Source organism: Bidens hawaiensis, unplaced genomic scaffold (assembly GCF_021521415.1).
Source record: "Bidens hawaiensis isolate Kalapana, Puna unplaced genomic scaffold, B.hawaiensis_p1.1 tig00023819_1, whole genome shotgun sequence".
Taxonomy (NCBI): domain Eukaryota; kingdom Viridiplantae; phylum Streptophyta; class Magnoliopsida; order Asterales; family Asteraceae; genus Bidens; species Bidens hawaiensis.
The window spans coordinates 286446-358534 of NW_027493746.1; the positions used below are offsets into that span (position 1 = coordinate 286446).

Sequence of the window (72089 nt, forward strand, 5' to 3'; positions counted from 1 at the left end):
TAGAAAACATAATCGAAAGACTTATTGGGGATTGATATGAAATATCTTAAAGATAATATATCCTTATGCCTTATGTGAGTTATCACAATTAAACCAAAAGATCATACCTTGAAATATAAATCGGGTGATAAAACTAAGTGTGAAGAGTACCTTCGTGGAGATTACTTATAAATCCAATGGGCTTACATGTGATGTCCCCCCACCGTTGATCTTGTTAAGTGTCAAGCTTCTGGGATTTTGCTAATACAACTTAGTAACCTTCATAGATTTAGCGATCTGTCAAGACAAAGTTAGATAATTCTGGCGACAAAGCCCATCAACCGGCGACTAGGCCTTTTAACTGGCGATAAAGCCTTTACTTTAGAGACACGAAAATGTCTTAACTTGAGATAAAACTGGGGAAGGTCCCAAACGCTATGGGCATGATTATGCCAAGACTTTAGATAACACGAACGTGTTATAAACCTTAGATAACATGAAAATGTTATAAACCATATGTGTGACATGTCTGCCACATATCTTAAGGATCCGGTATATAGCCAACAACAGACGGATTGTCAGCTGGTCTGGTCAGCCTGTCTCGAACTATATCCGAATCATCGTGCGCTCCAGGCGTCGTTAGAAAGGTGAAAACCTTTAAACCTTTTGAGATATCCGGGATATCATATTCATGCGCTCATGGCGTTCGTTGGAAAGATGAAGACCTTTAAACCTTGGGGGATATCAGGGATATCATATTCGTGTGGGAGGTGGTCAGCCTCTGATTGTTGTCGAGATAACTTGTCCTTAGGATAACTGCAAAACACTAAGCTCTTGATGAGGGGTGGGTGTTAGTCTGGCTAACACCCCTCCGATGCTTAAGTCAGTAAACTTGATAAAAAGTTTAAATATGTAATAATAGATGAAGGGACATACCTTTATCCTGAATTATTGAGGATACGAACATACCAGTTAAGGATACTAGCAAAAATATGTCTTAAGATGAATAGCATTCCAAGCTCATGGTATAGGAATACCTACCATAGTGATTAACCTGTAAGCCCCTTTTCCTGCTTCTGAATCGATTAGGTAAGGACCTTCCCACTTTGGAGCTAGGTTTCCATCTGCTGGGTTAGTGGTATTCTGAAATGCCTTTCTTAACACCATATCTCCTATTTGGAATCTTCGAATTCGAATATTCTTGTTGTAGGACTTAGCTATCCTTTGTTGGTATGCTGCCATCCTGATCATGGTGAGATCTCTGAGTCCATCAATGGTATCTAGGTCTTCAGTAAGGCTTTGGTTGTTGGACTCAGTATCTTGGATGCTGGTTCTCGCTGTAGGGATCACCATCTCTGTTGGGATAACAACTTCGGCCCCAAACACCAAGAAGAAAGGCGTTTGTCCTATTGCATTTTTTGAAGTGGTTCTGTCGGCCCAAAGAGCAAATGGTAGTTCTTCAGTCCATTTTCCCTTATTGGACCCCAATTTCTTCTTCAGATTGTTGATGATGATTTTGTTACTGGATTCTGCTTGACCGTTAGCTTGAGGATGTACTGGAATTGAAGTCACCATCTTGATTCCCCAACTTTCACAAAAGTTGGTTGTTCTACTACCGATGAACTGTGAGCCATTGTCACAAACAATCTCCGCCGGGATACCAAATCTTGTCAGGATATTGCGTTTGATAAATGAGATCACATCCTTTTCTTTAACTTGAACGAATGCCTCTGCTTCGATCCACTTGGAGAAGTAATTTGTCATGGCTAGCATAAAGACCTTTCCGCCAGGAGCCATGGGCAGCTTTCCCACAATATCCATTCCCCATTTCATAAATGGCCATGGGGATATGATAGGATATAATGGTTCAGCTGGTTGATGCAATATGTTGCTATGTCTTTGGCAAACATCACATTTCTTGGAGAAATCCATTGCATCTCTCTTCATTGTTGGCCAGAAGTAACCTGTCCTTAGTATCTTGGATACTAAGGCCCTGCCCCCAGTGTGGTTTCCACAATCACCTTCATGTATATCCTTGAGAACTTCTTGTGCTTCTTGATTTTCCAAGCATCTCAAGTATGGACCTGCAAGTGATTTTCTATATAACACATTATTTAGGATAATATACTTGGTTACCTTCATTCGAAATGCTCTAGGATTCTCTCCTTCTGGGATCTCGTTATCCTGGAGATACCGTATTATGGGATGGCTCCAGGATACCGGATAGTTTTTAGTTTCTGAAGTCTCCATGATTTCATAGTTCTCCTTTGTTGCTGGAGTCAAGATATGAACGATGGGTATCTTGATATCATCTGGTATCTTGAGAGCTAATTCCAAATTTGCTAAGGCATCTGCTTCAGTGTTCTCTTCCCATGGTACCTGTATTATATCAAATGTTTCGAAACACATAGCTAACTTCTTAACTATTTCTAAATACTTTGCTAAGTTTTCTACATTCACTTCATAAGAACCATTAAAATGGTTAGCTAGTAATAAAGAATCAACATAAACTTGAAGATACCTGACCTTCATATCCTTAGCTAATTGTAAACCAGCTATTAAGGCTTCATATTCAGCCTCATTATTAGTAGCCTAAAATTCACAAGATATAGATAGAGGTATTATGTCCCCATGTGGCGATTTTAGTAGGATACCTAGACCTGTTCCTCTTATGTTGGAGGCATTGTCAGTATGCAAAGTCCAACTTTCCTTGACGTCCAATTGTTGAACCTCCATTTCTACTTCTTCAAGTATTTCCAGGCTAAAATCAGCCACAAAGTCGGCAAGTGCCTGAGATTTTGTGGCTATCCTTGGCTCATATGAGATATCATATGCACTAAGTTTCACAACACATTTTGCCATCCTACCTGACATTTCTGGTTTTCTCAAGACAACTTAAATAGAATAGTTAGTTTTTACATGTATAGCATGAGTTTCAAAGTAATGTCTTAGTTTAGTAGAAGCCATTATAAGTGCTAAAATTAACTTTTCAAGATAAGAAGACCTGGATTCAGCATCTAGTAGACTTTTACTTACATAATATATTGGATGTTGTTGATCTTCATGATCCTTGACCAAGACGGCACTGATTGCACTCCCAGAAGCGGCTTAGTATAGGGATAAAAGCTCACCATCGACCGGCTTCATTAGAAGTGGTGCTGAGGATAAGTATTCCTTCAGGGATACCAATGCCCTTTCTTGCATCTCCCCCCATTCGAACTTTTGATTCCTCCTTAGGATATGATAGAAGTCTTTACATTTCTCTGAAGATCTTGAGATGAATCTGTTGAGAGCAGCTATTCTTCCGGTCAACCTTTGGACATCTTTGACATTCCTTGGTGATTTGATATCCAGGATAGCCTTGATCTGCTATGGGCTTGCTTATATTCCTCTCTTTGTGACCATGTATCCCAGGAATTTTCTTGCTTTGACCCCAAAGTGACACTTGGCTGGATTCAACTTCATGTTGTATTCATCTAGGATATCGAATGCTGTTGCCAAGTCTTTGAGATGATCCTCGGCCTTTTTTGACTTCACAACCATGTCATCTATGTAGACTTCCATCGTGTCCCCCAGTTGGTCTTTGAACATCATGTTAACGAGACTTTGGTATGTTACACCTGCATTTTTAAGTCCAAAAGGCATTGCAGTGTAACAGTATATACCTGTGGGAGTCATGAAGGCCGTGTCTTCTTGATCTGAAGGCTCCATAAATGTTAGCAGCTCGTGGCCAGCAGTTGCATCCACCATTGAGTCAATGTGCGGGAGTGGGAATGGGTCTTTTGGACAGGCCTTATTCAGGTCTGTGAAGACCACACACACTCTCCATTTTCCATTTTTCTTCTGGACAACAACTAGATTGGCCAACCATCTAGGATATTGGACTTCTCTTATCATATTGGTTTTGAGCAGCTTCTGCACCTCTTCTTGTATAATAGAGTTTCTCTCAGGAGCAAACTTCCTTCGCTTTTGATGTACTGGCCTGAAAGATTTATCTGTACCAAGTTTATGAGTGATTATAGATTTAGAGATACTTGTCATATCTTCATGTTTCCAGGTGAAGGTAGAAGCTCTTTTCTTTAGAAAGGATATCAATTCCATCTCAATATCCTCAGGAATACTTGATCCTAACAATACTTTGACTTCAGTATCCTGAGGATCCAAAGATACTTCCTTTACATCCTGCTCTCTTCCTTGCAAGACCTTCCCTAGTTGTTTCTGTAATTGCTATGCTTGAGTAGGCTTTGTAGTCCACTTCATTGATGAAGCATAACATTCCTTGGCATCTTGTTGATCACTATCAATTTTGATGACTCCCCAAAGACTTGGGAGTTTCACACACTGATGGTAGGTTGAGGGTACTGCCTTCTAGGGGTGAGCAAGATAAGGGTAAGACCCTTGAAACCCTTTTACCCGACTCGTAAAACCATTAATTAGACCCGAATATATAATAAGGGTCGGGTAAAGGGTATTTAAATTTCTCCTTAAAGGGTAAAAGGGTTTCAAGGGTCCGACCCTTGAAACCCTTTTACCCGACTCGTAAAACCATTAATTAGACCCGAATATATAATAAGGGTCGGGTAAAGGGTATTTAAATTTCTCTTTAAAGGGTAAAAGGGTTTCAAGGGTCCGACCCTTTACCCGTTTACTAGTTTCTATATACATCAGATTCGTGATTAATCTAAAATGTATGAGAGGTTTGTATTTTATTTATAATTCATCATATATTTTCCAACTACTAAGAAAAATAAAAATAAAAGGCCATACTACTGATGGAAACATATAATGTATATATGAAAATCACTGAATTGTTCTCTACATGAAATTTGTGAATGTGAATATTATTTGCATCGGTTCAAATGGTTGATAAACTTTCGAAGTTAGAATTTACTGTGTTATTAAATGAAAGTATAACGGTTCTAGGATTTATATATTAAAGTCATATATGATATATGCAACTAGTATGCAGAAGATGAGCTGCAGTTATTGCTTTAAAGGGTAAAGGGTTGGACCCTTGAAACCCTTATTTATACCCGACCTTTTATTGTTTAGAGGGTAGGGTCTCGGGTCCACATTTCTTCCTAATAGGGTAAAGGGTCCGAGTAGGGTATTAGGTAAAAGGGTAGGGTCTTACCCTTTTAATAGTCCTACTGTCTTCATGCTGTGGATCCAGGGCTTGCCTAAAATTACATTACAACAAGACAGAGAGTCAATAATGCAAAACTTTTGTAGGGAGTTAGTTCCCTCAATATATATTGGAAGTTTGATTTCTCTCAAGGTGTTCTTGGTTTTGCCACTGAATCCGACAAGGACTGAGGATTTCGGGATAATTTCCGTTTCCGGGATATCCATTTTCTTCAAGGCATCCATCTGGATAATGTTTACAGAGCTCCCTCCATCAACGAGTATCCTGCGCATAAAACAGTTAGCTATACATAAAGTGATTACCTAACTGTCGTGGTTGGGATCCACAAGGCCACATCTATCCTCCTCATTGAAGGATATGATCCTTTGAGTTATCAATGTGGAAGTACGGAGAGGTCTTTCTCCGTTGTCCATCTTCGTTTCTCTGGAATGTTTATTGGCTGCTGAATACAAGGTCCCGCAGATGTCAGATCCTCCCGAGAAAAAGGATACTATCTTAGCTCCGGGTGGTGGACAAGGTGCCTTTTCAGGTATCTTGACAGGATCCTGACTCTTGTTCTTAGTTTTTCCAAACAGTTCCTTCAGGTGTCCCTTACTGAGAAGGTATCCTATCTCTTTCCGGAGTGCTAAACAATCGTCTGTCCGATGACCAAAGTCTTCATGGAATGCACACCATTTTGACTTGTCTTTGTTGGATCCGGGCTTCTCATTCTTCTTAGGCCATCTAGCCTTGTCACCTAGATCCTGCATGACACAAATTACACCACCAATATCTAGGTTAAAGCAATATTCGGATATTTTAGGATATTCTTTGTCATCTTTGTCTTCTTCCACAACGTTGATCTTGGGATTATCCTGCATGGAATAAGGCTTCGGCCTAAGGAACTTTTGGGGAGAGTCTGATTTCCTATTGGTAGACTCATACTTCGGGATAACCAAATTTCCATGAGCCTTTTTATCATCCTCCAGCCGAATATATCTCAATGCCCTGTTTCTGACTTCGTCAAGATTCCTACATGGAGTCATGACGAGGTCGTCGTAGAAAGGAGAATCCTTCCTAAGTCCCATCTTGAAGGCTTCAACGGCGGCTGCCATATCAAGGTTGGGGATTTCCAAAGCTTCCCTGCTAAATCTGATTATGTAATCCCTTAGGGATTCATTGTTATGCTGAACAATTCTATATAAATCATCTGTCATTTTCTCAAAAGATCTACTACAAGAAAATTGATTATTAAACAAGTTAATTAAATGAGCAAAGGAAATGATAGTATTGGAAGGAATACTTAATAACCATTTGAGGGCCGACCCTGTTAGTGTTGAACCAAACCCTTTACATAGACAGGCTTCTTTGATTTCCGCGGCGATAGGTTTGACCTTCATCCTTTCTCTATATTGAGCTATATGCTCCTCAGGATCCGTAGTGCCGTCATAAAGTTTCATGTTGGGCGTCTGGAATTTCCTGGGGATTTCCACGTCGCATATGGGCCAAGTGAACCTGGATAATCTGTGACTGTCTACCGGAACTTCAGCTATGGGACGGATTAATCCTGGGATACTGGAAATCATATCCTTCATTTTCTGCAATTCCCTGGCTAAATCGTGGGATATCCCCTTATCCTGCGCAGATCCATGGTTAGTGTATAAATTAGACTTAAGTAAACTGTTACCGAGATTCTGGTTAGGTCTCTGGTATCCTGAGCTTGGATGGTTAATTTCTCCATTGATGGTATCCCCAAGATAAGGTGATGCCTGCATAGGGATGTCATCTCCAACATGTACTTCCGAGGACACCATAGGGGATTCTGACGAGAATATGCCGGCTGGCATGGTTGAGCGAGGCTGCATGTTGATGGACCCTGGTCTCGTTGGCCCGGGTAACTCCGAGGATACCGAAGGAAAAGATCCCCGGTATCCTGATTGCTGCTGCGATGGAATCCTTGCTGGTTGTGTCCCTAAGGATCCGGGATTCTGAAGGATAGAAGATTCTGGAGAATCAAAATCAAGGACCCTGGGCATGATTGGAGTGGCCTCCTGCCCTGGTTTCTTTTTGATTCCTTCAATCTCCTTGAATAGCCTTGAGTTAGTCTTCTTTTGTTGCTCCATCTTTGATATATCTTCTACCTTCACCTCTTTTCCTTCAAACAGCCTCCCGTTTCTAGCTTTTCATATTTTTCAACAAGCTAAAATCACAATCCTATGAAAGATATCGTCTTGAACTCTCCTAAACCCAAACCAGAATATAAGTTACAAGGTTTTCAGAATATTTTACTTTTATTATTATATATAACAAATGAGAAATCTGGCGCCATATGATTAGATCAAGCAATTTATTTTTTTGTTTTTTTTTTTTTAAAAATTGATCACTAAACGGTTGTTTATGTCTACTTGCCGTTGCAATGTCCTGGACTGACAACATTCGAGTTTTACCAACGACCGGGTTTTATCAACCATTTTGCTTTAGTTTCGGTACCGTCACAAATATTATCGAAACTGACCGAATTCACATAGACTCGCTGTGTTTTGTTTTAGTTCCAATACCGTAATGAAAACTAACCGGATGCCGATTTTTTTAGTTATGGTATCGTAACGAACGTGACAGACACCGACTGAGTTTGCGTAGACTCATGCCTCGACGCCCGAAATTGACAATGGTCGATTTTACCAGCGCTCTAGTTTTACCGACCGACACCACCTAAGTTGGTCCTTCTTAATTTGTATTTTTTTTATAACGCACGAAACTGAAATCGAAACCGACCGAATTCACGTCGACGTATCGCTTCAACTCTTAAGACTGACAACACTTAAGTTTTACCACCGTTTGGGTTTTACCGACCTACCCCGTCGCAACGCACCGGGTAAAACACTAGAGATATGTATTGCTATCCCTACGTATAAGCTACCGTTCAAATAAATTCAATCTACTCTTATCCCACTCTCGTTACACCCTGTTAATAATTTTATAATGGATGAAATTTTACTCGTATTTGTTTGTTTGTTTATAAATATAAAGTTATCAATAAATAAAATATATAAGTCAATATCATTCTCATTTTGATAGGGTGGTAAAATGATAAGAGTGTGAAATGAGAGTTCAATGAATCAAACCCAATAGTATGCTACATATTTAGTTATTGACAAAAAAAAGAATATATAAGTCAAGTCAATGTGCCCATCAAAGATAACCTTTACACTTTCAATATTTTAAGTAACATCTTGGATCGGCAAACATTGGATTGAGTAAAACAAGTTGATTAAAAGAATCGGGTTAAAGTCCAAGTTATCTACGTGTTTCTTTTAAAAATATAAATATTTTTGGTTTCAAGTATTTGTAGACGTTTATTTGCTACCTTTAAGTTTGTCAATAATAAATATTAATTAATAAAATAATTTTGTTAGATGCCCTAAATTATCTCTAATGCTTAGGAGTGTTTAGTATTGGAATTCAAATAAAAAAAAATCCTAAAATCACACCGAACCAAATTCGAATTAACGGATTCGAATTTATGAATTTTGAACCAGATCAACTATAACCTAAGCCCGAATATACATCTATATATTAATTTATTATTATGATTATTTTTGAATTTCATCTATAAACTTTTGAATAATTTGTATTTTATTTTAATTCGATTTATTCCAATAGACTTGAATTCAAATAAAATAAAATAAAATAGACTTTTTTAATTGTTTTTTATCTTATCCAAATTCGAATTTAGTTTTAAACTCTTCAAATTGGAATAACTTGATTCGATCTAGGGTTGTTTAAAAGTTCGAGGGCTGCTCGAAACTCACTCAAAATTGGCCTGTGAATGAGTAGAGTTCAAGCTAAGGTAAAATCGAGCATCGAAATTTTCGTTGGCTCGCTGGTCGTTGAAATTAAAGCCCTAATCACACCGTCTTAGCCTCTTCGACACCAACTAAATCACTATCAATGGAAGAAAAAACGGTGAGAAGAGAAATTGCCTTTCATATACTTTTTAAATGATTTGAGTAAATTTGAATGTATTGCACTGAATTCAAACATTCGAGTTCGAATCGGTTTGATGAACCTTAATTTGAGTTTGGTCATATGAAGTTGTAACATCTTAAGATCCAACTAACATAATTCGAATAACTTAAAATCTGACCCTATGAACACCCATATTAATGATTTCTTAACGATTTGTGGTTTCTAATATGATAATACCCCTATTTTCCAAGAAAAATAAAAAGTAATGAAGCATCAATAGAATTACCAAAACACCCTAAAAAATGATTAAACCTAATTAATAATTGATTCGAATCCCCTTGTGACCCCACATTATTGGTGATTATGCAACTATTATGTGTTAAATAATCATGCATAAAATTGTGATACCATGTTCTTTTTTTCCATCAATCAATGTTTTCATAATTGGACCGGACATCGTATATAATTCAAAAAAGTTATAACTGGATGACGTCCTATGTAATTAAAAAAAAATCAAATATTGTATAAACTTTGAATACTAAATATATTAATTTGTTAGAAAAAAAAATGAAAACATACTTTATAAGTAAACAAGTGGCGGAAAGGGTATATATGTAGAAAAAAGACAAACATACTGAATGCTCATCCGCTAAACCATTTTGAACCGGCCGGTTCAATTAAAAACGGTTCAAACACATCAAATCGGACCAGCTTCATTACCGATTCCTGTTGAACTGGTCCAACCAACAGCTCCAGTCCGATTTTCAAATCATTGCAGTCAATTCATGTCATAGTTCCTTAACACTAACAAATTTTATACTATTCAGTTTAGAAAAGTAAATATTATCCGACAAAACTTTATTCTAACTTTATGGTTAATTAAATAAATGTCTTTTTAACTTTCTCAAATATGAGTCTTTCTTCACGACTTTCAAACTATTGTCAAAAGATGTGAAATTTTTCAAAAAAAATTTACACATTATTAAACGTTATCACTTATCACATGCCATGCTAAAAAATTATTGGTTTCAAATGTATAAAAACATATTCATTAGAAGAGATTTGTTGTTCTTAGCCTTTCTTGAGATAATTTGATAGGATTAGACAAAATTCTCCATCTTATAATTACAATCGATGAGTAACTGCCATACCACTTATGTGATCTTCGATACCGTCACCACCATTCAAATTCCACCGTGATCTTTCCAACCATCACTTCCCACAACGCTTGCTACTCTTCACACCTTATATATTATTCTTTGGATGTTATTCTTGGGTTCCGGCAGCGGTTTTGATTTACCAACTCATTTATTCATATACTATATACATATTACCTCTCTTTTCATATGCCACTTGTATATCACAAATGAAATAATATGTATATGGACTGCATTTGTTACTGTTCTCGTATAAACATAGTTTATATTTTTGACATTTTCCAAGCATACAACCCATAGTCTGGTTTTAGGTTTACATAACCGACAAATTTAAGTTATGAAAACGGTTCGCTTAAATTGCCGCTTTGAACGTTAGTAGATTCAAGCTAACTACATTAAATAAATTTAGTTATTTGTTATTTATAAATAAATTATATGACTTTTTACATTATATAATATAATATTGTAATAAAAGAATATAAAGGTTAGTTTTAATATCGGTTATGTATACACGGGTTAGGTTCAAATAAGAAGTTTGATTTTTCTAAGAAGGCTAGAAAGGAGAGTATTTTAGTCTAACACCTTAATATCAAAACCCACTTACTTTAATCTCAAAACCCACTTACATTAATTTCAAAAACTCACTTACATAAAACCCAATTAAATCTTCACTCATCTCCTACAACCACCACCACTTCACCGCCCACCGCCACCACAACTGTCACCCACCGTCACCACCTCGCCGGAAAAGTTCGAAAAAACACAATGTAAAACATTATGAAAAACACAATGGAAAAAAAACACTATAAAAAAAACACAATGATAAAAACACAATAAAAAACACAATTGTATGACACAATGAAAAAAAAAAACACAATGAAAAATACTAGTGTATAACATAATTTTGTAAAACACAATTTGGTAAAATACACAATTTGTAAAAAACCCGTTAATTTTTTTTAATTTTTATATCACAATATGATACTCATATAAAAGATAAAAAGACACTCGTTATTATGATGAATTTGCTTTTTAATAAAAACGTTGTAAAAAAGTTATGGACGTTTAAAAATGATGGGAGAATTTGGCATGTGCCTTGCATGTGGAGAGAGAAAGTCAACAAATGTGTTATTCCTTTTATGCCCTTTACCTTGTGTTCACACTTGATTCCCCCCCTAAACTAATCTCAACCCTCCATGTTCAAAACCAATGAACAAGATTACTTCTTAACCTAACCCATGTATACAAATCAACCATAAAAATCATAACTTTGGTACTTTGTTAATGAAAAATCACTCAACGAATATTCCAACAAGCTATCTATTCATAGTATACACACATATTTAAATTAGGAATCTTCTATAATTATTACTTGCATAATACATATTCTTAAAAAATATATAATTAGTTCGTTATTCCTTATCATAAATCGTTTACTTAATCATGAGACAAGAAATAATTTTATAATCAACTATATTCCCATAGACGGTTTACTTTGAGTGAATACAAAGTATAAACATTTGTGACAATGCACATTTAATATTCCACACACAATTTCGAAATTAAAAAATAAAGATCAATTTACAGGTACCACGGCAGCATCTGAATGGTAGTCCTCAAGATAGCTTTATGACACTCATCCCTATCTGATTATACACCCCTCCCTATAAATATCTAGTGCCATCCAAGCTATATCTTCGTGAAGCTTTTACCCAATTTCTCACACACACTTAAATGGAACAACTACAAACTGAACTCACTGAGTTGATCCCGGGTTTACCCGATGAAATCGCACTCGAGTGCTTGACTTGGTTGCACTACGGCTCTCATTCAGTCGCCTCAGACGTTTGTCAACGATGAAGACGACTGGAGCCGTGAATTTTATTCTTATAGGAAGAATAATGGTTTTATTACCAGAGGGGCTTGTTTTGTGCAAGCCGATCGGGTCGAGTAGACGCTAAACCCGAAAAACACTCAAAGTACGGGTTGAACGTCTTCGACCAAATTACAGGTAATTGGGACCGGATCGACCCGGTCTGAAAGTACCCTGACGGGTTACCGTTGTTTTACCAAGTGGCAAGCACGGAGGGGAAATTGGTACTCATGGGCGGGTGGAACCTGTCGAATTAGGAACCGTTACGAGACGTGTTCGTTTATGAGTTCACGACCCGGAGGAGGACCCGGCGGGTTGACATGCCGTCGACTCAGTCCTTTTTCGCGGTCGTGGCGCGAGATGGGAAAGTCTACGTGGCGGGTGGACACGACGAGAATAAAAACGCGCTGAAAAGCGCGTGGGTGTACAACGTCGCCCACAACGAGTGGACCGAGTTGGCTTCGATGAGCGACGAGCGAGACGAATGCGAAGGGGTAGTAATCGGGTCGGAGTTTTGGGTCGTAAGCGGGTACGACACCGACAGCCAAGGACGGTTCAAGGACAGCGCGGAGGTTCTCGATATCACCACCGGCGCGTGGAGGGGTTTGGGGTGTCAGCCGGTGCCCACGGTCTTGGGGCGAAGGGGCAAAATGGTAATTTCACATCATGGGATGCTTACGAGCCCGCAGTACAAGTTGGGTCATGCGGGGTTGACTTGGGGGACCGGGTTTTGGTAACCGGGTCGGGTTACCAAGGTGCACCATTAGCGGTTTATGGGGTGGAAAAAGGTAACCAAGGGCAAAATGGTAAATCGACAAAGATTGAAATCCCCAATGAGTTTTCTGGATTTGTGCAATCGGGTTGCTTAGTTGAGATTTAAATATTGTTGCATATAATATCATAATATCATAGTTATTACATATATGATATTATATAGTGTATATTTTATTATATATATATATATATATATATATATATATATATATATATATTGTATGTATACATACTTATCCACAATATTATGTAAATTATTGTAACGTTATATTGTGAGTTTATAATGCTATGAGACCATAGATATTTTGATGTATGAACTGTAAAGCATCTAGTTTTTGTTTATTGATGCTCTTTTTTGTACTTTGTTCACTTGTTGGATGGACCAATGAATGTGTTATATCCATAATGGATAAAGTGGTCTTGTTTCCTAATTCCGGAAACCAGCTTCGGTTTCTAAGCGTAAAAGATTGAAATCCTCGTTTCTTTTAGAAAAACGACAAGTCACATGGCCTAAACCCATCACTAAAAACGATCTGTCGTGTTGTCAGTGTCTGATTTAATAACGAAACATATAAACATTTAAACATCATTAACTCGTCTAGTACATCATTCATCGTACGAACTATCAGTATGATTACACGATTTTTATCAAAACTTATCCGGTAATGTCATGCAACTTTCAATCATTAATTCATTCGGTACATCATCCATCGTATTAATTGTCAATACGATTACACGATTTTTATCATAACTTATCTAATTATGTCATTTATCATACTAACCGTTGACGTATATGCCACACTATTCATCTCATTAACAAACAAATGACTCATCACCCGTATGTGATTTTTTCAAATCATTTTGCACTTTATTTGGTATACCAAAACACAACTTTTCACCATGATTTATAACCACATTTTGTCATCTTATAAGGTTATTAACATTAAAAGTTATGACCTTCGAGAAGGTGTCACAATAGTTTTGAAGGAAATTAATATTCATATCCCCTAATTTTTATATCAAACTGATAGTACACAGACACAACTAAAGATAAGGTGGGCACCAAAAATTGACGTCTCAATTATTTAACAAACAATAACATAAATAGATCATAAATAAAAACACAAGTCACTTGGAATCTTATCCAACTATTTGTGAATATAAAAAAACCCAGATAATATGTTAACATATTAAATTATGACACAAGACAAAATTGTGTCATTTCTCATTGCGTGTAATACGGTTTTATTTTATTCTACGGAAATCGAAACTAACTGATTGCATAATTTTCCTGCCAAAGAAGATGACATTCAATGCCAGTTAGAAATAATAATCGAATTATGTCTTTTTTATGGACTTATGAAAAAAAAAAAAGAAAGAGAGAGAGAGAGAGAACGTGTCAACCCACATTCAAACCCGCTCTAGTTTCACACATACACGTGTCAAACAGTTAGAGGTGTGTATAGTTCTATTCGGTTATTAGTCTCAATCAAATTAACCAATTGATATTCGGTTGTTTGTTTGGTTTTCGTTCAATTCAATTAATATCAGTTAATAACCAAAATCAAATTTAAGCTAAAATTTTTACTTGGAATTACATGAAAAGGATATATAAATACAAGAAATTGAAAGTATAAATATATGAAATGGTGGTATAAAATATGAAATATATGAAATGGATGTATAAAAGCTAAAATTATATGAAAATATGAATGGTTTGGTTCGATTTGGTTAATTTTGATTAACTAAGGTACAAAAAATAATCGAATTTCGATTCGGTTTGTTGGTTTTTGGTTATTTCTCACCCAATAAGTAATTTGGACAATGATTTAGTAACCGGACTGTTGGCCCAAACGGATCAAACAATCAGATCAAACACACAAACAAACAAGCGAAAACGATATATTGGGGTGACAACCCTCGACTCTTTTCATATAACCAAATGAACTTAACAAACGAACATCACGAACATAACAAACTTACATGGAGAAGAGACTTCTTGACTCTCACATATAAAACTAATAATCTAGACCTTATTTATAGAACTACTAAACTTGCTCTCCAAGCCAAACTTAACTTGGGAAACAAGGCAAACTTATTATAGAATAATCCATAATATTCTTACCATACTTAAACAAATATTAATATAAAACTTAAGAAAACAAACCCTCAACTTTATTGATAATTCAATATTATTCTTCATATACCCCCTTAATCTTGAATTGTTCATCTTCTTGCTTTTATTCCTTCTTTTCAGCTGACCATAACATACTTGCTTCACCGATTCCTCAAACTTAGCATTCGTTCCTTCGTGCTTAACTTTGAAGCCATATTGTCATTTTCTTTCTCAACTCGATTCTTCTCACCAATTCGTTCTTGACCAACACTTTCACGAACTCCAGACAAATCATTTGGAATTGTTCCAAACCGAATCTCCTTCACTTTCATAATCGGTTTCACATCATAACATTCAATCTTTTCATCTTCAAAGTTGTTAGGGTTACAACATACCTGAAGCTTGATGTTGTACGTCCTATTCAGATTTCTCTGAATCTTCATCAACAATCTCTCTTTCTGATCATATAGTCTCAATAACCCATTGGCTATTTCAATCTTACATCCTTCTTCATCCAACTAAACCAAGCTAAGAAGATTAGTCTTCAACTTAGGCATATAGAAAACATCACAAAACGTTTTCTATTCAACAATCTCTGAATCTTCATCAACAATCTCTCTTTCTGATCATATAGCCTCAATAACCCATTGGCTATTTCAATCTTACATCCTTCTTCATCCAACTAAACCAAGCTAAGAAGATTAGTCTTCAACTTAGGCATATAGAAAACATCACAAAACGTTTTCTATTCAACAATCTCTAAATCTTCATCAACAATCTCTCTTTCTGATCATATAGCCTCAATAACCCATTGGCTATTTCAATCTTACATCCTTCTTCATCCAACTAAACCAAGCTAAGAAGATTAGTCTTCAACTTAGGCATATAGAAAACATCACAAAACATTTTCTATTCACCAGTCTTACTTACCACAGTCACATTACCTTTACCTTTGATTTCGATCTCGGACCCATCACCAAACTTCACTTTACCCGAAAATCGTTCATCCAAGGTAGTAAAAAACTCTTTCTTTCCTGACATATGATGACTTGCACCATTGTCTAAGTACCATGTTCCTTCATTATTTTCATCCTTTTCAAACACACTAGGGATAACCCTCTCTTCATTCAAACTTACTCTTTTTATTGAACAAACTGCCATGAACAAAGAAGGATCAACATCATCTTTTTTCTTTGTCAAATTCACTTCTTCTTTCCCTTTTCTTAGCTCGTTACATTCAATCGAGTAGTGTCCAATCTTATCACAGTTGTAGCACGTTACGTACTTCCTTCTATCTTGCCATTCTCCCATGTTCTTTTTCCGGTATTCAACCCGTTCATCATTCTCATGTTCATCATTCCATCTTGGATTCCCTCTTCCTCGTCCATTGTATCTTCCACGGCCTCGATAGTTTTCAACTTTCTTTTCAGTTTGGGTGAACATAAGCTGACTTTGGGATGAATTTTCAATCACATTCTTGAACTTGTTTCTTTCTTCATATGCCTTTACATGTCCAACCACATCTTCAAACGCCATTGTCTCAATGTTTGCGAGTAGCTCCATCGAAGAAACAACAGGTAAATATTTATCCGGCATAGAGTTCAAGAATTTTCTTACCAAAACCTCTTCTTCAAGTACTGCTCCTAAGCTCTTGTACTTTGACTGTACTCCACCCAACTTCGCAGCATAATCATCAATACTTTCTATCTCCCCCATCTTCAATCCATTTAACTCGGCTCTTAGCATTTGAACACGAGCTTTATGAGTTCTTTCTGCACCAAGATAACGAACTCTTAACGCTTCCCAAACATCTTTCTGTCCTGAATACTTGACCATCTGAAGCATCACGTCTTCAGGTATGGTTTGGAAAATAACACCTAAGGCCATAAACTTCTTTCTTTCTTCAATTCCTACACCTTTTTCTTTATCAGTCGCATCATGCAAAACCATTCGCACCCAATATAATTTTTACCATAACTGACCATGACACGTAGTTGGTCGAAGTTAACTTCGGTGCTTGCAAAACAAAACCACCTATCGATTCTTTCACTGTTTCTGAGCTCCCTGCTTCTTTATCACCGGCCATGTCACAATCCTAATGCAGTGGACGACTCGAACAGTTACCTTTTTTTTTCTTTTTCTTAGATCCGAAAGTCGGTTGAAATATTGATATTAAGCGAAACAACTTATGTTACTTGCATGAATTAATTTAATTCTTTGATGTAAAACAAATTAATTCTTTAACTTCTGCTGATTGGTGGCCCACCATAAATTTATTTGTTTGTTTCAAAAATAGTGACGGTGAGAGATTAATTCACCTATTACCTTGAGTGTCTAATTAATTCAATCTAAAAAACCTGGTTCCTTTATCGATATCACAAACTTTTAAGATACTAAAATCCTTTTTCTCTCGCAAACAGCAAACGGCAACAGAACGAACCCAGCAAACAAACGAAAAAAATAGATAATCAAACTCTCATTCTGCGAACGAGCCTAAGCTCTGATCCCAATTGTTGGCCCAGACGGATCAAACAATCAAAACAAACACACAAACAAACAAGCGAACACGATATATTGGGGTGACAACCCTCGACTCTTTTCATATAACCAAACGAACTTAACAAACGAACATCACAAACATAACAAACTTACATGGAGAAGAGACTTCTTGACTCTCACACATAAAACTAATAATCTAGACCCTATTTATAGACCTACTAAACTTGCTATCCAAGCCAAACTTAACTTGGAAAACAAGGCAAACTTATTCTAGAATAATCTATACTATTCTTACCATACTTAAACAAATATTAATATAAAACTTAACAAAACAAACCCTCAACTTTATTGATAATTCAAGATTATTCTTCACGGACAAACCATAGAACTATCCAATTTAACGTAGGTCAGCCCGGTTTCAACAACCGTATGATATCATAAAAAAAATTGAGAACTCATTTAAACCAATCAGATTTATTTATTAATTTTTTATTTTTCATTAAAAATAAAAGTACTAGTCTTTTTCAAAAATAACCATAAAACCATATCTCCCAAAAAATCCCAGCCAAGATTCGTTCCTCTTTCCCTTTGTTTCCTCTGAGGACGCGTTCATTTAACAGAATAAAATAGAATTGAAATTTGCATAGGATTTGGAATTGAAAGGAACTGGATTTGGAATCTGAACATTGAAATCCAATTCCATTCTTGATATATTCGTTTGATAAATGAATTGTAATCTATCATCACAAATGAATGAGAATCGTTTTTTTTAATGAGGATAACGACGGAAACATTTTAGTTTTTTTAGATTATTTATTTTTTATTTATATTTTGCGTTATGTTTTTTTTTTTTTTGCTTTTTTAGGGGTTTTTTTATTAAAATAAAAAAAACCCCTCAAAAAAAATATTCAAATATAATAATAAAAAAATTCCTAACTCAAAATATAAATAAAAACAAAAAAAAGTAAATAAACTAAAATGTTTTATTCGTTGTATTCGTTGAAAAAAATAGCTTGAGAAAAGATTCCAACGAATTCATTTGAAATTCTCCATATTTTGGAATGATTTGGAATCCCTTTATTTAAAGGAATTTGAATGAATTAAATTTCAATTCCAATTCCAATTCCAATTCCAATTCTTTGACAACCGAACACACCAAAATGGAATTAAGATCCCAATTTCAACGAAGCGAACACGTCATGTCATGGGATTTTAATTCCAATTCCTTTGAATTCCCACGAATTCTGTGGAACGAACGCGCTCTGAACGATTTGCAGGTTATTTTTAAACTAATTTGAATTGACAGTCGTTCTTATCATCAATCAAATAATGACCGATTTATAGGAATGTCCGAATAGATCGTCCATTAGATGACAAAATATATGGTAGAGCTTGAAGATTGACATGAAAAACGTAATTTCTTTGAAAATCTTTATTCATAAAAAATACGATGAATGGCTTATGTTGGGCTTGTGTCGCATACATAAAGAGATATCGGCTCAAAGTTTTAGTAGTATGAACAATCAAAGTATTATTATTTGTTTAATATTATATTTGAATGTGTAATGTACAAAAATACACATCAATGCATGTGTGTATGAAATTTGGCATAATTTATATAAATGCATATCTGCAACTTATCAGGTTTATCTTTTTTACTACTATCAACACGTATGTAATTTTTATGTTTGGGTTTTTTTACATATGTGTAAGTTTCCAGGTTTATCTTTAACGCTTCTATCAACACATATGTATTTTTCAGATAGGGTTATTTACATGTACTAGTACATGAAGAATTTGCTTATACTGGGTGAAATTTTTTAAAACATAAATACAAACGGTTCCTACATATATTAATACGAAAAACACGAAGAATTTGCTTATGCTGGGTGAAATTTTTTAAAACATAAATAGAAACGGTTCCAGGTAGGAACCGCAAGAACCGGGAAATATGTGAGATCCGTTGAACTTTCATAAATTGGTCCAGAAACTGAATCTTACACTATTTAATCAGTTCAGATTCTTTTCTACCATATGCTAAAAATCGATTTTGGTTTCGGGTCGGTTATGCGGGTTTGAATCGATGACCAGATCACATATTACATTTATGTAAACTTATGTAATTATGTTTTGTATATACATCTATGTAAAGGTTAATTTTTTTGTTGTGTTTTTATGTTGAAACGTAGGATTGCTAATATGAAGAATTAATTTATATTATATGAAATATTTAGTGTGTATTACTTGCTGTTAACTTTATGTTCTTTGCATATATGCTGCGTAATTAGTAAGTTTAAGCATATGCATATATATTAAACCAAGGTAATACATTCATCATTACATATTTCTTGAAACCAAATGAAATCAAAACGAAAATCAGACTAAATTAAATGAAGAACCCAAACATCAATGAAATCGAAAAGAATATTAGACCAAATTCTAGCAATTTTACTTTTTAACAGAATTTTATAAGCATAAGACATGAGTTTAAGAGTTTGAAATTTATAATCTTGAGGAAAAAAACAAAAAGCGACGATATGCATTGGTGGTTTCAATTAACGAAAAATCCAAATCACATGACCAAAAGTGTGATGAGTTGGGGCAATAAAAAACGTGGTTATAGGATGGTGAGTAATTATTGGAAGTTTTTATTCATAACAAGGCCAATGAAGTTGGATTTTACTATCATGTCCTTATCCTCATAAATTTACTCCTCACATTACCAGGTATTTACAATTATGCCATGATTTGTTTACAACCATTTTATTAGTCAAATTAATGTCTTTAGATAGTTCTTAACGTTTTTTAGTTCTTAAATATCAACCCTATAATACAAAATATGAAACTATATAACTTTTGGTTTGACTTTGCAATTGTTAACAAGATATAAAATCAAAAACAAGCAAAACATGGATCGTAAACTCGAAAAGTAGAATTTTTAAATGATATTTTGAATGGAAAAAAAGATTAATCATCTGGTCTGGTTCGTCGATTCAAACATCTAATCTATAACCAACCGGATTAAATGGAGGAGGTTCAAATTTCAAATGAATTGGTTATATGACATAGATTATATGGCATGTTCTTGGTTTGATTGATCGCTATAGTTACTCAAAATGATTTATACAACATATTTTTATCACCAATGAAAACAATAAATAAATAAAAATAAATAACATGGAATATGGAGTATGGGAGTGGAGAAAGTGTGTTGAGTGACATAAGGCTATTTTGGCGAGCTAACGAACTAATGTGTGTAGAAGGTTTAGTAAAGTTTGGCAAAAAGAAGCCACCACACTAAAAAGCGGCTTTTTAGTTAAGGAAACATTAAATTAAATAATAAAGTCACACTTTAATAATATTAAAAAGAGGCCAAGAATCACACCTTTCCAGATCATCCTGAAAATGGTCACCTAAAGTAGAGATTAAACTTGTTAAATAATTCTTTTTTAAAAGGGCCGTTTCCAAAAAAAAAATATGTTAAATAGAAAAATAAAATAACTTTTTAAAGTTTTTTGATATTATTTTTATGAAAAAAGTAAAGAGTTTAAACTTGTAAATAGTATTTTGAAGGTTACATGACAACAAGTATCTAGAACAGAGATTCTAATAACCTAAAGAAGTGAGACTCCTAGAATTGGTACCGGCTCTTTGGTCCAACATAGTAACCTGCCAAAAATAAAAATAATTGCTTTAAGTTCTCATATTAACCCCTTAATAAAATTACTAACTAAAAACTTTAAAAGAGTATATGTCTAATCAAGCAATATTGTGTTACGTATCACATTTAAAATAATATGTATAAGTGTTTCTTCTGGTGTTTGTATTCGTCGGCTATTTTTGGATCATTCTATCCCTCTTACTATATAGATTAATTTGCAAGATTGATTTTACAAGAAATCCAGCTTAGTATATGTAATTTAGTTCAAATTTGAGTGTTTGGATTGTGTCCTTTGGCATTTTCACTCTGGAGACTCCAACTCTTGACTTTAGAGTCATATTTTTATTACTTTTTTCATATATAATTGTGAATACTGAATTATAAAACATTTGATGATTTAAGAAAAGGACAAATTTGGTAGAATAAAAAGGTTTTAATGTCATTCACTAACCATTACTAGGAAACTTTTTAATTTAACCAATTCAAGATTAAATATCAGGTTTGTAATAAGTTGATCCACATCTTAATTACTTGAGATCGGCTTGATAAAAGCTTGAATCAACTCGAGTTTAAACGGGCTTGAATTTAAAAAAAAAAGCTCGTTTCATAAAATAGCCAGAGCCCGAACTTCACTTACCGAGCTCGAGTAGGTTCAAGAGATTAAACAGATACCACATTTCCTAGTTGATTAATTTGCATCCAAGATAAACAATGCCATAATATATCTGGTTAATGACCCGCTAACTCCACTAGTTTTCTACCATAACTGTTTGGCGGCCATTTGCCCAGCACAAACTAGTGATTACATGATCTCTTTGGTTACTAGTATGGGCAGGATTCTTATAAGTTTATTGGTAACGGGTTCGGGTTCTCATGTTTACAAAAATTATTGCCCGCTAAGTAATAGCATTGTTGGTTCATGGTTACATTTACACCAACTACAATGCTATGCACTGAAGCTACAAAGCACAAGGCTGATACAATAAGAACCTTGACTCCTTAACTACTTAAGCCCATTGAAAAAAAAAATAAGTAAATAAAATAAAGTGAGAAAGGAAATAACTTGTCTACAATGATTTGACATTATTTCTAACATTGCATCCATTTAATTCCATGGACATAAATATAAAAAGGATAAGCAACTATACCAAACAACACCACATTACACCCGCAAGGGTCACATGGCGTAATTTATGCCCGATAAGGACACGGGTAATCCAGTTTGTCCATCTTATAAGCGTAAACTGTACTCAAAAAGCAACATGTAGTTTGTTTATGGATCTAAAATGCCAATGTTTAAAGACAAATTAATTTAGTCAACTTGTCAATGTTTAAAAAACTTAAGTCAATGAAAAAATAAACAAATTAAAAGGTCACATGTAATATTGTTTAAAAAGTCAATGAATATTTAATGCTATCAGAACCGTTTGAAGGTCATCTGCCCCACACAAGTTCTGATTTAGCTTATCCCGTTGGTTAACATGGTATATTGGTATCGGCGTAGCCCCACGAGTTTACCGGCAATGGGTCCTAATAAAATCTCTGTAAGAGAAAATTGTATCATACTTGAATCACTTTATCAGGGCATAATGGAACACAAAACAAAAAATTGATACTAACACTAGTTTGTACCAATAGATTACTTAAGAAACACTAAGTTACCCCGGCAGATTACGGATAATCTTAGGGTCAAGTAGATGTTTCCCACGAGGGTTAGGTCCGGCAAAGATGGTTATTCTTCTGATGACCTGCAAAACAGACACCGTGAGCTCGTCACTGAGAAGGAGGGTACCTCCTTGTGACCACCCTCCGGCGTGAGAATCAGACTAGATTGCTCTGAATATAAATGTATATTAAGAGAAATAGCTAGAGCAGATAAGATATGTGATGGTATAAGATAGTATATGATAAGATGTGATGATACCGTTCCAAGGTGTTGGAGTATTTATAGCCGAAGGTAGGTTTCCAAGCAGGTACAGCCAGCTGTATAATATTCCTTTTCTACCAACTGTGGGTTACGCACGTGCCATGCTGATGGTTGGTGGGTAGGCAGCGGCTGATAGTGACATGGCCGGCTGTGTACTATTCCTTTTCCACCAACTGCAGGCTATGTACGTGCCACGATGAGGGTTGGTGAGTAGGCAGCGGCTGATAGTGACATTAAGTACTAGAGCGTGCTGCTCGTCGTACTGTTGTCAGTGAGCTGTCACCCTGTGATTGGTTCATGGGCTGCTTTGGTCAGATCTTGTCTATTTTGTCCATACCTTGGCAGGTATAGTACAAAAGATCCTCCAGAAGCGTACGGACTGGCTCATTTGAGCGGGAGTATTCCCGCCTTGCTCATTCCTTCTTCAGGTGACATTACTGAATTATTGAGAGTTAGTGCCTTGTGCGTGTAGTCTTGCTATTAGTGCGGGTAGCCTTCCCTGATGGCTTGTATCCGCAGCTGCGGGAACAGGCGGGGTACTTCACCATTGGGAGGCTTTTCCTGCGGGAACAGCTTGCGTACTGCGCGTAAGGTCTTCATCTCTCTGAGCATGGTGGGTCCTGCGGAACCAGTTGGTCTTTGCGCAGACGTCCCTCTTCAAGGTGAGTCTTGCGGGTCCAACTGGGCCCTGCTGGGACCTACCTCTTCAAGTCCCCTCAGTCCAATGTTCTTCTCATGAATTGTTAATAAGTGTGGTGAACTTTTGGACTTAAACAAAGGGTTTTGAAAAGGGTTTTTAGTTTTAAGGTTTTCCGTGGAGATTCTTCCCGCGGTTTTCCTAATGTCACGTGCAGAAATTCCCGACTTTTCTGCTTGATCTTTGGGTATGATGCGGGTAGGTGTGTAACCTGCTCGCAAGTCAGGAGCGTTGAGTTTCACTTGTGTAGATTCTCCACGAGGTTTTGGTAGTTTTAGACATAGTGATCAATTATGTTAAACAACCAATTCCATCTTGGAGCTTCAAATAATCTAGTTCTCAACGTTCCCGCTATGCGGGGATGTTATTTCCCTTTCCACAAGCATGGCCCAGAAGATCCTTCTTGGTTTTAATTCCCTGCAAGTGCTAAGTATGTGAAGGGTTTAGCCTTGACACTGTACCCGCACTCGTCTTATAGTTACTTGACTTCCAATGTATTATTGGCTTCAATTCCCTGCAGGTGCTAAGTATGTGAAGGGTTTCGCCTTGACACTGTACCCGCACTTGTCTTACGGTTTCTTGGTTACCAAGGTATTCTTGGCTTCAATTCCCTGCAGGTGCTAAGTATGTGAAGGGTTTCGCCTTGACACTGTACCCGCACTTGTCTTACGGTTTCTTAGTTACCAAGGTAAGGGGGTATATTCCCTCTTATTTTTGAATCTTTGAATCTTTTTGAATCTTTTTGACTTGCTTTATAAACGTTATATGACTTGCTCATGCATATTATAGTTTAATTTGGCACTTGTTTTGCCTCATAAACAATATATGATTCGCTCGTGCATACTTTAGTTTAACTTAGCAATTTTCCAAGTGTTTTGGATAAGTTAATCTTTCGACGCGTGGTTGTCAATAGGTTAGTGTTCAGTTTCCTCTATCATGATTTTGCGGGTAGGACCGTCACTTTCATTTAGTGGGATGACCAATCTTCACCTATAACTGACCTGCGTGAAGGTTTTCCTCATCTTTTCCTTAGAAATTTTTGCCGTTTTGTGTTTATGCGGGTTTTGCCTCCTTCCACACGCAACGACTTACTTCCCCACTTATTTATGCGGTGAATACCGGCATATCAGTGTTTTGAATAAGTTAACCTTTCGACGCGCGATTGTCAATAGGTTAATGTTCAGTTTCCTCTATCATGGTTGTGCGGGTAGGACCGTCACTTTCATTTAGTGGGATGACCAAACTTTACCTATAACTGACCTGCGTGAAGGTTTTCCTCATCTTTTCCATAGAAATTTTTGCCGTTTTTTGTGTTTTTGCGGGTTTTGTCGCCTTCCACACGCAACGACTTACTTCCCCACTTATTTATGGGGTGAATACCGGCATATCAGTGTTTTGAATAAGTATAAAGGTAAGGCTATCAACACAATGTGATAAAGGAGAATCATTTCCATTAGAAGTGACTCTAGGCCTTTTCTTTATAAGTTTGGAATTGATCTACATGTAACATTTGCGTAATTGAGCTCCATTCCATGTTCTTGGGATGGGGGTGCCATCGAGCCTTTCGAGACGGTATGCGCCCTTTCCCAAAACTTCTTTGATAATGTATGGCCCTTCCCAGACCGGGGCCAGCTTTCCTGGGCGTTCTTGGTTCGAAGCCTCGTTGTTACGCAGTATGTAGTCTCCTACATTGAAGTTGCAGAGTTTTACCCGCGTGTTGTAGTACTTTTGCATTTGTCGCTTGTAGTTCTCTTCACGCGCTGCGGCTAAGTCTCTACGTTCCTCGATTAGCATAAGGTCTAACCGTCTTTCCGCATCATTGTCTTCTGGCTGAATCAAGACCCTTGGTGAGGGTAAACCAATTTCGACCGGGACCATGGCTTCAGTGCCATAAGTGAGGCTGAACGGGGTTTCTCCCGTACTGGCCTTTTTTAGCGTTCTGTTTGCCCAAAGGACGTGTGGAACTTCGTCCACCCAGCCGGATCTGTGTTCCAAGAGTCTTTTCTTTATGCCGTCGACGATGCTCTTATTTGCTCTTTCCACCTCACCATTACCCTGCGAGTGCGCCACTGAGGTAAAGGTGTGGGTGATTTGAAGTTCTTCCAGCCACTTTTGTAGCTTCTTGTCAGCAAAGTTGGTGCCGTTATCGCTCACTAAATTCTGGGGAAGTCCAAAACGACAAATAATAAATTCCCAAATAAATTTTTTGATATGTTTTGCGGTTGTTTGGCTAAGGGTTTTGCTTCTATCCACTTGGTGAAGTAGTCGATGGCGACCACTAGAAACTGAACGTTCCCTGCTGCTGTGGGAAATAGGCCTGTCACATCGATGGCCCACTTCTGAAATGGCCATGAAGAGGTGACTGGAACAAGTTCATTCTTCGGGCGATGCGTGTTGGGTGCGTAGAGTTGGCAAGACCTACACTTTCTGATGTATGCCAGCGCATCCGTATGCAACCCCGGCCAAAAGTATCCCGCGTTGTTTAGCTTAGCTACAACAACGCGTGGACCTGTGTGTACTCCACAGATGCCCTCGTGCACTTCCCTTAGGAGGTAGCCAGCATCTTGGTTGTCCACGCATCTTAGGAGTGGGCCAAGAAAATTACGTCTGTAAAGGATGTCATCGATGAGTTGATAGTTCAGTGCTTTACAGCGTATTTTTCTTGCCTGTGTTTTTGACTCTGGTAGTATACCCGCCGCAAGGTAATTTATTATTGGTGTAATCCACGTTTCTGTACCGGTTTGGATGACACAGATTTCCTTGTGCGGGACTGATGGTGCTCCAAGGAGTTCAATGAGGATGTCCTTTTCCAAGTGGGTGAAGGCTAATGATGCAAGCTTGCTTAACGCATCCACTGATTTGTTTTCGCTACGCTTGACGTGTATGACTTTACAATCGTTAAAATCGCGCATAAGGGTTTTTGCTTGTGCGAGGTACAGGGCCATTGTGTCGTTCACGGCCGTGTACGTCCCGTTTATTTGGTTGACTACTAACATGGAATCCACGTGGGCTTCCAAGTTTTTCACTCTCATCTTACGCGCAATTCTCAGCCCGGCCAAGAATGCTTCATACTCCGCTTCGTTATTCGTACTTGAAAAATACAGTCGAATAGCGTAAGTGTATTCTTGGCCTGCTGGGTTGGTTAGCTTCAACCCTGCGCCTGAGCCCTCGTTGCTGGCTGCTCCATCAGTGTAGAGTCGCCAGACATCATCGATGTCATGTGCAGGAGAGGGTTGAGCCTCCTCCTGGCACTCTTTCTCCCGCGAAGTGGGGACTTCTGCAATAAAGTCTGCCAAGACCTGGCCTTTTATGGCTGGCCTCGGCTTGTACTTTATCGCGTATTCTCCCAATTCTATTGCCCATTTGGCTAGACGTCCTGACAATTCGGGTTTGCCTAGAACGTTTGCGAGTTTGAAGTTGGTGAGAATGGTGATTGGGTGACCTTGGAAATATCGTCTTAGCCTGCGTGAAGCCTGTACAAGTGCTAAAACTAATTTTTCCAGGGTAGAGTACCGGGTTTTTATGTCTGTTAGGACACGGCTAACATAGTAGATTGGCATATGGATGCCTTTTCGCTCTACTAGCAGGACGGCCCCGGTTGCTATATCTGTGGCGGAAAGGTATAGTATTAATTCCTCCCCCGATTCTGGTGCTGTGAGCGTTGGGAGTTCGATCAAGCGTGACTGAATTTCCTGAAAAGCTGCTTCCGCTTCTGGTGTCCAGCGGAAGTGCGTTTTCTTTAAACAGTTTCTCAATGTTGACACGAATGGGAACGACCTATCAGCATGGTTTGCCAAAAAGCGGTTAAGTGCGACTAGGCGTCCATTCAGTGTCTGAGCTTGCTTGATGGTAGTAGGTGATTCCATTTTGATAATGGCTTCGACCTTTTCAGGGTTCGCTCTGAAGCTATCTTTAGTAACAATAACTCCTAAGAACTTCCCTTCTTCCATCCCAAAGGAACACTTGCTCGGGTTAAGCTTCATGTTTATCTTTCTGAGAGTGTTGAAAGTTTCTTCGATGTCTTTCAACATCGTTTCTGGGTCAGGGCTTTTGATGACCAAGTCATCCATGTAGACTTCCAAGTTCCTCCCAATTTGGGCATGAAACTCTTTGTCCATCAGGCGTTGGTATGTGGACCCGGCATTCTTAAGTCCGAATGGCATTATTTGATAACAAAATGTGCCATCGGGCGTCCGAAATGCGGTTTTGTCCTGATCGTCAACGGCCATGTGGATTTGATGGTACCCCTTATACGCATCAAGGAAGCATTTAAGGCGAAACGGTGCTAACGAATCTACCTTAAGATCAATTTCGGGTAACGGGTAACAATCTTTGGGGCATGCTTTGTTTAAGTCTTTGAAATCTATGCACATGCGCCATTGTTTGTTAGACTTCGGTACCATAACGGGATTTGCAACCCATGTTTGATATCTGCTAACGCGTACGATGCCCGCGTCAAGGAGTTCCTTGACTTGGGTTCTACACGCGTTAGCTTGTTCCGCCCCCATTACCCTGCGCTTTTGTATGACTGGCGTAAAAGCCGGGTCACACTTGAGCTTATGCTCTGCCTTACTTCGAGGTACACCAGTCATGCCAGCTGGTGTCCACGCGAAGATGTCAGCGTTTTTCTGTAGTAAGCGTTTGAGTAAGGTGCGCGTAGGATCAGTGACTGTTGGGCCAATGGTAGCAGCCTGGTCAGGGTATTTGCCATTGAAGGCCCATTCTTCTGGTTCGGTGATGGTTGGTTTAGCCATCTTTGGTTTGGGTTTTGATGAGACAGATGCGATGCATACCTGGGGAATACTGGTGATCATCGCTATACCCTCAGCTATTGGCCATCCCATCATGCCGTGGACTGAAGATACCACGGCATTGAATCTTGCCATCCCGTCTCTCCCGAAGAGAATGTCGTATGTGTGGTGTGGCTTCCTCATTACGACAAAATCCACGTCTTCTGTGCGGGAGTGTTTCCCGTCTGTGAGAATGACGGGGAAAGATAGGATACCCAGGGGGGTGTTTGTGCTGCCGTCGAACCCTTCCATCGAGGCGTAGACCGTTTCCAGGCGTTCCTTGTCTTCGTCGTCTAGCTTGTCGAAGAACTGCCTGTACATAACCGTTGACGAGGCGCCGTTGTCAGCAAGAGTGCGGGAAGTGATGTAGTGCCCCAGCTGGCTTTTGATGACGATAGGGCCTTCTTTGCTGGGTCCTCCTGGCACTCGCGGGAAGCGCACCTCAGCTTCCTTCCACGCGCATGGTTCTGTCGTTCGTTTTTTTCTTCCTCTGACGTTACTATGAACCATGTGGATGCTGATGTCAACGGGCTTTCGTCCGTTGCTTTTGTATCGGTTATCATTCTTCCCTCCATTCTTGATTGATGCCACAAGGTGTGTAAGTTTTCCATCCTTGACGAATGTTTCAACAATATCCCTCAAGGATATACACTTCTCAGTGGTGTGACCCTTTGTCCCGTGGAAGTCACAGGATTTGCTCTGATCCGCGTTATGTCGCTGCCGGACCATTGGAGCTTTTGGCCATGGGAGTTTTTCGGTGGCAAATATCTCCGTGACGCTTTTGGTGAGTGGCGTCCACCAGGGGTTTCGGCTTGATGGGTGCGTGTTATCCCTTCCGCCTACTAGAGGGCGAGAGCTGGATGAGGTGTCAAAGTTTACCCTTGACTGCCAAATACCTAGCTTCCTCTTTTTGTTTTGCCGGGCGGTCCGGACGTTGTTTTCTCTAGTCCTCTGCGTGTAGAGGTTTGCACTCTGGGGAAGATCCCTACCCAGTTGCTTCTCCGTTTCGGCAAAGCGCTTGGCCGCCGTCATGATGGCATCCCATGTGGATGGCATGCCATCTTTACCTGTCAACGTGCGGATAAGCTCTGGGTATTCGGCGTCCTGGATGAAAGCGGCGCGAACAAGATCTTCGCTTATGGTGCCCAGACTCAGCTTTTTCGAGTTGAAGCGAGTGATGAAGTCTAGTAAAGACTCATCTTCCTCTCGGATGCAGTTGAGGATCGTCCATTGCTCTTCGGTATACTTTCTTTGTTGACTGAAGTGTTGGCTGAACTTTTGCTGGAAGTCTGCCAAATCGTAGATGTGGTGGACCGGTAGACGGTCGAACCACGCTCTGGCTGCCCCAACAAGCGTCATTTGGAACATGTAACACCACGTGGGTTTCGTCCAATTGCTGACGGTTGCTCCCGCTATGAATCTGTTTAAATGATCGTCTGGGTCAGATATACCATCACGTGGGTTTCCCCCCGCGTTCCTTGGTTTGAAGGTTTCTCCAAAATCCCTTCTTGGTTGGAAGTCCGTTTCCTTGCGCTTCCCTTTCGCCCTATGACGAAGGTTTGCGTCACTGTCGGACTCCTCCCAATCATCCAAGTACTCGCACTCATTGCTCATGTTGAGCTGTTGTCGAGTGTTTCCGAACTCGTCAGCCTGTTGGAGTGAACGTAAGCGTTCATCCAACTCAGCTTGGAATTCCTTCTGACGTGCTTCCGCCCACGCTTTAACTTGATCAAGTGTTTGGCGGGGGAGCCTCGTCTGTTGTCTCTCCAACTGGGTATCGGTGAATCCCAGTGAAGGATTGTTTACTGCACTTGCCCCGGCTTGGGTAACCGGGGTAGTGTTCGTAAAAATTGTGTACTCGCCGGTGTTCCCCCCAGTAGCTAGGGTTGTGGTTACCGGGGTTTCTTGGTCACTCGCTGGCCTTGGCACCGGAGTAACCTTAACCATCTTTCCAGAGGTTTTGAAAAAACTGAGAAAATTAGTTCTAGCTTTTATGCACGGATGGCGCCAATGAAGAAACACTAAGTTACCCCGGCAGATTACGGATAATCTTAGGGTCAAGTAGATGTTTCCCACGAGGGTTAGGTCCGGCAAAGATGGTTATTCTTCTGATGACCTGCAAAACAGACACCGTGAGCTCGTCACTGAGAAGGGGGGTACCTCCTTGTGACCACCCTCCGGCGTGAGAATCAGACTAGATTGCTCTGAATATAAATGTATATTAAGAGAAATAGCTAGAGCAGATAAGATATGTGATGGTATAAGATAGTATATGATAAGATGTGATGATACCGTTCCAAGGTGTTGGAGTATTTATAGCCGAGGGTAGGTTTCCAAGCAGGTACAGCCAGCTGTATAATATTCCTTTTCTACCAACTGTGGGTTACGCACGTGCCATGCTGGTGGTTGGTGGGTAGGCAGCGGCTGATAGTGACATGGCCGGCTGTGTACTATTCCTTTTCCACCAACTGCAGGCTATGTACGTGCCACGATGAGGGTTGGTGAGTAGGCAGCGGCTGATAGTGACATTAAGTACTAGAGCGTGCTGCTCGTCGTACTGTTGTCAGTGAGCTGTCACCCTGTGATTGGTTCATGGGCTGCTTTGGTCAGATCTTGTCTATTTTGTCCATACCTTGGCAGGTATAGTACAAAAGATCCTCCAGAAGCGTACGGACTGGCTCATTTGGGCGGGAGTATTCCCGCCTTGCTCATTCCTTCTTCAGGTGACATTACTGAATTATTGAGAGTTAGTGCCTTGTGCGTGTAGCCTTGCTATTAGTGCGGGTAGCCTTCCCTGATGGCTTGTATCCGCAGCTGCGGGAACAGGCGGGGTACTTCACCATTGGGAGGCTTTTTCTGCGGGAACAGCTTGCGTACTGCGCGTAAGGTCTTCATCTCTCTGAGCATGGTGGGTCCTGCAGAACCAGTTGGTCTTTGCGCAGACGTCCCTCTTCAAGGTGAGTCTTGCGGGTCCAACTGGGCCCTGCTGGGACCTACCTCTTCAATTACCAAATAGCTACAGATTGTTTGTACAAAAGTTAGTAGACTTAATTGTCCCAGAAAGTTGCATCAAAATTAAATATTTTACAGCAGAAAGATAAGAGTTACTTTTGTCCAACACTGAACACTGTATTTGATTGGTACCTTTTGACCAAATGGTGTTATTTGCTGGCAAGGTAAGTGTGGATGATAGTAGCTTTACACATCAGTTTTGGGTACTAATAGAAGATAAAGAGGCACACATCAACACTAGATTTTCTGCAATTATTTATGTGTTTATTATAACTAGAAATAAAATTCTTGAGTGCATACATCAACACTTGATCAATTGCTACTAACATGGCAACAACAATCATCCATAGTAACTAAGGTCATATATCTTAATCAAGACGACGGAAAGAACTCACACGGCATTTTCAACAGGTGTGCAAGCTCACAAGGCAATTGATATTGCAATAGACCGGTAAGGATTCATATGGTCCACGTAATAACTACGAGAATCAGTGGCCATTGAACTATCTAATATCGTTGAGAAAATACTAGCAAACCAGCGAACAAATTCCAGCATATTCGACCGAGGTACAAACAAGATTTGTCATGTGTCTTTGTGACAAAACAGGCGGGTCGGTTCAGTGAATAAAAATGGATCATTTTAGAAAGTATCAAATCATATAGAAGCAAAATCACTGAGGTTACAGTAAGGGTCTATCTAGGTAATTATATTTCATCTTCTAATAATGAGCTTCGTCACAACCAACAACAAAATAATTACTCGAAACCAATAATCTGACACCTAAATATTGAAATAACCATAATGCGAACAAGTTCTAGACTTCAATCATTTGTTAGATTCGATTCCGTTCAATGTCTAAGCACTCACATGTTTACTGTCCCTCCAATGTCCCAAGTGCCTCCTTGAGAAGTCTTTGTGCTTCTTCTCTCCTCCTAATAACCAAGCATACCAACAAAGTCAGAAAAAGACACTTTTATCATTTTGCATCCAAAATTATTCATTTCGTTAAAGTTTAAACTAGTACATCAATGTCTTAAAAGAAAAAAAGGAAGTTATCTGCTGAAACCACAGGACCACAAGGCCACTCGGCACTATTCTAGCAGCGTAATTAATTGTAGGATTATTATTTTGATTTATCGCGCTTTTTGGCCAACACTTTTTGGATGTGTTGGTAGTGTTGACCTTTTCTGGCAATTCAAAAAAATTAGTGTATACACACACACACACACACACAGGCATGTTCAATGCATAACCAACTTTAAGTAGGGAACCGTGAGAACCATATGAGCACTTGTGTGCAAATGATAATATTACACAAAGGGATACTTTACATAGGGCAGACTCAACTATGTAATGTTTTCTATTAGTTTACAACCCATCCAAATAGGGCTGTAAATGAACCAAGCGAACACGAACAAGGCCTTGTTCATGTTAGTTTGTTAAGGAAATAATGTGTTCACGAACTATTGACGAACACTTACCGAACGAGATTTGATGTTCGTGTTTGTTCATTAAGGAAATGAGCGGTTCACGAACACAAACGGACACAAATAAAATCGGTAGAGCCTAGAGATTGAGACCAGTGTATTCATTAATGTGAATAATGAAAGCATGTAAACGAATCGAACGAATACGAACAAGGGCATGTTCGTGTTCGTTCATTTAACTTTAAACAAACACGAACACTTAATCGAACAAATGTTTATGTTCATGTTCATTTATCTAAAAAATGAGCATTGGCGCTCGTTTATGTTCGCTTGTTTAAAATCTAAAAGAACATAAATGTTAAAATGAACATAAATGAAAACACTTAAATGAACACAAGTTAACAAATATAAAACCTTTTAAGTAGATTACTCATCCAAATAATATTTAATATTTTCTATTAATTCATAAACGGACATAAATAAACAGACATAAATGAACATAACGAATGTTCATGAACATAAATGAATGAACGAAACATGTGTTCATGTTCGTTCAGGTCCAGACATAGTAAGGATTGACAGACTGAGATCTCTTTCTTGATTCTATGGGTGCTGGCCACATCGTTTTCCATATCCAGGATACCAAGCAACGCTCAATGGGCCACAACATCAACGCATGCGTCAACGATGTGGATCAAAGAGACCGTTTCGTGGTTCATTTAATTAAACGAACATAAATTTTTTGTTCATGTTCGTTTGTTTATTAAATAAACGAACTTCCCGCCAAACGGTTCACAAACAGTTCACCGAACGTTCGGTTCGTTTACAGGCCTAGTGTTTGCATAGTCTGACCAAACACACGCAGTTTTGAAAAGACATATAACCCAAGGCTGCCACTTTTATTTTGTAAAGCAAAAAAGCAATCGACTGATCAAACAGTTTAATGCTTTAAAAAACAGGCTGCATGTGCCTTTCAGCTAATTTGACATACTCTCCTTTTAGCTATCTATTTTTAGACCCATTTGAGATAGAATCATAGAAAAAAGCCCAATTGGCCCATTAAAAAGTTAATGGGTCAAAATTGCCACTTGTATATATACAATGAACAGTACATACCTTTTGATGTCCTCCACAGCTTGCTTTCTTCTTTGTATCTGAAGTTCAAGTATGTGAATGAGTGTTGCCCTAGCCTGAAAAGGGTTTATTATGGGGTTCAATAATTAGATCTAAATAGATAACAAATTAAATAAAAAAATCAATCTCATTGAATGTTATGCTATACTTGATGTGGACGTAATGAATTAAGAAGATGATGCAAGTTTTTGAATATTAAAGAAATATCTTCCACCCTTCTTGCGTATTGTGACGGTCGCTCTATTAAAACATCAGCTAGCTCCAAAATATGCAGTTGCAGCTCCCTGTTTAGTGACCTCAATTCCTTCTTGAAATCTAGAAAATATAAGCGTGACCTTAGTATATGTGTTAAGTGCCTACGCCTGTAAACTAACTAAACGTTCAGTGAAACGTTCGGCTGGAAGTTCGTTATTTTGACAGCCAAACGAACATGAACACAGAATTTTGTTCATTTAATTAAACTAGTGAACACAAACACATGTCTCGTTCGTTCATTCATGTTCGTGAACGTTCGCGTAGGTTCTTCATTGTGGTTCATTCATTTTATATTAGTTTAGGTTTGTTCAAGTTCGTTCTTTAACAGATATATTCATTTAAATATTATAGGCCACTATAATTTAGTCTGATTTTATGCAATTAAAATATCACCCATTACAATTTAGTCTAGTTTTATTAAACTTTTAGACCCAACAGATTGAAGTCCACGTTTAGTTTTAACTGATGTTCGCTCAGTTCTGTTTATTTATTTTGTTGCATATATGTTCAGTTAAGTTCGTTCGTTTATGTTTGTAAACCGCTCGTTTATACTATTAACAAACAAACACAAACATGTTCTTTTTCTAAACGATCAAACACGAACAAGAAAACCCCATTCGTTTAATCGTTCATGTACGATCGATTGTTCGATTATTGTTAAGCTAGCGAACATTAACATCTCATGTTCGTGCTCGTTCAGTTCGTTTACATGACTAGGAGTGACAAATATAATGCAATTTTAAAGGGAATTTGTATTCTGCTAAATTATTATAAATGAAGATAATTTTGAATAAGAAGATAGATAACAGAAAATGAGGGATGACATAACATACCAACATTCAGGCCTTTTGGGTACAGTTGGCGAACACCCTGATCTTCCAAACTCGGTAATACATCATCAGTCTAAAAATTAATTTAATAATAATGAATCAAAGAATGTAATAAAGAACATACTGTTTAAATAAAATACGCGTGTATTAATATTTTTATCAAGAAATTTACAGTGTAAGTAGAACCATATAGTTGATGAGTCCCTTGAACAGGTGGTGGCGGTTCTGGTGCAGAGGTAGGATCTTGTTCATAATCCTTATACAGTCTGTAATATGGTGGTGGAGGTGGATAAGTAGCTGTTGCCATTTACAATAGCTTTTCCCTGAAATATGTATATAAATAAAAATAAAATTACTAAATACTACCATATAGAAACTTATCAACTATTTTGCTTTGAAGATGAACACACACAGTACGGGTGAAAAAGAGCCGAGCCAGTTGCGAGCCACTCGAGATTGGATCGATAAATGCTCGAAATGATCCAAGCTTTATCGAGCTTGAGCTGAGCTGAGCCCAAGCCTCAAACAAAGATAGTTTAGTTATCGAGCCTGAACTCGATCCTTGTATGGGAAGCTTGTTTAGACTCGTTTATTAACGAGCCTTGTGTATTCGTAAGTTTTAACTCTCCATGGCCGAACTCGAGCTGAGCCTTGGCTTGTTTAAGGTACTACACGAGCTTGAGCCGAGTTTAGGCTTGATTAAGTTAATTTCTCAAAATACATAAAAGTAATTAAAAACATATATATAAATTAGTTTACGAATAATAAAAGAGCTGAGCCAAAGCTGGTAAACGAGCCAAGCCGCTCACAAGCTACTCAAGATCATATCAATAAAAAGGGCGAACTGAGCCGAGCTCGAAAAGCTCGAGCCTTGTTATTAGAAGACCAAAGGAATTACACGAATTCTAGATTAACCAGATTATTATTTACACTTTAACATTACCACACGAGCAAATATCACAATTGCTAATAAAACCTAGGGTTTCAAATTTCAATTTGCAGATTTAGGTTTCAGCTAACTATAACTATAATTATGTTAAAAGTAAGAGGATTACCTCGGAGAACGATTCACAGCAATTTAGCAGTCGTCGGACGGTGGCCGGAGGATAGCCGTTGAATATTCCAGATAAAAGTATAAATCAAAGCTGTGAAAATATTGTAATGGGCTTGTTCTACAACTTTCTACTACCAGTTCAGAAATATCAGTCTTTCAACTACTTTATAATAAAATTTATGCCTCGTCTTCATGTTTTTATAGGACAAACAAACGGTTCAGCGGCATTTAACCGAATGAGATTTTTTGTTCGTATTTGTTCATTAAGAAAATCAAATTAGTCGTGAACGGTTCACAAACACATATGAACATAAACAACCGATGATCTATTATTTGATTTTATTAACCGATAATAAAAGCTCGATGTTATATTTACATTAAAGGTTTTAAAATTTTTCTTTTGTTGTTTCAATTAGGAAAACTTTTTTTTACATGATTTTTAATATAATTAGCATGCTTTTTTTATTTATTTTTATAATATAACGATGTATATCGAAAATTCTAACCCCGCATCTTCTCCTATATTTCATTTCTTAACACCAAAAAAATAATTTGACTATGATTTGATTTGAAAGTTTAGTGACCTTATTTGAAAAAGAAAAATGAAATAGGAACCTAATTATTACATTTTTAAAACAATGTTATATAATTTTTAAAACCATAGGGAAGGGACCACATTAAGCCAAATATATACCGAAGCCCTTGATTTCATTAGGGTTTCACTTTCATCATCAACTTTCTTCACAACCGTAGCTACGTGCCAACTGCTTTCTCCTATACCGTCGATCGGTTTGTTATCCTTTATCAATTGGAATTTGTTATGAGTGTAATTGTAGCATTAATTAATTAATTAAGATGTTCATGATCATACAATAATCGTTAATTGTTTCCTTGTACAGTTTGATTAAGCAATGGAGGTCGTACCGATTGTTGAAGCCGGAATAACTCGCAGCGATGTTATGCTGTTCAACCGCTGGACTTACGATGATGTTCAGGTTATATTACATTATATTATATTGTTCATCGGTTGCGTTAAATTAGTTACGTGCATTGTTAGGTGTCTGCTATTGCATGAACACAACTTTTTGTTTATTTAATTGAACTAATGAACCAACATGAACTTCACTTACGTTTGTTTGTTTATGTTTATTTAAATTTTATTAAATATCTAGTTAACATTTTTTATTGAAAAATAAATAAGTCATAGTGATCATCCAATGCTTGGTCAATAAATGAACAACTACATGCGTGTTTACGTTTATGGTTGTTTGTTTAATACACAGACGACGAGGAAGTAGGAACAAAAAATTTTGTTCGTTTAATTAAACAAAAGAACATGAATACATATTCAGTTCGTTCATTTATGTTTATTTATTGATGTTTGTTTGAATTTTAGTAAATATTTACTTGGTTATTTTTTATTGAAAAAATCAAATCATTGTTTATGTTGGATCGATCAGTTATGCTCATTTGTGTTCGTTTATGATTGTTCAGCTATGTTCGTGTATATTTTTTTATGTCCGTGAACTGTTTGCTTAGGTTTTAAATGAACGAACAAGAAAACTTCTGTTTTTTAACGAACGAACATGAACAAAAAAAAGTTGCTCGATTTCGTTAGAGTTAAGTGAGTGAGCACGAATATGCCTTTGTGTGGTTTGTTTGCAGGCCTAGTTAACTCAGTTGATTGATTTTGCATGATATATTGTTTATTTCCTACAATCATGTTAGAGATTTAGAATGTATTTTTATCCAATTGTTTTTGAGCTTTAAACAGTAGCTATGAATTAGTGTATATAATATCATTAGGTTAATAACATTATGCACAGTTCAAATAGTAGTGGTAAAACTAATCAAACTAACATGAAAACAGTTGTCGGTCTCTTGCAATTGATCTAGAATTTACATCTTGTTTGACAGAATTCTTGCTTTAATGAGCAGGTTTCTGATCTTTCTGTGGAGGACTACATCACCGCTACTGCTTCAAAGCAGCCACGATTCATGCCCCATACAAATGCAAGGTACCAAGTAAAAAGATTCAGGAAGGCGCAATGTCCACTTGTTGAACGGTTAACCAACTCTCTCATGATGCACGGGAGAAACAACGGTAAGAAAACTGACGGCTGTTCGCATTGTCAAGCACGCGATGAAGATCATTCACTTGTTGACTGATGCTAATCCCATTCAAATCATTGTTGATGCCGTTATTAACAGGTAGTATATAGTTACTGATTATTAATTTATTATATTTTCTTGTTTTTGTTATATGGTTTGTGATTATGCTGTAGTGGACCGAGAGAAGACGCGACAAGAATTGGTTCTGCTGGAGTTGTGAGGCGTCAAGCGGTTGATATTTCTCCACTAAGACGGGTTAATCAGGCTATCTATCTTCTTACCACTGGTGCACGGGAAAGCGCGTTTAGGAATGTTAAGACGATTGCTGAGTGCCTTGCTGATGAGTTAATTAATGCAGCCAAGGGTTCTTCAAACAGGTACATAATACATACATTCATTGGTTTCATCTAAAATGTTCCTTTGTGTTAATTTGTTCATTAGTTAACTTTTGGATTAAAGGTTTTTTCTTTGCAAAAATATATTGTAAAATATTTGTGTTTGAAACTTGTTTTTGAATATTCAATTTTTGTATGTGTTATATTGCAGCTATGCAATCAAGAAGAAAGATGAGATTGAGAGGGTTGCCAAGGCTAACCGTTGAGCATGTATTACGGTTTTATTTGTTTATGGTAGTTTTATTTCGGGCCATTTGGTGTTTTTGATCATACAATTTTTTGGTTCTGCACAGTAAAATAGTAACAAGTATTTTTGTTTTTCTGAATATTATAGCGTCATATGTCATTTATCGTGTGTTCTTAGTACATTATCAAATGCATATTTGATTGATTATAAAGTAGTTTGACAAAACAAATATATGTATGTGTATATGTTTAACATATCATTCCTCTTCTTGCTCCTCTTCTTCCTCGGCGTCTTGCCCGACCTCTTGGTAATCTTTCTCGAGAGCAGCAAGATCTTCACGGGCTTCTGAGAACTCACCTTCTTCCATTCCTTCACCAACATACCAATGCACGAAAGCTCGTTTTGCAAACATCAGGTCAAACTTGCGGTCAATCCGATTGAAAACCTCGCCAACAGCGGTATTGTTACTAATCATACACACTGCACACTTCGTCTTTGCAAGATCGCCACCAGGGACAACCGAAGGTGCTTGGTAGTTGATTCCACACTTGAAACCAGTGGGGCACCTGAAAGACACATATGTTTAGCAAAATATTGTTAGATCACCATCCATTGAAATCATAAATCTAAATATAACGTTTGTTATAATTATGTGCGTAAACAAGCCAAAACTGAGCCCGAGCTTGTTTAGGCTCGAGCTCAACTCATTTAAAACACTTTTTGTTCCCTATATATATTATAGCTTTATATATAACATAGTATGTATTATTTAATCATCTTTTTAGCTTAACAGTTAATTCGGATGAATGACAGGCCACTGACATGCTTGTTTATCAAACAAGCTTACATTTAGGCTCGAGTTTGTGCTCTAGCTCATTTAAGCGTTGTTTAAATCGATTTTAGCGAGCTGTTTTCCAGTGACGCACGAGCTGCTTGGCTCGTTTAGACCTCTTAGTTAATTATGTAATCAAAATAAATGTTTTTTAAGAGAGAAAATGTTACCAGTCCACAAACTGAACTGTGCGTTTAGTCTTGATGGAACCAATAGCAGTATTAACATCCTTGGGAATCACTTGACCCCTATACATCAAACAACAAGCCATAGATTTCCCATGTGTTGGGTCACATTTAGCCATTATGTTAGCCGGCTCAAACACCGCAGTCGTGATCTCAGCCACCGAGTTCTCTTCATGATGAGCTCGAACCGCTGATATCACAGGCGCATACGATGAAAGCATGAAATGAATACGAGGGTATGGGACCAAGTTCGTTTTTGGAACTCGGTAATATCAACATTAATCGCCCCATCAAACCTTAACAAGGTCGTTAAAGACGAGATCACTTGAGATATCAAACGGTTTAAATTGGTGTAAGTTGGCCTGGCAATGTCTAATGCCCGCCTACAAATATAGTATATTGCTTCGTTGTCAAGTAACGCTACAACGTCCGTGTGTTCAAGAGGCGAGTGAGTCGATAACACACTATTATAAGGCTCCACAACCGCGGTTGAAACTTGTGGAGATGGGAAAATGGAAAACCCGATTTTGGGTTTTTTCCCATACTCGACTGAAAGGCGTTCTAGAAGCAATGAACCTAAGCCCGAACCGGTGCCACCACCAACGGCATTGAAGACCATAAACCCTTGCAAGCCGGTGCAGTTGTCGGCTAACTTTCGGACTCGGTCAAAACATAATTCTAGTCTTTTTTTGCCCACTGCAAATATATATGTTTGTTTTGAGATTAATAAGTTGTTTTTTGTTGTGTTAGTTTTAGAATAGATTATGGTTAGTGGGTACCTGTGTAGTGTCCCCTAGCAAAGTTATTGACAGCGTCTTCCTTACCCGAAATGAGTTGTTCGGGGTGGAAGAGTTGTCTGTATTTTCCTGTCCGGACCTCATCAATGACGGTTGGTTCAAGATCGACAAATACGGCTCTCGGAATGTTTTTTCCCGAACTGGTGTCTCTAAAAAACGTATTAAACGAGTCATTGCCTGTGCTTTGTGAATCAGCACTGCAATGAAATTTACAAGATGTAAATAATCCATAAAGTTCAATAGGGACTGTATGTCTTCATTTCAAGATCAATATTATGTTAAGAACTACATGTATGCATGTAGCGCTTAAAAAAGATAATAAAGTTGGAGAAAGAAAATTGGTTTATTTCTCTACCCTAACGTTTGCTTTGATTTTAGCTATTTATGAAAATTTTTGTGAAGTATAAAAATGTACACATGTGAACATACTCTATTTGATATATGCATTTACACAATTAATGATAACCATATTCTTTTAAAAATAAATTCTAGAAATCTAACTATTCAAGGCAATTAATATAAAGATTAAATTTTGTAGTTTTCAATATATTTTTAGTTGTAAAAAGAAAAAAACACACACATATACTTGCACAAGCTAAATTGATAAAAGAAATCAAAATGTAATGAAGACATGTAGAAGAAAATATATATGCAAACCCGGCTATGAAGCCATCCGGTTGAATGTCATGTTGGAGACAATAAAGCTCCCAACATGAATTCCCAACCTGAACTCCGGCTTGACCGATGTGAATGCTTACGATCTCTCTCATTTTCTTTCTTCGATCTTATAATCTATTTAAAAAAATTAGTTAGGGTGCATTTGGGAGAAGAAGAATGAAGAATAAAGGGTTAAATTTAAGATGATTAATTTAGGAAAATGTGATGTGTAAAAAATAAATATATTTTGTTTGGGCAAGAGGTAAACACGGGCTACCACCTCTAGTTACGGGTCTTAATTTTTTATTTTGGTATATATACATAACTTGTTTGGGGTGCTTATGAATCCATGGCCTTATTAAGGATCTAAACTATAATCATTGTTTTCATTTTGAGTAATAAAAGGAGCACCATTAGACATTAAAAGTATAGGGTTTTTTGTTGTAAAGTTATAGTTTAAAAGAATTAGGTAGCGTTTGGTATGCAGGAATAACAGTAGAAATAAAATGATTCATTACATGGGAATGAAAAATGTGGTGTTTGGTTGCTCAATGGAATGGAATCACCCATTACACAAGGAATCTCATTCCATCAAAACCATTCCTTCTCACCCTCCTTTTTTTTCATTTCATTTCTCCTTCACCCTACTTTCTCAACACCACCACCACCTAATAACCACCACCACCACTACCATCGAAACCACCACCAACTCCGTCGACACCACCGCCGCCACCATTTTCGTCACCGGAGTTACCACCGTCGCCATTGTAAGGTTTTTTTTTTTTTTTTTTGGGGGTGGGGGTTAAAAAGTATTTTGAGATATGAGTGTTTTTATTGTTTCTATTTCATTTCTACAATTTTTTTTGGATACCAAACAATAAAAATGAATAATTGATTTCATTCTCATAGGTTAACCAAACAAGGAAATGAAATGGTAATGATCCATTTCATTCCCTTTTCCGTTCCATTCCTTCTCCCATTCCATTCTCATTCCATTACCTCCAACCAAACATACCCTTAACAAACATTTTTATCTTCTAGCCTTCGGACAGAAATTTGGACCATCATGCACATTCTAAGAAAATATAATTAGACATGTGCTCTTTTCCTTTGTTCGGTGGATGCCTAGAGCCCCGTTGGAAGAGAGAGAGAGAATGGCTGGTCTCGCATTGCGGATGCGTCCGAAGAGGAGGGATAAGGGAAGAAAGGGGGTGGTTGTAACGCTGTCGTCTAGCGGTGTCTGACCGCTAAGGATGCTCTTACCTTTTTTCTTAATAGCATTAAATAATGCGTAGTAATACCACAAGATTTCTTCGTTAAATAAATTGTCACGTCATTTTCATATCAGATTTCGAACTTTTTTAAACATATTCATTTCTTCTATGGCTACAGATCGTCACATCATTACCTACTTTTAAATTTAAAATAATAAAGTTGTGTGTGAGTGATGTGAGTGTTCAGCCACCATAGGAAGTCCATAGCATGTCCGGAATTAAGAACCTCACCCACAAACTTACCTCACAAACCGCACCCACATCAACAAAGTCCGTCACTCCTTTGTCCGCTTGTTCCACATAATCCAAACGAGGGTAACATGTACTCGTTGTGGACGCTATTTGAAGTTAGATAAATGTATAAGTTTAACAATCATTTTAGTTCTCTTCTTATAAGTCACTAGCTTCATTGTTTGGTCATCAACCTTTATGAATAAATCTTATCTTGTTGTGAAACTTTCATCACAAGATATCTGATATATATGCAAACCCGAAAATTATTAATTTTACATCTTATATATATTAATATAGTTATTTTTTATATCTAAAGTCATCAACCATTTTTAAAAACATATTATAAGTTATTGATGGAAGTCTTAACCTTTTCAAAATCATTGATTTTAACCGGTTTTGACCGTCGAGCTTTTCATTCCGTTTAGCACAATCTAGACTTAATTTGTAATGTTTTCGTAGAAAGACCAAGTAGCTCTCTTGTTTGCATAGAAAGTTGTATACAAGCTTTACAGTATGTACTTAAGTCACATTTAGCATATAAATTAATAAATACATGTTGCAAATTGGCAATTAGAAATGAAATTTCTGATGTTATTTAGGCTTTGTTTACTTGCGCCATAAGTTTCTTAACTTGTACGTTAAGGGTAGAATACACATCAGCCGTATTATTAGGATTCATCTATTATGTGAATTTTCATTTATTAATTACGAGGTTATAAACCCGTGTGATACACGGGGTGGGGTATAGAAAATTATGAAATTAAGAAAAAATTTTAATAATTATTCTTTGCAATTGCAGGTTTCTTAATTTATGTGACTTTGTAATGTGGCATGCTAAAGTTGCGTTACAGTTTTGCATCTACTTTGTAATGCGACCCGTTTGGGAAGTATAATAACAAAATGTGTTTTCGAATACTATTTCATTATTGTATTGAATTTGGAAGTAGCAGGTTAGGGTTTGCAATTCAGAAAGGGGTGGCGGCGCAGCTTGTTGCCCGCCTACCTGCTATATTGATGTAATATCTATGTTTCATCAGTAGAAATAAAATCTTTATAATTTAAAAAAAAAAAAGGCCTAATTCAGATACACTTCATTATTGTCAAAAGGAACATTTCAGATACACATTTTCAAGAAATCTGGAGAGTGGAACAGACATCTGCTGAAGAATAAAGAATTCAAAGATGATTATGAAAAATCCCATACATGAACCCTCAACACAACATCAATAAGTAAGCTTTTATCATTTTTCAATAACTACCATCAACAGTTTATTTCTTGTAATACAGAGCTTGTACTACCACCATGCAACAAAACAGATTTCTGCCAAAATCCCTTTTAAAATGAGTTAAAATGCTCTCACAACACCAAAACAGATTTCTGCCAAAATCCATTTTACTCTTGTAAGTGAACAAGCACAGTCATAAACTTTCCAAGCGGGCCAAAATTTTCCAAATTTCCCCCTCATTTGAACCATCCAAAGGTGCAGTTTGACCAATAAAAAGTCAAGTATGTCCATATTCTACAAATACACCCTCTGTTAGCCCAGTTTTAACTCCAATCTTTTTTCCATCTATACAAAGTACTCAATTTATTATTACTTCCATGCCTTCCAAAAAGTTCCAGAATCTAAATGGCCAAATTGCCCTTTTTGCCACATGTATCATATTACTAAAAAAAAGTTAATTACCCAAATATCATAAGTAATAACAACTTGTAGATATTGTAAATTAATAAGCAAAAACAAAAACAATTCATACATCATACACCTCAATCAGGTTAAGCTAAATCTTAATGGGCGCTTGTTTTCCCGACCCTTTCATCCCTTTCGTCATGCAACAAAGCCTTCCCCTTACTTGAAGCCATAAGTGATAACGGAGTGCAGTTGTCACTTGTGCGTGATATAGTCTCCTTATTAAAAAAATGAAAAGATGATGATGATTAAGAAACATTATATATGATGATGATTTATTGTTCTTATATATTATATATAAGATAATACCTTGAAATTGACTGTATCTTGAGATTCTTTTTCCATGAATCTGTTATTGAAGGACCGTGTGGAATCAACCTACATAGTAAATAAAAATGGATATGTTAAATGATGAGAGATAATAGAAGTAAAATACATTCAGCCATTCTGGTTTTTGTATTGATATCCTGAATATAAACAGCATGTATAAATATTACCTGATCAATGATCAATGTCAAAACTGGCTTCAAGCTTAGAGATTACGGATGCATCATCAGTGAATTTGTTAAGGTGAAAGACTTGAAGTTGTTGGTGATATTATAATTAGTAATATCAATCTTGAAGGCTAACTTTTTTCCAACCAAAGCGTTAATTTTAGGTGGAACCATGCTAAGACTATCATCCTGTAATATAAATGAAAGAATAAATAGGTGAATAAATTGAAATATTAATACATTAAATTAACAATATGAGCATAATTGTATAGCAACTATGCTATCTTTTGACTACAAAAAATATTAATAATATAAATGTTATTTTGTATAAATGGGAGTCTATTGAAGTGATTGATACACATGGTAATATCAATATTAGGCTTAAACATGTCTTGTTCATTAATTTTGTTTATACAACGTGAACATTTATAAACTAAAGTAACAATATGATGCCATATTAAGCAGTAGAGAAACACAAAACAATAATGTCACCTGAGCAAACCAATATAAAAAAGTGTCACAGGTATACCCTATAGCTTTGTTAAACCATGAAGCAATGGTGCAATACATTTACTTAATTAGCTCACGTAATCAAAATATAAAACACATCAACTTGATAATGAAATTAAACAGCAGCTAGATGTTACGAATAACCCTAATTAATATGTAAAAGAAAAGTAAGCAAATATGAATCATTTTAATTCAAAGAAAAAAATTAGATGTTACCTCTTAAAGTTTTCTATGAATTGAAGTCAATGGAGGTCCCATTTCCATCATCATTAGCATCATCAAACTCTGGAAAACAGAAAACCATCAATAATATATCAAGAAAAAAATAGCATACTTAAAAAGAAACATACATCATAATTTATAACTTTTATTTTTTTAATACAATTTAGAATTAATTTTTGACATTATCTATTAAAACTCGTATTGATAACAAATATTTTGACCTTTGGAATCAACCCAGTTACCATATACAAACTTGATCCATGTTTTCTGTATGACAGCAAATTTATTATAGCTATGATCAAAATTGAAGAGTAAACTCACGTCCAATTTGAAGTTGAAAAGCAACTCAGAAGTCAAATACACTTTTTATAAGTTTTTTTTGAAAACCAATAACATTGCTTAAGGCAGCAGTTGCGCCATGAAAGAGAAACACTTGAATTAACACTCAAAATGAGAAAAAAGAAATAAATAAAAACATCTAGAACTTTACCATACCCCACTAAATCTGGTATGCATTACATAAAAGTAAATATCCTATGCATAGCGAAAAACGTCTTTCACAGATGTCTCATTACCTTTGTCTTTACTCTTAACTTCTATTTGCATCAATAACACCGTTTACCTACAAAATAGCAATAAATGAAAAAATAGTTGTCAAAGTTAAATTATAAATCATTAACACCAAACTAAAAATGTTTAGCAGCTTCATAAATCATAGTACACAAAAATATAATGTTTATATGTTTTTGAACCAAAAATATTTCATTCCATAACAATAAACCGTGTATGTATAGGTAATTCTCATAAACTTAAATGGAATACTAAGAAATTGAATTATTTAACAACCAACACTCACCTAAACAACATCCTTCCCAGGCCAACTGATATTCACATTTAACACTTCCACGATAGACCCAAAGTGTTCCCTTTGAACATCTTGATGGTGCATTTGTAGGGAATAAAGTATATATCGACGTAAAGGATACTGTAAAAACATAATAAATTAATCGGCCTCAATAATATATGTGCCATATATATGTGTGTATTCAAGATGTCCAATACCTTGATGTTTTGGGCTTCGAGTAAAAATTAAAATCATGAAGGCAACAAATAAATGAAAGCATAATCACCATGATAACTAACTCTTACCTGGAAGATATCTTCAAACTGGAAGCGGTGTGGTGATTGACTAGGGTTTGAATGTTTTAGCAGTGGGGGGAGAAAATAAAACAGCAGGAATAAAGAAACCGCCCATCAATCATGTTGGTAACTACTCAGTGAAACGGTTGAGACAAATCAGTATTTTTTTTTTTTTATTTTTTTTTTTTGACTAATTCACTTTTGTTTTATTTTTATTCAAATCAAAACGATTACAATAAAGTGGCAGGCAAACGGGCAACAAGCTGCGCCGCAATCAGTATTTTAAATTGTAGCTTCCTGAATCATCGTTTTGTGTTGTGGTTAAGCCACATGTCAGAATATTATGAAGTAAAACTAAAAGGAGTGGTTGGGGGTATGAATGACACATGTCAAAAAAAAACTTTCTTTTATTATAATAGTAGATTTATAACAATCATTTATGTTTACTGATAAAATAAATGCGTTTCTAACTTTCTAATATAATTACGAATATATATCTGTATGCAAAATATTGTTTTAGCTATGGTATACATAAGTATAGTTCTTGAATACACTTGTGCATATTTCATATTTGTGTACTTGTATTTACTACTAGACGTATGACAATGCTATATGGTAACTAAATTGGTAACTAGTGCTTTACCCGTCCGGTGGACGGGAATATAAACGCGAATACATGACAACTACATTAATTTAGATTGCCACGATACTATAAAATCAAGTTATAACTTTTGAGACACAAGATCATATCTGATATAGCAGGTAACACCCAACGCATATCTGATATAATACATGATGCGACCGTTCTCAATGACATTTCAGATGAACTTGACTACACAAAAGCAAATTTACCTCATGATTTCATTAATAGGGTATCTCTTAATCAATTAGATGTAGAGTTTGATTGGTTAGGCTCCTATTGGTCAAACAGCCCCTTACACCTTAATGATTCAGCACAAGAGTGTCAAACAACCCTTTACAATAGAAAAGTAAGATAGGACCAAACTAACAACTTTAAGGGTCCTAATCATAAACATGTGGTTAGTATTTTTAAGAATTTCCCAATTATTATTGTACCTTTTCCACTCTTTCCTGATAGGCTTGTACACAACACAGAAATCCATCCTATTGATCTTCCATTTTTATTAAGCTGTTTTTGAAACCTTTTCCTCTCTTTCTATTTTAAGTAGTAATTTCAAACAATGAGCTAATGAAATTTACATGTTTCTGGCACAAAAGATTAATTATTTGCTTTAAAGAGACTATAAATCAAATAGCTGTAGTAGTTTGGTCAAATTAGCCAAAATTCTTTGATCATCATGTCTCTCTAGACTATTAAAACAACATTATTTTTTGAAGGTTAAATCTTCCAAATTTGCATGTCTATATATGCTAAAGTCAGATGAAGGGGTAACTTTTTACTTTTGAGGTTGTAATGAGCTGCCCCATTGAACTTTAAAACTCAAACCCGAAATTTGTTAATAGCCAAGGTACTGTATTTGTACAATAACAAAATAAACGAATACGCAATAAAAGCAAACTAAAGGTTTTTTAATTTAATTAATCGTGATTTATTACCTGCACTTTTGTTCCATTCCCATTCCGTATCACTACAAAACATAAACGGCACAGCGAGAATCAAATAATGTAGATAAAAATTTAATTCTTTTAACGCTAAAACAAACATCAGTTGTCACAGGTTGACTTTCAGACTTGTAGTAATTCTTTAAGCCTTTTGGTGAATCGCTCGTTTATGTTTGTTTATCTAAAATAAATAAACGAACATGAACAAAATTTTTTGTTCATTTAATTATATGAAAAACGTGCATGATCACAAGTCTTGTTTGTTCAGTAGTCTATACATTTTAATGTTTTAGGGCCAAGAGATAGTTGCTCACATCTACTTTTATTTGGTGTACGGTCATTTAATTCTTTCATCCAAATTCAGCTATTTTCTTTAGCGTTTTCACATGACAGCAAGGTTTATGTGGAATTACATCATATAAGTTTGATCAACATCTATATTAGTTTTGCCAAGCGCTCTTGCCTGATCATACAGTGGAATTACATCATAAGAGGTTGTTTCAGCAAGCATGAACAGGCGTTACGTGGTTCTTGAATGACTCTGTTTAAATTTGATTTTGTACTAAACGAATCGCTAGTAATAACACCAATAATAATATTACCTACCTCAATTTTTCTCCATTGGATAATTAATGATGATAGGAGATTAATCTCTATAAAGCTGTGAGCCTGTGAGCACAAAAAAGAGATTCAATTCCAATGACACTATATATTATTAAACTACAAAACTTGCATTCAAATCAACCTGGCCCTATTTGACACAAACAAATATATTTTAATTTACAAAACATTCATCATAATTATTACCTGATGTTTAATTCGCTAATGGTTAGATCGCTGGAATGGTGGGTCACTGCCCTCATGAAAAAAAACTCCAAATGGTACACTAATTGACAAAATAAGAAGCAGATCTGTGAAGAATAGCTCGCTGAATTCAATTAGCGACATAAAGTACATAAATAATTAATGTTCCAAACACATTAAAAAATCTAGTATGACAATAACCAATATATTACCTGGCAGATGTAGAGCTTGAGTTCTATGTGATGGTTAACCGCACCCTCAACTTTTCAAGAGGGTTCACAGGGAACCAAAAATCAACAGGCGGTCGCTCGGTTGAAAGCAAGAGTTTCATTAATTCTTCGGATTGTGTCCCTGCAATGATTCCACTAAGCTTTGCAGACATAACTGTAAGAATTTTATCTGTCAAAAGATGTATGTCAGATCAATAAAATTAGTAACATAATCATTATAATTCAAACATAAACACATAGACATTTTGACTTTTGGATCAAACACATCAGGATTAATAAAAACTTTCAATTCTACATCAAAACCCAACCCACTATGAATTAAAGGAAATTGGGTTAAATTAGTAACAAAATCAATAAATTCAGTAACATAATTAAATCATTACATTTCACGAAACAGAGTTTTAAAAGTGATATTGACTTTTGGGGTCAAACAGATCAAGATTTAAATTATTAAAAAAAAAACACTAAACCCAAGTTGCCTAAATTTAAGAAAACTAGGTTAAAAAAAGCAGATCAATTTAACACTAACACAATGGAGGTGGGTATTGGTGAGGAGTAAAAACATAAGTTATAAAAACCTTGTTTTTGAGTCATTTCATTGTGTTTACCAAATTATGTTTTAACATAGTATATTTTTGTTCATTGTGTTTTTAAGAAATGTGTTATCTCATTGTGTTTTATCATAGAGTTTGTATATTGTGTTTTAAAATAGTTTTTTATTGTGTCTTAAAATCACAAACTTGTCTCAATATTAGCTGTGACCATATTCGTTGTCTTTTTCAAGATAACAAAGGCCATGTATCATGTCAACCTATATTGTGTTTTAAAGCCACCATCACTAATCACAACTAATATCTGCTTACGGCAAATGAAACACCGTCGCAACCTATCAACCTTGGCGCTACCGCACCATTCACCACCATTGCCACAACCACAACTAGAGGTGTTCAAAAAAACCGGTCCCCGAACCGGTTTGCCGGTTTAAACCGGAAACCGGTTATTTTAAAAACCGGTTTTTTTAAAACCGGTTTGACCGGTTTACAAACCGCCGGTTTGTATATCGGTTATACTTTTTAGAGCCCAAACCGGTTTTGAAACCGGTTATAAAAAAAACCGGTTTTTTTTGTAACCGGTTACTAAAAAACCGGTTAACCGGTTTTTTTATAAACCGGTTTATAACCGTTATAGAAAAACCGGTTAGCCGGTTTTTTAGTAACCGGTTAACCGGTTAAAAACCGGTTTATGCCGTTGAGAAACGGCTATATAGCCGTTTTTTCAATTTTTTGACCGTTTTTTTTTTTTTATTTACCATTCTACCCCCACAAACATCTATATATAGTTTAGGTTGGGTATTGGTTAGAACACACTCGATTATACAACTCCAAACGCTCCAAACGCTCTAAACGTTTATTTCATACGCGATTATTTTGTTATCTCACGCTCTATTATACCACATTACCACTCCATACGCTCTAATTTCGTAATCGATTATCATGGCCTCCCAAAGTGCTACTTCATCCGTCAACATGGGTGCCTCGAACACGGGAGAAACGGTCGTTCGGGTCATCCCCACGAAACGAAACCATGATGTTTGGCAACATTTCGACCTATGCGAAATGTCTAACGGTAGCCAAAAAGCTCGATGCAAACATTGTTTGAAGTTTTATGGCAAATATGCAAACTCCACTTTAAAAGCGCATGTACAAAGGCCCTTTTGCAAGGCCTTGAAGGACGAATCGGGAAGTAGTTCGCAGCCGGAGATGACGAATCAAGGAACGGTGTTTACGTACGACCTTGAAGCGGTACGTCAAAAGTTTTCAAACTTTGTGATTCAAAATACACTTCATTTCAACCACTTCGACAACCCTCAATTCACGGAGATGATGCAAAAGTATGTTCAACCACGCTACCAACACGTAAGTCGTTCGACCCTTATAAGAGATTGTCTTAAAGCTTGGAAAAACGCTAAATCCGAACTAATTTCATACTTTTCAAACTTACAAACTGGTGTAAACTTAACAACGGATGTGTGGTCGGTACCTAATGGTTCGCCCGACTCATACATTTGTGTGACGGCTCATTGGGTTGACCCCGAGTCGTGGCAAATGATGAAACGAACTGTTGCGTTTCAATTGTTTGATTACCCGCACACGGGTAGAAATATTTTTAAACTCTTGGATAAAGTCATTCGACAATACAAGATTGAACATAAAATCTTTTCAATTTCGTTTGATAACGCGTCCAACAATACGGCCGCGGTTGGCCATTTAAAATTAAAGTATAAACCTATTTGTGATGGAGCGTTTTTTCATAGCCGATGCATTGCACATATTATCAACTTGGCCGTGCAAGATGGGTTAAACGTGATCGAAACGCAAAGAAACAATTTTAAAAAAATGTTACGAGATGTTTTTAGCAACAATAAAACATTTTCAATATACAAAAAATTTTGTGATGAAGCTAATTGTCAATGGTTGGGGCCCAATTGGGATTGTCCAACAAGATGGAACTCGACTTGTGATATGTTTGAGAAAGCCATCCAACAAAAAGAATCACTAATTGCGTTTCATCAAATAATGTCAAATAGGGGTAAATGTGCACCGTACGATCCTAGAAACTGGTTATTGATTGAGATCGTTACGGAGGTCCTTCAAATTTTTAAATCTTGCACAACTAGTTTATCCGGGGTTTACTATCCAACAAGCCCCATTGCTTTACCAAAAATTGCTGTCATGTGCACAAAGTTGGGTGAACTTCATTGTAGGGGTGCACCTTATTTTGATATGGGTGTAAAAATGAAAGAAAAATTTAGAAAATATTTTCAACAACTACCTGCTGTTTTGACATGTGCTGCTGCGTTAAACCCTTGCATAAATGTTGGTGGTGTTGAAGCTTTAATAGAAAAAATTTGTGATGAGCTAGAGTTAAACGACGATCAAAACCCCTATTATAACCAAACTTTAAAGAATGCTTTCAACACCACTTTGTCTAACATGTATGATGTTTACCTTACAAAATACGGGTCGTCTTCCCAAATTCATGACTCGTTAAGAGCTGTTGCCCAATCCCAATCCCAAACCGACCTTGAAATGGGGATGTACTACATGATTTGGGAAGACGCCGGTAAACGTCAAAAAGTAAACACCCCAAGCAGTGAACTTGGAAGGTATGGTGGTACCAACTTTGTGAAACACATGACTCCAGATGAATTTAGAAGTCTTGATTTGCTGGCTTGGTGGAGAGGTAAGGAGGATGAGTTTCCGATCCTCGCCGCCATGGCCAAAGATTTACTAACGGTCCAAGCTTACACGGTAGCTTCGGAGTCTGCTTTTTCTGTTTCTGGCAGGGTTATATCGATTAGGAGGACTCGACTCACTCCACCAGCTGTAGAGATGTCTATTTGCTACAAGGATTACTTGGACTCTTTAGATAGGGCACAACATCAACGCTCACTCGAGGGGGAAATGGACTATGAGGCGGGCTTGTATGAAGACGAGGTCAATCAAGGACACACTCAACCAATGACCGATGAAGAAGCCGCGTACGACGATTACCTAAGGAATAGCTCGGGATCGGGTAGTGATGAAAATAATGAGTAAGAAACAGCAAGTTGTTAATGTAATCGTGTCTAAGCATTCTTTAATGTTTGTATTTTTGAGTTACGAATATGCGATAACGATTTAATGTTTGTATTTTTAATGTAAAGGCTATAAATGAAAGTTATGTATTTTTGAGTTACGAATATGCGATAACGATTTAATGCTTGTAGTTACCGGTTTGTTTATACTGTGAAAAAATAATGGTTATTTAAAAAAAAAAAAAAAAAACCGGTTAACCGGTTAGACCGGTTATTAAAAAACCGGTTAATAAAAAAACCGGTTTATTAACCGGTTCTAACCGGTTCCTAAACCGGTCCTAACCGGTTTGACCGGTTATGGTTTTCAAACACAAAAACCGGTTATTAACCGGTCCGGTTATTAACCGAACCGGTTTTTTTCCTGGACGAAAAAAACCGGTCCGGTTAATAACCGAACCGGTTTTTTTAAAAAAACCGATTTGTGCACCTCTAACCACAACCACTCTCCTTGAGAATCCCTAATTTGCAGCAACCATCGATTCCGGTAACCACCACCAACGACCGCCGTTAGTCTTTTTGCCGGATAAATGTGGAAACCATCGGATAAACAATTTATGTTGGGATATGATGAGGAACGCAGGCGGCTGCTAGGGTTCTGGTGACGGCAGATCTGGGTGACGAAGGTTGCAGGTGGTGGCGGAGGTGGGTGACATAAACTCCAGCATAACCGTGTCGTACCTCTTGCTTCGTTTGAATTCCCAAAATGATGATTTGGAAGAATTAGGTTGATTGCTGTCAGTTAACGGTGGTGGCGTATGGTGCACCGGCGGTGCTTGTGGTGGTGGCGGAGGTTGTTTGATTTATGCCGGAGAGTGGTTGGATACCTGGAGTTTGGATAAAGAAGAAGATGGAGAGATATTTTGAGAGAGCTGGGTTTTTTCAATAATTTGTAAAAAGAATAAAATGTCATCCTTCCTGGTCTTTCTATAAAACTAATACTTTTTATTTAAACCCAACTCTAAATATGTATTTAAAGTTTAAATTTTCTATATCATCAAATAATGATCTTTTACCATTTGTCACATAGTGCTAAATTTAGAGTTAATCACACAATATCAATCAAATCAAATCAATCGATCGATACGAACACATGAAGGCAATAATCGGAAAATCAACACCACAAATGAAATCTATAATATTATAATCATAAATACAAGAACAAAGAATAAATTCACAATAAAAATGTAGAATAACATAAAAAGAAATCAAAAGATTAACTTAAAATAAGAGGCCCAACGAAATAGCGACAACGGAAGCCACGGCGGTAGGAACAAAGACACCGGCGGCGGAGGCGGGGCCGGGTGCGGCGGCCGGAGCTTCTTGAGCTGCCACATTAGTGACGGCCAACAACATAACAACCACGGCGGCAAAGAGCTTCATCTTCATTGATTGCATTTGGTATAATAATATTATTATTATTATTATTATTAATGGAAAAGCAAAGAAGGTGAAGTGAGTTTGTGAATGTGGGTGTTGGGGAAAGGGGTTAAATAATATAGGGGTGAGTAGAGTCTATAGGAAGGGGCTGACCGAACTGCCCGTTGACAGCTTGTTTAGCCAATAAAATGTTTATTGACTTGCTTTTCTTGTTTTTTTTTTTGTTATAAACCCGTTAAATATTGGAATTGTTTTAAGTATTTTATTTTATTTATTTATTTTTTTTTTGAAACGGCTAAGACGTTCTATGTTGTTTGCCTAATAGTGATATGGAGTGTTTGGAGGTCAAGAAATTCGGTGATCTTGAAAGGAAAACGGTTTCGATGAATGAGGTTATTGGACGAGGTTAAAGTATTAAGTTTTTTGTGAGTAAGGAGTAGATCAAGAAATACAAGCTTGACGTGGAAAGAGAGTGTGCTTTTGATTTTGAGTTGGGATAGGGGTGTAAGAGCATTCCCAGCCCATTTTCTAGAGTTGTCAAGCCCATATAATTTAGGGTAAATTTTGAAAAAATCATTAAAATCACATCTTCAATCTATTTCCTATTATATGAATGAGTTATATGACAACTAAAGTAAAAATCTAAATACAGTCTCACTTTTAATCCATACCAATATATCAACTATCTTCCAATAACCATATATATAACAAGAAAAAAGAGAACAAAAATAATATAAAAATTATGTATATAAATATGGAATATAATGTGGACGATTTTTGAAAAATAATAGATAAATTTATAAAATGATGTTTTTTAACTAAATTATAGGAAAAATATATATGGAAACGCTCTAATAGGTGCTTTTACGCGTTTTATTAATTGTTGTAAACTTTAGTGGATGTTTGATGGGTGTTGCTACCTCCTTGCTAGCTTTTGGTGTGCGCCTTTAATAAAATATTTTTGTCGATGGTTAATATATATATACTAGATTTTATCTCCCTGTATTACGAGGGTTGTTTTACATTATTCGTTTTTAATATTTATATATGTATATTTGGATTTTAATTTTATTTATTGTAAAAAAGTTAATGATTAATATACTTGAGGTTTACTGATGAAATGGTTTCTCAAATAAATGATATGTTATAATCCGGTTTAAAAGTTATCTAGGTTTGGTGATACCCATTACCCGTTTATTTTCTTTATTATAAAATTGTTTCTTAATTTTAAATAATATATTTTTTAAATAAAATAGGATAATAATTTTTAGTATATCCCTATTTTATAAGATTTTCATATCAAATATTTGATTAGATTAATTTTTAATATAATGAGATGTTATAACCCGTTTAAAAGCTATCTGGGTTTGGTGAGACATTTACCCGTGAATTCGGGTCAAATGCGTGAGAAGCCTTCATTTACAAATAAAACAATATGATGGCTTGAGAGAATGGTTGTTTTACATTTTTTGTTTTTAATATTTATTTTTTGGATTTTAATTTCTTTATTGTAAGAAAGTTACTAACATACTTAGGGTTTGATGATGAAAAGGTTTCATCAATAAAAGATATGTTATAACCCGTTTAAAAGTTATCTAGATTTGGTGACCCATGACCCGCTTAGGTTTTTACTATAAAATTGTTTATTAATTATAAATAATATCGTTTTCTTTTTAAATTGGATATTAAATTTTAGTATATCTCTATTTTCTAGGATTTTCATATCAAATAATTGGTAAGATTAATTTTTAATTTAATGAGATGTTATAACCCGTTTAAGAGCTATCTGGTTTTGGTAAGACCCATACCCATAAATTTGGGTTAAATCAATGAGAGGTCTTCATTTAAAAATCAAGCAATCTGATGGCTTCCATAAAAGGGGGGAGCGACCACGTCACGACAAGTAGGATTTTACGGTTTTCGTTTCTATATATTATAGATTATGCAAAGTGTTGTTTTAAAATCAAGATCAAACACTACGAACACCCAAAAAATCTACCTATTCTAATAAAGCAAAATAATCGTGGACACTTGTCATGTTTAGGTTAATTCTCATCATTTTTTTCCCTCCAAAACTAACTTAATTAATCCTAATATATGTAATATATCAATAATTATTTACTTTCTTTTTATATTTATATTTTTATCAAAATAAATATTAAAATATTTTTTTACTATATATTCCAAAATACTTGATGAATCCAAAAATCAACAATAAACCATGTTTGTCAAAGATTGAAAAATCATACAATTTTAAATGTTATCATTAATATATTGTACTATGTATATTGCGGGAGATTGTAAAGAAAAATAAAACTTGAATATGCTTTCATTTTACAAAGTTATTTTTTAATCATTAAATTATAAATATATGATTAAAAGTCGATCCATTTTTTTTTAAATCAATCAATTTATCTATTATTATTATTATTATTATTATAAATTGTCATATAAATTTATAAATTATAAATATATGCTTTAAATCTATTCATTTATTTTTCGGTTAATTTACTAAACTATATATATGTTAAAACGTAAAGATAGTACATACCAATCACTTTCAGACATAACAAGGTTTATCATATTTTATTTCTTAATTGGTATTTTTATCTAGGATTGTTCCGGGTTTTTTGTGGAACTTAAATTTGATTTTATGGGTCAAAAGTTGGTAAATAAATTGTTTGGTACAAGTTAACTACAGCTAGGATCAAAATTTGTTACAGGTAAAAAAATAAGAAATCTGAGTATTTTTAAAAGATTGAGAATTCAAATAGATTTATCATCAAATTTGTTACGGGTTCAAAGTGTTGACTTAAAAACGTCAAACACATGAAAGTTATAATTTGTACGTGCATTTTTTTATTAAGTTCATTTTTAAAAAATCATTTTGTGATATAAATAAAATTAATTTATGTATAAATATTATAGATTCAGACATAGATGTAATATATTTTTTCAAATACGTTATGTAATTATTTGCTTTACTTGTAATTTTATAATTTGAATAATCACGTGTATGACACGGGCTCTAAAACTAGTTAATTAATATAATATGAAGTTGTGACCATCATGTCATCATATGAAAATATCTATTTTTAGAGAACGACGTATTGGAATAAAATTTTCTATAACATTGAATTAAAGAATTTATGTATCTTTCTAACACATTTTCGAAAGACATCTGCAGCCAGACACACTAACATGACAATATAACACGATTAAAAAGAACTTATATGATATGTGATATTTTATTTTAATTTTCTATATGTTGTTTGTATAACCGACGCTTGAATTACAAAGACACTAACAAAAGACGTGATGTTTGTTGATATCTATGCAGATGTTTACTGAATGCACTTTCTCCTTTAAATTAGTAATTCATATGACATACAAACATATAGCCCTAGTATACATGCATGTCGTATATGAATGCTTGAATTCCCGTTGCATACGGAATTACGGATGTATAGCGTTGATATATAATTGTATAATTCTCAACTAATAAGGGTTTGATTAAACAAAGAGAGCGTTCCTCCATTAAACATCATGAAAAAAGATACTTAGGCTGGTTGTTGTGGAGGCATCAAAGAGGGGGCGTCATCTACCTCAGCCAGCTTTTAGCATGTTAAACCACAACATGAAAGGGGGGGGGGGGGCATCCACCTCGGTCTTCTCTCAAAAAGGCTCAAGTTGAGTGGGGTCCACCTTCTAACAGATAATCACAAATTTTTTTTAATATTTAGTTAAACTATAACACGCTTATTAAATGATGGATTGGTTAAAACATATTGTCTATGTGAGAGTGAGGCGCTTTAACTAACTAACGAACTCTTCCAAATGAACCAACTTAGCATGAAAATAAAAATATTGTTTATTTGTAAAGCTAAGCAATGATGTCAACAAAATGTGGCCCTCCCATTTCCAACTATACACAATCATAATGTACCATCATGTGGTGGACAAGAAGTATCTTCCTTTGATGGTGTTTTCGTTCACTAATTCACCGGCCAATAAACTACACTCAAGGAATGGCGAAAAAGGTTTTAATCAATTATCAATGCACCAACACCAAGGATGCAGCATATGTACCAATTTTATATAAAAATTATGTTAAAAACGTAAATAAACAATTAGGGGGTGTTTGGTAGAGGGATTTGATTGGGGAGAAATGGAATTAGAAATATTTCTTTTGTTTGTTTTCCACTTTTCATTTCTATTTCTCTTTCTATTTCTCTAAAACTAGAGAATTCCATTTCTCTTTAAAACAAAGAGAAATCCATTTCTCAGCAGCCTCCTCATAGCATGTCACCACCTCGTCTCCGGCCACCACCTCGTCTCCAAGTCTGCAACCGCCACCTCGTCTCCAAGTCTGCAACCGCCACCTCGTCTCCAAGTCTGCAACCACCACCCCGTCTCCGCCGTTCGCAGTGGTGAACACAGAGATGGTAACCGGTTGTAGGTTGCAGGTGGTACGGGTGAACGGATATTAGGGTTTCAAGTGGTGGTTCGTGGTAGGTTAGGGTTTTCAGATGGTCGGGTGATTGTGGTCGCAGGTGGGTGACAGTGGTGGTGGAAATCGGCGGTGGTCGCAGGTGGCTTCTGAGTATCATCATCATCATCGCCACCACAACCACCACCACAAAATCTCCAAAGAGGCAGTGATGACAGATCTGAGCCTCCTTTTTCTATATCTTATGTTCCAAAAATTTGAATCTTTTTAATTTCTTGTGTACTGTGGTTGAAGAAGGGGATTTGGTGGCGGCAGCCAGTGGTGGTGGGCTGTGGTTGAAGAAAGGGCTGTGGTGGTGGTGCTGGTGGTGTGGGGCTGTGGTGGTGGGGCTGTGGTGGTGGTGCTGGTGGTGGTGGGGCTGCGGTGGTGAGTGGTGTCAGGTTGGGTGGAGGTGGGGTTGGGTATGGTAGAGTTCTCTGTTTATTTTCTCGTGTACCAAACAAGAGAAATGATTCTCATTCTCCATACTAATTCTCTTTCTCTACAATTCCATTTCCATTTCTATTTTCTCTCCTTTTCCATTCTCTGTACCAAACACCCCCTTAAGGTTATTTTAGATCCAAATGTTTTACATAGTTATTAATGCGTGTGTTGAAATCGGACCATTATTCATATATTAAACATAATAGACAAGAACATGTAACACTAAAAACATTCTCCATGTCACCTGACCTTAATACCAGCAATTGCATTTGACTCTAAACATGATCACGTTAAACTTTCACATGATCGGCCGGGCACAACCCATAAACACAAAGTTTTACAAATATAAAAGAAAACTTATAGTTTGCTTTATTTTTTTCATTTTCCATATACCATATGCTGTTGGTTACTATTCGATTAGCTTAAGAGTTAAATTCAACTTTTGATTAATCGAGTTTTAAACAACTTTTGATTAATCGAGTTTTAAACATTTATACAATAAGATACACTTTGCAAGTATTGTGTATAAATTTATAAAGAAACATTCGATATTAAACTAAATAAAATTAGTCTTTCTATATTTCGCAAGTCTATGTATAGATTTTTATAACATATTGTAATACTTTTGTTGTCGCATTTTAATAAAATTTGAACTTACAAAATTCATAATGCTAGAATTTATAGTTAGTCACACAACATCAATCAGTAAATTTGAACTCATGAATATTATAACCCGGAAATCACCATCACAAATGAAGTCAATAAACATATAAATATAAATTTATATATATAAATACATCAACAAAGAATGAATTCACATTTAAAAAATGTGTAACAACAACATATCAATTTAGAATAAGAAGCTCAACGAAATAGCAACGACGGATGCCACGGCGGTGGGAACAAAGACACCGGCGGCTGCTGATGCCGGACCAGGTGCAGCGGCCGGAGCTTCTTGAGCTGCAACGTTACTTACGGCCAACAACATAACAACCAGGGCGGAAAAGAGCTTCATCTTCATTGACTCCGTTGCTATAATAATAATATTAATGGAGAAGTAAAGATGTGTTGTGAGAATGTGGAGTTGGTTGTGAATGTGGGGGTTAATATAGGGCCGTGGGTGACCGAACTGCCCGTTGACAGGTTGTTTTAGGCTGAGGGGTGTGGGGGGCGCGAGAGGGGGCGTGAGTGGGGGCGCCATCCAATAATATTGTGACGTGTGGCAGAGAGAGAAACTTGATAAGATGGGTATTGGTAGTGGTGATAGCGCCCCGGGGCATGGTGTGGAGGGGCGCGAGAGGGGGCGCGAGCGGTTTATTTTTTTATTTTTTTATAAATGTATTAAAAAAACGTATTATTAAAAAAACAAGTAATTATTTAAACAAACACACATTAATTAAAAAAACACATTAATATATAAAAAAAATTAAAGTACTAAAAAATTAAAAAAACACATTAATTAAAAAAAATTAAAAAAACACATTAACATTATTCTTATTCTTCGGCTTCGTCTTCTTCGATCAACCTCTTCCGGATACGTTCCTTTTGTTTTTCCATCAGCATTTGGTCGACCGGATTTAGGTGGCTGAAGTCTCTTGCAAGGAAGTCCAAATCTCTCATTCTTTTTTTTTCCTTTTTGTCAACAGAGACCACCTCCAGGGTTTTGTTGAATTTATTGAGGGATTCAACAAGATCGTTGATGTTTACGGCTTCCCCCTCAGCCGGTTTTTTCCCCCTGGCGTCCCTTCCCAATGGCCGCCTCCTCGGCGGTGAAGACGTTTCCTCCCCCGCAACGTTTAGGTCGAATCCAACCCGGCAATCCGACCCGTCCGTTGTGCTGTACGCTCCAGACGAACTAGTTTTAGTCCGTTTCGGCCCTACTTCCGCATCAAGGTCCGGCGCCACCAGCTCAACCCACTTGGCACACCTTCTCAACCTCTCCCACAACTTTACACCGTCCCACGTCTTCACCGCCCCATACCTCCGCAGGCACTCCTGCTTCCACTCTTCGACAGTGAAATTATAGACCGCCAAATCGTCACTGCCACTTGGTCTCATACGACCGGCGTTCCTGTTGAACAGATTAGTAAACAAGCCGACAAATTTTCTAATTTCGGTCCACCGACCCGAAATCATATCGGGATTCCGCTCTGTACTCCCAACGAGCGAATAGAACGTCTCCCTAACCTTTGTCCAAAAGACCTTGCTCTTTTGGTAGTCGGCTGCAAAATTATGTAAATAAATTTGTAAGCCATTTAACTTTTTTATTTAACTTTTTATTTACAATCATTTTTAAAAACGTTAAAACAATTACCGCAACGCCGATCCTCAGAAATGGCTATCCAAGCCCGACACAGGGCTTCCTTCTCATCCGATGACCACGGAGTGATTTTCCGTTTCGCCCTTCCGGTCGAAGCCGAACCCGACCCGTCCGTTGCAAGTTGTTTTTTCCGGTGGACGCGTCTTCTTTGTCCCGCAGCTTCACCTTCTGGTTCCGGTTCTTGTGTCTCCGGAACTACAAAGTTAGGAGACGGTTGCATGTTGGATGGTTGAAAGCCGGATGATTGTTGCGACCCCGAATAAAACATCGGTTGTTCCGGTGCCGACCATAAATCGTCGTAAGGGTAATCTGAATCTAGGTTTGGGTACCAATTTCCAGACATGTTTTTAAAAAAAGGTTTCGAAGATAGGGTGATTTTGGGTTTTGGGTGTGGTGTGTGATATTCGTTTTGGTTGTAGTATGTGAGAATGGTTGTGTTTGATATGTATTGTGATATATGTATTGTGATATATATAGATGATTTTGTTAAAAAAAAAAAATATTTTTATTCATTATTAAAGCCTTCCAACGGCTCTTTCCCATTTCCCACAGCCACTCACGCGCGCGAGCCTCCTGGCGCCTGCCTCGTTTTCCGCTCTCGCGCCCCTCTCGCGCCCCTCTCGCGCCCCGGTGGTGTGGCTCTCGCGCCCCGGGGCGCTATCGAAGTCCCTCACGCGCCCTGACTAGCGCTCCGCACCCCTCAGCCTTATGTGGGGCTGCAGTGCCCAACAGATGTGGCCAACGGTTGTATTGCCGTTTTCGTGGGCTCTACCCATTTGGATCTTGTTTGTGTTTTAAACTTTGAAATATAGGCTTTTTCTAAATTACACCGTCATATTTAAAACTTTTTTGATTATTATTAGTTCATTACTATTGATTTTAAAACTTGAAATACAAATATCTAGATGTCACGCTTCGGTTAGACCGGGTTTGATGAAAATTTTTTTGCGAAAAAATTATCGGAGCTCTAAGATCATACCAAATTACAAGATACCATATATTTTTTTCATATAATTTAGATAAAAACTCTATTTTATAAATTTATCTATCATTTTCAAAAATATTTCACATTCTATTCCCTATTCATATTCATAAATTCTTTTTTTATTATTTTTTTCTCTTCGGTCTTGTTATATAATATATAATGATTGGGAGATAATTGATATATTATATGGTATGGATTGAAGAAGTAATTTTGATGGTTTTCTCAAAATTTACTCTAAATTATATGGGTTTGACAACTTTAGAGAATGAGCCGGTAATGCTCTTACAAATTTGTAATATTATATTGGAAGAATCCTTACTATCGTTGAAATAATGCTTCCATTTTATCATTTGAGCCTTTTATGGATGTTTTAACGAAGTGATTGTTTTTACAAAGTATATTGGTTTTTATTAATCCCAAACTAGTATTTTTTTATCGTTACTGGTCTCAACTAACGAATTGGTTGCTGACGGTCCCAACTTTTAACGTATTCGTTTCTAATAGTCCGCGACTAACAGAATCCTAACGTCATTAGTTTCAAGTCGCCGGAAAAACGTTTTTGTCCGGAAAACTCAAAAATTTCCCCGAAAACTCAACATTTTCGTCTCAAACATCTTGGTACCTTTGTATCGATTTAGGAACTTTTTCTAGTAAAAGTCCCAATTATTGAGGTCGCCGGAAACCCTAGAACCATTGTCGGAATCGGTTGATGGTGCTTAAGTGGTGGTAGTTGGTTTGTGGTGGTTGCGGTGTTAAGATGGTGTTTTCCGGCAACAAATTTGACTTTTCCAGCCAAAAACGTTTTTCCGACGACTTGAAACTAACATCGTTAGGATTCTATTAGTCGCGGACAATTAGGAACAAATACGTTAAAAGTTGGGACCGTCAGTAGCCAATTCATTAGTTGGGACCGACAGTGACCAAAAGACAATAGTTGGGATTAATAAAAACGAATATACATTTTTTAATGAAAGCAAACTCGGTTAAAATAATGCATAAACAATACAATTGTCGTTTTAGGAATTGTTGTAGGCAAAACATACCACAAGCTTAAAAACACGATGTTACCCTTGTTCAACAAGTTTTAGTTTAACTAACATTGAAAGGGATGTGAAGATTTGAATGGAGGCTACAAGGTCAAGTTGGAATTTGATCCGAACCGGGTTTTACTGTAGTGGCCAATGGGCATTCAAGCGACGTTTTTTCCCGAAACATGATATGTTGGGATACCCAGAGTTATTTACTGTTGTGGGCGTATGGGATCGTATTTTGTCATTAGGGGGTACTACATTGCTCGTTAAAAAATGTTACCTTTGTCCACCGAAGTCCAGAGTACTTGAAATTTGAAAACTCTCGTTATTTTGAGAAGAATTTAGAGAATATCATGAAATCAAAAGCCGAAATAGTTTAGAAAAATGGGGCTTTGCTAGCCCAAAAGGCCCACCCTTTTAACATGTAATATCGAAAAGCCCAAACATGTAAGTTCTATTATTCAATATTATATTAAGAAAAATCACACAAATAACCAAATTGACCGAACTGATAACTGACCAAAATAAACATGGATTAACTTTTGTTAAACATTGACATCTATAATCAATCACAAATGGGCACATTCACATTAGTGTGCACCACTAAACAATAGACTCAATTACGTCTTTGAGATTTATTACTAATGATACGTATTCTCGTCAGGCTAAATCATACATTCAGCTCATTCACTAAAAAATTTTCATGCGTCCCTAATAGTGTTTAACTATGTTGGCTTGCTTAACCATGTTTCCAATAGTTCACAACATGTCAACTCAATCTACCCGACTCAATTACGTACTCTCCACACACTCCTGTAATGAATCTTTCTACGTATCCTGAGAATGCATGATTGTGGTAACTGACCTATCAGACTCAATTACGCACTCTTCAGCCTTTCCAATAATCCTGTAACACGTCCGAAAGTGTAAATTTGTGTACTTTTTTTTTCTGAATTTTTTAGGCCATATTAAAACACTGTGCAAGATTTTTATATGATATTATAATTTATAAAAATGGTGATCCACTTCAAAGATGTAATAGTTAGCTTATGATTGGTTTCAAAAGTCAATTATAAAGAGTTAGGTTTGTTGGTGTGCATTTTAGTAAACTCTGTCAAATCATCTATTGTGATTTTCCCTTTATTTTACACCAACGATAGTATCCACTCAAAGAACTTAATTTGACTTTATAATCGTAAACCATTTGTAGGTTTTTTTTCCCTAAGCTCTTGAGTTTATAAACACTCGTAAGTCCTAACATTATGTTAAAAGTATTCTATTGTTGTGAATTGTATTCATTGGTGTTTGTGACTAACAAACAACTATATTTGTTGTTTATGTTATTTTATTCAAAAAATACTTGTTACATCTTACCGTCTATATTTACAGTTTTAGTCAATACTTCATGCTCTTAGAACTCCAAGTATTGTATTTCCTTTTTTAATTTGCTTATTAGGCCTTTCTTCTATGGAGCAGTCCTAAAACATGTTATAACTCCCTTTCACTTCCAAAAGAATCACAAACAACAAATTCGTTGGCACAATAGGATGCTCTTAACTATTTCAACAAGTTTCTAGGTGATTGCTATTGAAAAGCTTCAAAAAGTCACAAGATGTTGGAATAGCTACTCTTACCTTTACTTGGTCGCAAAATAACAACATACATAATGTATACATGAAGAGGTAGGTCCCAGCAGAGCCCAGTTGGACCCGCAAGACTCACCTTAAACAGGGACGTCTGCGCAGAGACCAACTGGATCCGCAGGACCAACCATGCTCAGAGAAGTGACGTCCTTACGCGCAGTATGAAAGCTGGTCCCGCAGGAAATGCCTCCCATGGTGAAGGACTCCGCCTGTTCCCGCAGCCTCGGATACAAGCCATGAGTGAAGGCCACCCGCGCAGCATGGCTACACGCACTAGGCACTTAACTCTCCCCAGTGTCACCTGAAGGAATGAGCAAAGGCGGGAGGGGGAAAACTCCCGCCTAAATGAGCCAGTCCGTAGGATGGAGGATCTTTTGTGTGATACCTGACGAGGTACAGACAAAAGATCTGACCAAGAATGCGACAGCTCACTGACAGCAGCATGGCAGACAGCACGCCACAGCACTGTGACCAATAGCCGCCGCCTACCCACCAACTCCTGCCATACCACGTGCCTAGCCTGTTGTTGGCAGAAGAGGAAGAGTGCACGACACGCCTGCTCTGTGTCAGCCGCTACCTATCCACCACTCACAGGCAGGGCACGTGCATAGGTTACAGTTGGTAGCGTGTTGGGCCGGCTAAACCCCTTGGAAACCTACCTTCGGCTATAAATACCCCAAATGGTATGACCATCTCATCTTATCATATTATCATCATATATACCTGATATCTGCTCTAGCAATCTCTTAATATACTTTTATATTTAAAGAGCAATCTAGTCTGATTCTCACGCCGGAGGGTGGTCACAAGGAGGAACCCCCCCCTTCTCAGTGACGAGCTCACGGTGTCTGTTTTGCAGGTTATCAGAAGAACCATCTTCCAAGGGTCTAACCCCTCGTGGGAAACATCTCTCCAACCCCCAGGTTACCAGTAATCGGTCGGGGTTCGACTGGTGTTTCTTCATTGGCGCCATCCGTGCATAAAGCTAGAACTTCATTTTTCTCCAGTTTTTTCAAACTTCTAGAAAGATGGTTAAAGAGACTCCGGTAACCACAACCCCAGCTACTGGAGGGAATACCGGCAACACAGTTTTTACAAACACTACCCCGGTTACCCAAGCCGGGGCAAGTGAAGTAAATTTTACGAACACTACCCCAGTTACCCAAGCTGGGGCAAGTGCAGTAAATAATCGCCCACTGGGATTCACCGATACCCAGTTTAAAAAACGAACAAGACTCCCCCGCCAAACTCTCGAGGAAGTTAAGGCATGGGCGGAGGCACGACAAAAGGAATTCCAAGCTGAGTTGGACGAACGCTTGCGTTCCGTCCAACAGGCCGACGAATTCGAAGAATACTTGGACAATGACTCGGAGGAATCCGACTCCGACGTGAACCCTCGCCATAGGGCAAAAGGGAAGCGTAAGGAAACGGATTCCCAACCGAGAAGGCATTTTGGACAAGCCTTCAAACCAAAAAGCACAGGTGGAAGTCCACGAGACTTCTCCAAAACGTACAGACCGAACGTTGCAAATGCGGGAACGTCCAAATTTGCAAGGGACATTGCGGAAGCAATTGCCCCAAAAAGTGCCAAACAAATGCCCAACATAGGCACTTATGATGGTATGTCCGACCCAGACGACCATTTGAACAGGTTCATAGCAGGGGCAACCGTCAGCAACTGGACGGAACCCACGTGGTGTTACATGTTTCAAATGACGCTGGTGGGCGCTGCTAGGGTTTGGTTTGATCGTTTACCGGTTAACCACATTTACGACTGGGCAGACTTCCAGCAGAAGTTTAGCCAACACTTCAGCCAGCAGCGAAAGTATACCGAGGAGCAATGGACAATCCTCAAATGCATACGGGAAGAAGATGAATCTCTACCAAACTTCATCACTCGCTTCAACTCAAAGAAGTTAAGTTTGGGCAATATCAGCGAGGATCTTGTTCGCGCAGCCTTCATCCAGGGCGCGCAGGACCCAGAGCTTATCCGCACCCTAACGGGTAAAGATGGAATGCCATCCACATGGGATGGCATCATGACAGCAGCTAAACGCTATGCGGAAACGGAGAAGCAACTGGGTAGAGACCTTCCGCAGAGCACAAACCTTTACACCCAGAGGACGAGAGAGGACAACATCCTCACCGCCCGATTGAACAAAAAATGGAAGCAAGGCATTTGGCAGTCAAGGGTAAACTTTGACACCTCATCCGGCTTACAACATCGATTGGGTGAAAGGGATAATGTAAAGCTGCACCGGAACTCCAGATGGACGCCACTTACCAAAAGCGTCACTGACATATTTGCTACTGAAGAGCTCCCATGGCCAAAGCCTCCAGTAATCCGACATCGTCACGATGCTGATCGGAGCAAGTACTGTGACTATCACAGAACAAAAGGCCACAACACTGAAGAATGCATAGACGTAAAAGACATGGTCGAAACATTCGTCAGAGATGGGACGCTCGCACACCTCGTGGCGAAATAAAAGCTAAGCAGGCAGGTGCGTGTGGAACCATGGCTGGGGTAAACATGAATAAAAAATCAGCTTCAATATGGAGACTACATGCTGCATAAAGAACGAGATCCCGAAACAGGTGCGTGTCGGCTCGATGGCACTCCTGTCCCAACATGGAAGGGAGTTCAATTACACAGTTTGCATGTAATCAATTCCAATTTGTACAGAAAAGGCCAAGAGCCACTTCTAATGGAAATGATTCTCTTTCAAACGTCGAAGCTGATGATTTACATTTATACTTTTGTACACACTAATATGCCGGTTTTCACCGCATAATTACAAAAAACGTCATTGCATGGGAAGGCGGTCCTACCCGCACGAACCCAAAAGGCATGATAAACCTTCACGCAGGTCAGTTGAAGGAGAAAAAAGTTACCATATGAAAGTGCTGGCCTATCCGCATGAATCATTCGAGGGAACTGCACCAACCTATCAACAACCGCGCGTGGGACAGTTCAAAATTCTTAAGAGGAAAAGGTAAACCTATACGCAGGTCAGATATGGGTAAAGTTATGCCATCCTACTAAGTGCAAGTGACGGGTCTACCCGCACAATCACGAAAGAGGAAGCAAAACTTCACACCTATTATCAGCCACGTTCAAAGGTTAACTTATCCTCAACAGGCAAACCTTCACGCAGGTCAGTTGAAGGAGTTCAATTATTCCATTAAATGAAAGTGCCGGTCTATCCGCACGAATCATGAAAGGAAGATGAACACTAACCTATCAACAACCACGCGTCGAACGGTTAAAACTATCCAACACTGGTGACGGCATTCACATTACGTGAAGTCGTTGCATGGGAAGGCGGTCTTACCCGCACGAACCCAATAACGTGGCAAGCCTTCACGCAGGTCAGTTGAAGGAGTTCAATTATTCCATTAAATGAAAGTGCCGGTCTATCCGCACGAATCATGAAAGGAAGATGAACACTAACCTATCGACAGCCGCGCGTCGAACGGTTCAAAACAAAATTCTTAAAAAGGTAAGAAAAACCTACACGCAGGTCAGGTATGGGTAAAAGTTTTGCCATCCTACCAAGTGCAAGTGACGGTTCTACCCGCGCTATCACGAAAGAGGAAGCAAAACTTCACACCTATTATCAACCACGTTCAAAGGTTAACTTATCCTCAAAAAGTAAGAAAAACCTACACGCAGGTTAGATAAAAGTTAAAGTTTAGCCATCCTACCAAGTGCAAGTGACGGTTCTACCCGCACAATCACGAAGGAGGAAGCGAAACTTTAACCCACTATCAACCACGTTCGAAGGTTCTTATTCTAAACACTTGGAAAATTGCTATTTTAAACTAAGTATGCAAGTCATAAGTTTATAAAGCAAAGAATCCAATGAAAGGAATAACAATCGTATATTTCAATGATATATTACAACAGTGGCCGGGTAACTACCCGCCTAAAAGAAATCTATACAAAGCTAAGTCTATCCTAGCAGTGGGAAGGGATCTTCAGGATCAGGCTTCAGGGCCACCTCCGCTTGGACCAGCACCGTCAGAGCGCGGCTGCCCAAGGAAAGCCTTAAGGATGTTTAGCCCATCATCAGCAGCAGCAGCTTCGTTCACCTTCTCCACCACTGGATGCGGGAAGGCAGCGTACTGGTTCACAGCTTGGTCATAAGCAGCTTCAGTATTAACATTGAATAAAGGGAAGTTGGAGGGCGGAAAGCCTCTCTCAGCAAACCCTAGACCAAGCAGGAAGCCAGTCTTCTCCCCATCCTCATGAGAAGCGTTGAGGGCTGTGCTCATCGCATCGTCATAAGAGGTCTCCGAAAGGACCCGACGCACAACCTACAAGAGAATACAAGTTAGAACATTTTCTAATTACGAGCAGAAAGCGTAAAGAAAAAGTTAAAGATACCTGAGGCAACGCTTCTCGAAGCAGCCATTGGAGGGTAGCTTGACTTTCTTTGTAAGCACGTTCGGCTCCGCTCTTATCAAGGTTGGCAAGTTGAACTTCCTTGGCGGCAGCCTCTTCGACGCTTTTGAGTTTCCTTTCAGTGCGGTCAAGCACCCCCCTCTGGTCAAGGATCTCCTGCAGCTTCTTGGCATCTTCCATTGCCAAGGCGTCATGAGCATGCTGAAGAGCCTTTAATTTGCATTTAAGCTGCTCATTCTCTTCGCGAAGCGGCTCAGCAACAGCTTCAGCCTTGGCAGCCCTCTCAGTTGAGTTTCGCGCAGTCTCCTTGGCCAGCCGAAGCTGTTCATTCACAGCTTGGGCAGCCTTGGAGCGGGCCTCGAGTCGCGCCTGGACTTCAACCTCGAGGGCCTTGAATGCCTTCTCCTTCTCGGCTGCGGCAGCGGCCAACTGCCGGTTCTCCTCCCGAAGAGCCCGCGCTTCAGATACATCTTTGGCGCGAGCTGCTTTTAACTTGTCGTTTTCACGACAAAGCAGCTCGACGCGGGGCTGCGTCCGGGCCTGGAGAACCCGAAGCTCATTGGTTAGCCTACCCTCCTGGTAGCTAGCCATGGCTTCCCCCAACGCACCATGAGGAGCAGCGTGGCGAGCCCAATCCACGCACTCCACAGGGGTGCGAAGGGTTGTTCCTCGGCGTATGTTCCATCTTGGAACATACACTTCATTGGAATCCGACACTGCAAAAGAAACAAAGGCAGTTAGGAAAAGATGACAAAAATATACAAAGGAAAAAGAACCCTACGTACCTGTAGGGTCAATAACAGGCCGATAGCCGCCAAACCCATCACCTGAACCTAAAGGAAATCCATCCAACAGGTCAGGCAGACGGGAAGGTGGCATAGATCGGCGGGAAGCCCGGCGCGTACCTGATGGTCCGGCCGTCGGTGCCGGTGGCGCAGGTATAGTGGCAGCCGCTGTGGTAGCCATTGTTGGCGTCGCCTCCTCAGCAACAGTAACCGCCGGCTCCGTGAAAGATGCTGTAAAAATTGCACTCACGGCCGGCGGAGACACCTTCTCAGCTGGAACAGCCTTAGGAAGGCTGGAACCAACGGAAGCAGGCGCAGACGCCTGGGTCGACGCCTCGGGAAGGCTGACCGAGCCTTCCCTCATTGGCGGAGGAATACTTGCTCCAACTCCACCCTGGAATGCGTCAACATCCACACCTGCACAAGCAAAAGTGTTAGAAAAATTTATTTGAAACAACAAATCTAGACAAGAATTATGGGGGCACTTACGGGGTTTCTTGAGCTTGAACGTACGGACGAGCGGGGGCGAACCCGATGGAGCCGGCCTCTTGACACCGGTAACCGTCGTCGTCGCTACAGCCTCCGGAGCGGTGGTCTCCTCACCACCGGGCTCCCCCGCCACCTCTGCACTATCTGACTCCGAGTCAGATAGGACTACCGGGTCGGCCGTAGAGGCCACCTTCTCCTTGCCTTTCCCGACGGCAGCCTTTTTCTTCCGCACCAGTGGAGGACCTTCTGCGGATTCCTCAGAAGAAGAAATGTCAACTCCAGCAGCAGGCACAGCATTGAGAGGTTCAGGGTAGAAGATAGGCTTACCTGGCCGTCGGTGGCTCAGGATCTCTTGGCCTGGCGGGTAAACCTCCACGAACCGACCCGCGGTCTGCTCCAAGATGGGCAACTCGTTCTCGTCCAGAGCACGAGTACCCATCCGCGCGGGACCATCTTCCTCCCGCGGGTTCAGGAGCGACTGAAGATCGTTCCCCTCTGAAATCAACAAGAAAGTTAGAAAAAATCGAAGTCAGCAAAATGAAACAAGACGTACCATAAGGGACAGAGTTCGAACCATATTCAAGGACGATCGGAACCTTATCCGCATTCGCCGCCTTCCACACCCGGCTCATCCCCAGCATCACCATCGCCGACTCCGGAAAACGGAAAACCGGGGAATGGACCCGGGATATCTTCGAGAACCATTCCGCCTCCTCGTAGTTGAGGGCGGGAAGGTTCGGAAGCGCCTGGCCATTCTTGAACTTCATGGCGATGGGGATGGCGCGAGCGGATATGAAGAAGAACTCTCTTCTCCACGAGCGAAGACTCCGCTCGGTGGTACAAATCTTTAAAC

General features: G+C 37.8%; 1 protein-coding gene and 3 pseudogenes across 1 annotated transcript; 2 read left to right on the forward strand and 2 right to left on the reverse strand.

Annotated features, from left to right (window-relative positions):
* The first annotated feature begins 11964 nt into the window (after positions 1–11964).
* Positions 11965–13020, forward strand: LOC143568163 (F-box/kelch-repeat protein At2g44130-like; annotated as a pseudogene).
* A 19329-nt stretch (positions 13021–32349) lies between these two features.
* On the reverse strand, positions 32350–35533 carry LOC143568164 (mediator of RNA polymerase II transcription subunit 7a-like). Its single transcript, XM_077054384.1, has 5 exons — positions 35399–35533; positions 35230–35299; positions 34290–34456; positions 34124–34197; positions 32350–32512 (listed from the first exon to the last, which is right to left on the reverse strand). Exons 1-5 carry the CDS (start codon positions 35531–35533, stop codon positions 32452–32454), a joined length of 507 nt encoding a protein of 168 aa, XP_076910499.1. The 3' UTR covers positions 32350–32451.
* Positions 35534–37191: 1658 nt separating this feature from the next.
* On the forward strand, positions 37192–38993 carry LOC143568166 (small ribosomal subunit protein uS7-like; annotated as a pseudogene).
* A 237-nt stretch (positions 38994–39230) lies between these two features.
* Positions 39231–41831, reverse strand: LOC143568167 (tubulin alpha-5 chain-like; annotated as a pseudogene).
* Positions 41832–72089: the final 30258 nt, after the last annotated feature.

Excerpts from the sequence above, each read along its gene's own strand:
- LOC143568164 (XM_077054384.1), bottom strand. The coding sequence starts at position 35,533 with ATGGCAACAGCTACTTATCCACCTCCACCACCATATTACAGACTGTAT. Across the intron at positions 34,198-34,289 it reads ATTCATTACGTCCACATCAA|GCTAGGGCAACACTCATTCA; the intron begins GTATAGCATAAC and ends AACCCTTTTCAG. Across the intron at positions 32,513-34,123 it reads GCTGTGGAGGACATCAAAAG|GAGGAGAGAAGAAGCACAAA; the intron begins GTATGTACTGTT and ends CTTGGTTATTAG.